Source organism: Salmo trutta, unplaced genomic scaffold (genome assembly GCF_901001165.1).
Source record: "Salmo trutta unplaced genomic scaffold, fSalTru1.1, whole genome shotgun sequence".
In the NCBI taxonomy this organism is placed as follows: domain Eukaryota; kingdom Metazoa; phylum Chordata; class Actinopteri; order Salmoniformes; family Salmonidae; genus Salmo; species Salmo trutta.
In genome coordinates, this window is record NW_021822775.1 from 1 (window position 1) to 65000 (window position 65000).

Below are 65000 nucleotides of genomic sequence, written 5' to 3' on the forward strand. Positions count from 1 at the left end.
CCTTTTATTTCGCCTCCACGGCTGGTTGCCATCTCCCTCTAATTACCTCCACTTAGGGCTGTCCATGTCGGGGTGCCCAGCTCCTGTACAACCAGCAGAGGGAGCCAACATCGCCTCACGTACCTCCCCTCTATTACAATCTCCCGGGGTACCACAATATGTTTTGAATGCTGATGATCTGGTGCTTCTGTCCCCAACCAAGGAGGGCCTACAGCAGCACCTAGATCTTCTGCACAGATTCTGGACCCTTACAGTACATTAAAAATACATGTATTTAACTAGGTAGGTCAGTTGAAAACAAGTTCTCATTTACAACTGCGACCCGGCCAAGATAAATCTCAGTAAGACAAAAAATAATGGTGTTCCAAAACATGTCCAGATGCCAGGACCACAAATAAAAATTCCATCTAGACACGAGAAAGAATTAGAGAGAGCATACTTAAATTCACAAAGGACATCGGATAAGACAGGAGAAATACTCCAGATGTAACAGACTGACCCTAGCCCCCCGACACATAAACTACTGCAGCATAAATACTGGAGGCTGAGACAGGAGGGGTCAGGAGACACTGTGGCCCCATCCAATGATACCCCCGGACAGAGCCAAACAGGCAGGATATAACCCCACCCACTTTGCCAAAGCACAGCCCCCCACACCACTAGAGGGATATCTTCAAACACCAACTTACCATCCTGAGACAAGGCCGAGTATAGCCCACAAAGATCTCCCCCACGGCACAACCCAAGGGGGGGGGGGGGCGCCAACCCAGACAGGAAGACCACGTCAGTGACTCAACCTACTCAAGTGACGCACCCCTCCTAGGGACGGCATGGAAGAACACCAGTAAGTCAGTGACTCAGCCCCTGTAATAGGGTTAGAGGCAGAGAATCCCAGTGGAGAGAGGGGAACCGGCCAGGCAGAGACAGCAAGGGCGGTTCGTTGCTAGAACCCATTGCCCTTTATGGTTGTGAGGTCTGGGGTCCGCTCACCAACCAAGAATTCACAAAATAGGACAAACACCAAATTGACACTCTGCATGCAGAATTCTGCATAAATATCCTCTGTGTACAACGTAAAACAACAAATAATGCATGCAGAGCAGAATTAGGCCGATACCCGCTAATTATCAAAACCCAGAAAATAACTATTAAATTCTACAACCACCTAAAAGGAAGCGATTCCCAAACCTTCCATAACAAAGCCATCACCTACAGAGAGATGAACCTGGAGAAGAGTCCCCTAAGCAAGCTGGTCCTGGGGCTCTGTTCACAAACACAAACAGACCCCACAGAGCCCCAGGACAGCAACACAATTAGACCCAACCAAATCATGAGAAAACAAAAAGATAATTACTTGACACATTGGAAAGAATTAACAAAAAAACTGAGCAAACTAGAATGCTATTTGTCCCTAAACAGAGAGTACACAGTGGCAGAATACCTGACCACTGTGACTGACCCAAACTTAAGGAAAGCTTTGACTATGTACAGACTCAGAGAGCAGAGCCTTGCTATTGAGAAAGGCCGCCGCAGGCAGACCTGGCTCTCAAGAGAAGACAGGCTATGTGCAACACTGCCCACAAAATGAGGTGGAAACTGAGCTGCACTTCCTAACTTCCTGCCAAATGTATGACCATATTAGAGACACATATTTCCCTCAGATTACACAGATACACAAAGAATTTGAAAACAAACCCAATTCTGATAAACTCCCATATCTACTGGGTGAAATACCACAGTGATCCGTCACAGCAGCAAGATGTGTGACCTGTTGCCACAAGAAAAGGTCAACCAGTGAAGAACAAACACCATTGTAAATACAACCCATATTTATGTTTATTTATTTTCCCTTTTGTACATTTGTACTTTTGTATATTAACTATTTGCACATAATATGACATTTGAAATGTCTTTATTCTTTTGGAACTTTTGTGAGTGTAATATTTACTGTTCTTGTTTTCTTTGGCAATGTAAACATATGTTTCCCATACCAATAAAGCACCATACATTAAACTTGAATTGAAAGAGAGAAAGAGAGAGACAGAGAGACAGAGAGAGAAAGAGAGAGAGAGAGAGAGAGAGAGAGAGTGAGAGAGACCGAGAGAGAAAGAGAGAAAGAGAGAGAGAGAGAGTGAGAGAGACAGAGAGAGAAAGAGAGAAAGGAGAGAGAGAGAGAGAAAGAGAGAGAGAGAAAGAGAGAGAGAGAAAGAGAGAGAGAGAGAGAAAGTGAGAGAGACAGAGAGAGACAGAGAGAGAGAGAGAGAGAAAGAGAGAGAGAGAAAGAGAGAAAGTGAGAGAGAGAGAGAGAGAGAGAGAGAGAGAGAGAGAGAGAGAGAATGCCAGTCTTGATGAGCAGAGGTCGACTCCTGTTGACGTCACGCAGACACCGAGACCGAGAGACACCGAGAGACCGAGAGACCGACACCGAGAGAGAGAGAGAGCAGGGGGAAAGGAGGAGGCAGAGAGAATGGCTGCCCAGTGCCGCAGCTCCAAATGCACCGTAGAAAGGAAAGGATTCCGGCGGGAACTCGATACCTGGAGACACAAACTGATCAACTGCGTCGGTAAGAAGATCCTCGACATCTCTCTCTTTTCCTCTCTTTCTTTTTAAAATGGCTTTGGAAGTGATTTTATTGCATATCCCCAAAGTACAAAGGGAAGCTCCTCAACGAAGAGTTTAAACCCGGTTTAGCTGTAACGTTAGCGGCTAATGCTAACGTTACAGCTTTTATTAGCAAGCTGTCTTATTATTAAGTGCAGGTAACTAACGTTAGCATGTCGGTTAGCTCCATTTCTCTTTGTCCTTGTCTTGGTTTTCCCCCCACCAATGTAAACCCTCCCTCCCCCTGCAGAAATATAATCCATGATTTATAGCATGCTAACTAGCATGACATGTCTTTATGTTTTCTTGTTCATTTCTGGGGGGTTTTTGTTCATGTTTTTGTCTTCTCACTTTTGTTTGTTTGTTTATTTCACTTGTTTTGGCAATGTTAAACATGTTTCCCCCCATGACAATAAAGCCTCTTGACTCGAACGATAGCTAGTAATAATAACCATAACATCACGGTAGCTAGCTAACCTAATCCAACTAGCTAGCTAGCATGCTATTACTAGCTACGGTGTTTGTTATGGTTGCTATAACTAGCTACCGTGTTTGTTATGGTTACTATAACTAGCTACCGTGTTGTTATGGTTACTATAACTAGCTACCGTGTTTGTTATGGTTACTATAACTAGCTACGGTGTTTGTTATGGTTGCTATAACTAGCTACCGTGTTTGTTATGGTTACTATAACTAGCTACCGTGTTTGTTATGGTTACTATAACTAGCTACCGTGTTGTCATGGTTACTATAACTAGCTACCGTGTTGTTATGGTTACTATAACTAGCTACCGTGTTTGTTATGGTTACTATAACTAGCTGCCGTGTTGTTATGGTTACTATTACTAGCTACCGTGTTTGTTATGGTTGCTATTACTAGCTACCGTGTTGTTATGGTTACTATTACTAGCTACCGTGTTTGTTATGGTTGCTATTACTAGCTACCGTGTTGTTATGGTTGCTATTACTAGCTACCGTGTTGTTATGGTTACTATTACTAGCTACCGTGTTTGTTATGGTTGTTATTACTAGCTACCCTGTTGTTATGGTTACTATAACTAGCTACTGTGCTGTTATGGTTACTATAACTAGCTACCGTGTTGTTATGGTTACTATTACTAGCTACCGTGTTTGTTATGGTTATTATTACTAGCTACCGTGTTTGTTATGCTTACTATAACTAGCTACCGTGTTGTTATGGTTACTATTACTAGCTACCGTGTTTGTTATGGTTACTATAACTAGCTACCGTGTTGTTATGGTTACTATAACTAGCTACCGTGTTGTTATGGTTACTATAACTAGCTACCGTGTTTGTTATGGTTATTATTACTAGCTACCGTGTTGTTATGGTTACTATTACTAGCTACCGTGTTTGTTATGGTTACTATAACTAGCTACCGTGTTGTTATGGTTACTATAACTAGCTACCGTGTTGTTATGGTTACTATAACTAGCTACCGTGTTGTTATGGTTACTATAACTAGCTACCGTGTTGTTATGGTTACTATTACTAGCCACCGTGTTTGTTATGGTTACTATTACTAACTACCGTGTTGTTATGGTTACTATAACTAGCTACCGTGTTGTTATGGTTACTATAACTAGCTACCGTGTTGTTATGGTTACTATAACTAGCTACCGTGTTTGTTATGGTTATTATTACTAGCTACCGTGTTGTTATGGTTACTATTACTAGCTACCGTGTTTGTTATGGTTATTATTACTAGCTACCGTGTTGTTATGGTTACTATTACTAGCTACCGTGTTTGTTATGGTTACTATAACTAGCTACCGTGTTGTTATGGTTACTATAACTAGCTACCGTGTTGTTATGGTTACTATTACTAGCTACCGTGTTGTTATGGTTACTATTACTAGCTACCGTGTTGTTATGGTTACTATTACTAGCTACCGTGCTGTTATGGTTACTATAACTAGCTACCGTGTTGTTATGGTTACTATTACTAGCTACCGTGTTTGTTATGGTTATTATTACCAGCTACCGTGTTTGTTATGCTTACTATAACTAGCTACCGTGTTGTTATGCTTACTATAACTAGCTACCGTGTTGTTATGGTTACTATTACTAGCTACCGTGTTGTTATGCTTACTATAACTAGCTACCGTGTTGTTATGCTTACTATAACTAGCTACCGTGTTGTTATGGTTACTATTACTAGCTACCGTGTTGTTATGCTTACTATAACTAGCTACCGTGTTGTTATGCTTACTATTACTAGCTACCGTGTTGTTATGCTTACTATAACTAGCTACCGTGTTGTTATGCTTACTATAACTAGCTACCGTGTTGTTATGCTTACTATAACTAGCTACCGTGTTGTTATGGTTACTATAACTAGCTACCGTGTTGTTATGGTTATTATTACTAGCTACCGTGTTGTTATGGTTATTATTACTAGCTACCGTGTTGTTATGCTTACTATAACTAGCTACCGTGTTGTTATGGTTACTATAACTAGCTACCGTGTTGTTATGGTTACTATAACTAGCTACCGTGTTGTTATGGTTACTATTACTAGCTACCGTTCGAGTCAAGAGGCTTTATTGTCATGGGGGGAAACATGTTTACATTGGCAAAACAAGGGAAATAAACAAACAAACAAAAAAAAGTGAGAAGACAAAAACATGAACAAGCAAAAAAACATTAGAAATGAACAAGAAAACATTTCAAATAGATAAAGACATTTCATGCTAATCTGTATAGCTAACGTTAGCTAACGTTAATGGTTAGTAAATGTGTTAGAATAACAGTTTCTTGCTATACAGTTGTTTTGTAGGTTATGTTAGTTAGCCAGCTGTTAAATATGTAGCTAGACATTGACAACCGTGATTTATACCCGGCTAGTGTTTAGGTTATTTTGGGGAAGGGGGTATGAGCGTAACTTTAGCTAGCTAGCTAATGTTACCAATAGGGTTGCCAGGTCAAGTACAAATATTTAACCAAATGATCTGCCAAAAGAGAGGAGAGAGGAGTTGCCACATTTGTACAATAAACACTTTTTCCCCCATAATGTTATCGCGCAAAATTTAAGGAATATCGACTAAACTTGTAATAATGTTGGAAGCAAAATTTCTTTTTTTCATTAAAATAATTATTGTAAACTTATTAATAAACAAATGTTGACTATGTCGCCAAGAGAAAATATAAATCACTTTTTATTTAAACTCACCAGATTTTTAATCCCATCCATGTATGTCGATTTAATTTAAGAAATAAGGCATGAGGGTATATGGCCAATAAATCACGGTTAAGGGTTTGTTCTTTAAAGGCTCTGCATGGTCAAATAAATGTCTGCAGTGTCCAAACAGCATTTCCTGTGATATAGCCTCAGCAGAAGTCAAGGACATCGCAGAGCTGTTGTGAAGGAAGTGAGTTTGTGTTTATACAGGAAATCCCGCCCCCCCCACCTACCATTGACCTGTCATGTCGATACGGAGCCCTCCGCATCATAACAACATTTGGGAGTGATGTGGTATTGACTTCAATTTGCCCTCCGCAATTGCCTCACTACCTCCATATGGCGCCTCCGACCACATTTTCGAATCAAGGATAAATTGACTTTAAGCATGATGCTTAAAGTCAAGTGCAGCTGGCCCAGAACACAGCGGCACGTTTTGCTCTTCATTGTAATCAGAGGGGTTGATATAAATACTATGGATGCCCAGTCTCTCTCTCTTGGCTGAGAGTTGAGGAGAGACTGACTGCAACACTTCTTGTTTCTTTTATAAGAAACATTAATGTGTTGAAAATCACAAATTGTTTGCATAGTCAGACATGCCACCAGGGGTCTTTTCACAGTCCCCAAATCCAGAACAAATTCAAGAAAAGCGTACGGTATTATATAGAGCCCTTATTGCATGGGACTCCAATCCATCTCATATTGCTTTAAATAAAACAGCAAACCTGGTTTCATAAAACAGGTAAAGCAACACCTTCACTGCAGAAAGCCTCTCCCCTATTGGACCTAGATAGTTTGTGTGTATGTATTGATATGTAGGCTACGTGTGCCTTTTTATAAATGCATGTAGTTCTGTCCTTGAGCTGTTCTTGTCTATTGATGTTTTGTGTGGAACCCCAGGAAGAGTAGCTGCTACGTTTGCAACCGCTAATGGGGATCCTAGTAAACTACCAAAATACCAATACAAAGTGCCTGGATACAGCCGTTAGCCCTGGTGTATATGGGCCACATAAAACAAACCACCATGTTAAGACTACAAACAGTTATAAATGGCCCATTTGCGAGATTGACTTGTCATTTCGAATAGGCATAAACAACACATACACACACACACACACACACACACGAGGCCTACATCTTGTTTCAGAGACATAACCAACACATGATACACACACACACACGAGGCCTACATCTTGTTTCAGAGACATAACCAACACATGATACACACACACACACACACACACACACGAGGCCTACATCTTGTTTCAGAGACATAACCAACACATGATACACACACACACACGAGGCCTACATCTTGTTTCAGATAGTCTACAGTAGTCAAGATGCGAACTGAATGATTTAGCAGCTTGCATCGTTATTTTTGTTGTTTAGATGCTTGTTTTGTTCACAGTAGTTATACTGGAATAGACTATTGAGGATGGAGGTCATTTCAATCACTTCATTAAATATTAAATACTATGTATAGGACCTGAGGGTGCTTGTTAACAACAGCCAGTGTTTGTTTATTTGTTTATTTATTTGTTTATTTTATGTTTAACCTGTAGCCTAATCTGACAACTGTTAACGTCAATACAATGCGTTTTAATAACAACCGATCGGAAATCGCGATAGAGCTTTTGATAACTGCCAATTCAATTAACTAAAACATGTCCATTTTAATAACTGCATAATAATAATAACACAAGGCCTCAACAACAACAAACAGAAGTTCTCTTTAAAAAAAAGGGGGGGGGGGGTGGAGACACTCTAGACCCAAACTGTTACATTTCTCTACGGCTGGCCATGCTTTCCTCCTGGCTACCCCAACCCCGGCCAACAGCTCCGCACCCCCTGCAGCTACATGCCCAAGCCTCCCCAGCTTCTCCTTCACCCAAATCCAGATCGCAGATGTTCTGAAAGAGCTGCAAAACCTGGACCCGCTACAAATCAGCTGGGCTAGACAATCTAGACCCTCTCTTTCTAAAACTATCCGCCGCAAATTGTTGCAACCCCATATTACCAGCCTGTTCAACCTCTCTTTCGTATCGTCCGAGATCCCTAAAGATTGGAAAGCTGCAGCTGTCATCCCCCCTTTTTCAAAGGGGTAGACACTCTAGACCCAAACTGCTACAGACCCATATCTATCCTACCCTGTTTTTCTAAAGTCTTTGAAAGCCAAGTTAATAAACAGATCACCGACCATTTCGAATCCCACCGTACCTTCTCCGCTGTGCAATCCGGTTTCCGAGCTGGTCATGGGTGCATCTCAGCCACGCTCAAGGTCCTAAATGATATCATAACCCGCCATCGATAAAAGACAATACTGTGCAGCTGTCTTCATCGACCTGGCCAAGGCTTTCGACTCTGTCAATCACCGCATTCTTATCGGTAGACTCAATAGCCTTAGTTTCTCAAATTACTGCCTCGCCTGGTTCACCAACTACTTCTCTGATAGAGTTCAATGTGTCAAATCGGATGGCCTGTTGTCCGGACCTCTGGCAGTCTCTATGGGGGTGCCACAGGGTTAAATTCTCGGGCCGACTCTTTTCTCTGTATATATCAATGATGTCGCTCTTGCTGCTGGTGATTCCCTGATCCACCTCTACGCAGACGACACCATTCTGTATACTTCTGGCCCCTCTTTGGATACTGTGTTAACTAACCCTCCAGACGAGCTTCAATGCCATACAACTCTCCTTCCGTGGTCTCCAACTGCTCTTAAATGCAAGTAAAACTAAATGCATGCTCTTCAACCGACCGCTGCCTACACCTGCCCGCCCGTCCAGCATCACTACTCTGGACGGTTCTGACTTAGAATATGTGGACAACTACAAATACCTAGGTGTCTGGTTAGACTGTAAACTCTCCTTCCAGACTCACATCAATCATCTCCAATCCAAAGTTAAATCTAGAATCGTCTTCCTATTTCGCAAACAAAGCATCCTTCACTCATGCTGCCAAACATACCCTCGTAAAACTGACTATCCTACCGATCCTTGACTTCGGCGACGTCATTTACAAAATAGCCCCCAACACCCTACTCAGCAAACAGGATGTAGTCTATCACACCCAACACAAATCTAGGGTTGCCACCCAAGACGGCTGGTCGTTCGTTCTATTGGTTCAGTTGCCAGAGACGCGGCCCAATCATTCGCTCTAAATGTTCTGTTCTTATCCGTTGATTGCTTTTGATTTAGAATTATTATTATTATTATTTATTTTTTTACACACATCCACTCCATTTAGTATGATATGTTACTTTACGTTGGTACTATAGAGTCCCACAGTGGAGGTGTCATAATACCCATAAAACCTAGCGGTCAAACAGGGAAATGATTCCAATCTTTTTTTCCCCCACCATTTGTTTTTTTCCCCATAGGGGGATTTTAGAAACACTTCAAATAAGGTCTGTGTTTTGTTTCGGTTTAACCCTGACGTGACGTTTTGATAACCGTGTAAATCTCTCTACGACAAGGTGACTTTTATCAATATATTAGTCTCTATTTACTCTGATTCTACAATGCTAATTAATTAGTATCAAAGTAGACATCATGCAAAACTACAAATCCCAGCATGCACCTGCACGTTATCTCTAGCTGACACCTTAGGCTAACAGGTTTTGTGTCAATTTAAATCTTGCACAAGACAGTTAACAGAATTGTCAATTTAAAGAAATGTTCAAATCAAATCAAATGTATTTATAAAGCCCTTCTTACATCAGCTGATATCTCAAAGTGCTGTACAGAAACCCAGCCTAAAACCCCAAACACCAAGCAATGCAGGTGTAGAAGCACGGTGGCTAGGAAAAACTCCCTAGAAAGGCCAGAACCTAGGAAGAAACCTAGAGAGGAACCAGGCTCTGAGGGGTGGACCAGTCCTCTTCTGGCTGTGCCGGGTGGAGATTAGAAACCTAGAGAGGAACCAGGCTCTGAGGGGTGGACCAGTCCTCTTCTGGCTGTGCCGGGTGGAGATTAGAAACCTAGAGAGGAACCAGGCTCTGAGGGGTGGAGATTAGAAACCTAGAGAGGAACCAGGCTATGAGGGGTGGAGATTAGAAACCTAGAGAGGAACCAGGCTCTGAGGGGTGGAGATTAGAAACCTAGAGAGGAACCAGGCTCTGAGGGGTGGACCAGTCCTACATTCTTATTTATAATGACGGCCTACCGGGGAATAGTGGGGTTTAACTGCCTTGTTCAGGAGGCAGAACGACAGATTTTTACCTTGTCAGCTCTGGGGATTCGATCCAGCAACCTTTCGGTTACTGGCCCAACTCTCTAACCACTAGGCTACCTGCCTCCTCTAACCACTAGGCTACCTGCCTCCTCTAACCACTAGGCTACCTGCCTCCTCTAACCACTAGGCTACCTGCCTCCTCCTCTAACCACTAGGCTACCTGCCTCCTCCTCTAACCACTAGGCTACCTGCCTCCTCTTCTAACCACTAGGCTACCTGCCTCCTCTAACCACTGGGCTACCTGCCTCCTCTAACCACTAGGCTACCTGCCTCCTCTTCTAACCACTAGGCTACCTGCCTCCTCTAACCACTAGGCTACCTGCCTCCTCTAACCACTAGGCTACCTGCCTCCTCCTCTAACCACTAGGCTACCTGCCTCCTCTAACCACTAGGTTACCTGCCTCCTCTAACCACTAGGCTACCTGCCTCCTCCTCTAACCACTAGGCTACCTGCCTCCTCCTCTAACCACTAGGCTACCTGCCTCCTCTAACCACTAGGCTACCTGCCTCCTCTAACCACTAGGCTACCTGCCTCCTCCTCTAACCACTAGGCTACCTGCCTCCTCCTCTAACCACTAGGCTACCTGCCTCCTCCTCTAACCACTAGGCTACCTGCCTCCTCCTCTAACCACTAGGCTACCTGCCTCTAACCACTAGGCTACCTGCCTCCTCCTCTAACCACTAGGCTACCTGCCTCCTCTAACCACTAGGCTACCTGCCTCCTCCTCTAACCACTAGGCTACCTGCCTCCTCTAACCGCTAGGTTACCTGCCTCCCCTCTAACCACTAGGCTACCCGCCTCCTCTAACCACTAGGCTACCTGCCTCCTCTGACCACTAGGCTACCTGTCTCCTCCTCTAACCACTAGGCTACCTGCCTCCTCCTCTAACCACTAGGCTACCTGCCTCCTCCTCTAACCACTAGGCTACCTGCCTCCTCCTCTAACCACTAGGCTACCTGCCTCCTCCTCTAACCACTAGGCTACCTGCCTCCTCCTCTAACCACAAGGCTACCTGCCTCCTCTAACCACTAGGCTACCTGCCTCCTCTAACCACTAGGCTACCTGCCTCCTCCTCTAACCACTAGGCTACCTGCCTCCTCCTCTAACCACTAGGCTACCTGCCTCCTCCTCTAACCACTAGGCTACCTGCCTCCTCTAACCACTAGGCTACCTGCCTCCTCTAACCACTAGGCTACCTGCCTCCTCCTCTAACCACTAGGCTACCTGCCTCCTCCTCTAACCACTAGGCTACCTGCCTCCTCCTCTAACCACTAGGCTACCTGCCTCCTCCTCTAACCACTAGGCTACCTGCCTCCTCTAACCACTAGGCTACCTGCCTCCTCCTCTAACCACTAGGCTACCTGTCGTTGATAGTGTATTCCTTTGTATTCCAGGGTTCGAGAGCATCCTGGAGGGAATCTATGGCCCATTACTACTCAGAGACCTCAATATTTTTGATGGTGAGTGTCAGTGTGTGTGTGTGGTGTGTGTGTGTGTGTGTGTGTGTGTGTGTGTGTGTGTGTGTGTGTGTGTGTGTGTGTGTGTGTGGTGTGTGTGTGTATTTGCGTACAAGTATTTTGTGTTATACATGAGTCTTGTCTTTGACGTAATCGTGTGTGTGTTTACACGTGTTTGCTCCCAGTTGGTGCGACTGAGACTTTATTGTGTGTGTGTGTGTGTGTGTGTGTGTGTGTGTGTGTGTGTGTGTGTGTGTGTGTGTGTGTGTGTTTCCAGACTGTGAACCAGAGGAGCTTGAGGACTGGGCAGTGAAGGCCAGTTGTTCCTTCTGCAGTCTGCTGATCAATGTAAGTTTCATGATACAAACGGACTGCTATTTTCTGTCTTGATTTACTTTCAGCTGTCACGGAAACGCCTTCCGTTAGTTCCAGCTGTCACGGAAACGCCTTCCGTTAGTTCCAGCTGTCACGGAAACACCTTCAGTTTACTTCCAGCTGTCACGGAAACGCCTTCCGTTAGTTCCAGCTGTCACGGAAACACCTTCAGTTTAGTTCCAGCTGTCACGGAGACGCCTTCAGTTAGTTCCAGCTCTCACGGAAACGCTTCAGTTAGTTCCAGCTGTCACGGAAACGCTTCAGTTAGTTCCAGCTGTCACGGAAACGCTTCAGTTAGTTCCAGCTGTCACGGAAACGCCTTCAGTTAGTTCCAGCTCTCACGGAAACGCCTTCAGTTAGTTCCAGCTGTCACGGAAACGCCTTCAGTTAGTTCCAGCTGTCACGGAAACACCTTCAGTTAGTTCCAGCTGTCACGGAAACGCCTTCAGTTAGTTCCAGCTGTCACGGAAACGCCTTCAGTTAGTTCCAGCTGTCACGGAAACGCCTTCAGTTAGTTCCAGCTGTCACGGAAACGCCTTCAGTTAGTTCCAGCTGTCACGGAAACACCTTCAGTTAGTTCCAGCTGTCACGGAAACGCCTTCAGTTAAGTTCCAGCTCTCACGGAAGCGCCTTCAGTTAGTTCCAGCGGTCACGGAAACCCCTTCAGTTAGTTCCAGCTCTCACGGAAACGGCTTCAGTTAGTTCCAGCTGTCACGGAAACGGCTTCAGTTAGTTCCAGCTGTCACGGAAACGCCTTCAGTTAGTTCCAGCTGTCACGGAAACCCCTTCAGTTAGTTCCAGCTCTCACGGAAACGCCTTCAGTTAGTTCCAGCTCTCACGGAAACGGCTTCAGTTTAGTTCAACTATATCAACTTTACTGAGTTTCTCTGTCAGTCACTGAATGTTTGGAGCTGTTGTCATTCAGGCGACGTTGGTTGTGTTCCGCTGCTCAGACGTTGCATCACGGATTTATGACGCGGTTAGCTGATACATAAATATTATGGATCTGGCAGGCGTCTGCGCCGTCCGGGCACTGGAACGCGCCCTACAGCATTGGTGTGGTTTGTTATGACGCGTTAGCGACGTCATTGTCTCTTCCTCCTCTAACAGGACCATGTCCCGGTGGCCGCCTCCCCCCTGCCCTCCCCCTCAGACAACACGCCCTCCCAAGCCGCCTCCCTCTCAGACAGCAGCCTATCAGCTCACAGGTTCCTTCACGCCGTGTTCCATAAGAAGGGTGAGTCCCCAGTCCAACTAGAACAGAGACGACGCCTGGCATTTACACTCTTAAATGCTAACAACGCTAACGTAGCATCGAACGCCTGGCATTTACACTCTTAATGCTAACAACGCTACGTAGCATCGAACGCCTGGCATTTACACTCTTAATGCTTAACAACGCTATGTAGCATCGAACGCCTGGCATTTACACTCTTAATGCTTAACAACGCTAACGTAGCATCGAACGCCTGGCATTTACACTCTTAATGCTTAACAACGCTAACGTAGCATCGAACGCCTGGCATTTACACTCTTAATGCTTAACAACGCTAACGTAGCATTTACACTCTTAATGCTTAACAACGCTACGTAGCATCGAACGCCTGGCATTTACACTCTTAAATGCTAAACAACGCTACGTAGCATCGAACGCCTGGCATTTACACTCTTAATGCTTAACAACGCTAACGTAGCATCGAACGCCTGGCATTTACACTCTTAATACTAACAACGCTATGTAGCATCGAACGCCTGGCATTTACACTCTTAATGCTAAACAACGCTACGTAGCATCGAACGCCTGGCATTTACACTCTTAAATGCTAAACAACGCTACGTAGCATCGAACGCCTGGCATTTACACTCTTAATGCTTAACAACGCTAACGTAGCATCGAACGCCTGGCATTTACACTCTTAATGCTAACAACGCTACGTAGCATCGAACGCCTGGCATTTACACTCTTAATGCTAACAACGCTACGTAGCATCGAATGCCTGGCATTTACACTCTTAATGCTTAACAACGCTAACGTAGCATCGAACGCCTGGCATTTACACTCTTAATGCTTAACAACGCTAACGTAGCATCGAACGCCTGGCATTTACACTCTTAAATGCTAAACAACGCTAACGTAGCATCGTTAGCTACCTGGTTTTATACACGCTAGAGAAATGTACGTAGACGGTGATTGATTGATTGTCTGTCCGTGCCAGAGCTGGCGTCCGGCGGGGACCCCGACGTCCCTCTGGTGGCCCAGGAGCTGATGAGGAGGATGGTCCGGCAGTTTGCTACGGAGTACGCCTCCAAGACGCGCCTCACCACCTCTACCGACACGCCTCTAGACCTCACTGTGACACGGAACCAGGAGGAGGAACCCACAGCAGGTAGAGAACCCGACAGGACTTAGAACCAATACCGGCTAGAGAACCCGACAGGACTTAGAACCAATACCAGGTAGAGAACCCAACAGGACCTAGAACCAATACCAGGTAGAGAACCCGACAGGACTTAGAACCAATACCAGGTAGAGAACCCAACAGGACCTAGAACCAATACCAGGTAGAGAACCCAACAGGACCTAGAACCAATACCAGGTAGAGAACCCAACAGGACCTAGAACCAATACCAGGTAGGGAACCCAACAGGACCTAGAACCAATACCAGGTAGAGAACCCGACAGGACTTAGAACCAATACCAGGTAGGGAACCCAACAGGACTTAGAACCAATACCAGGTAGAGAACCCGACAGGACTTAGAACCAATATCAGGTAGGGAACCCAACAGGACCTAGAACCACACCAGGTAGAGAACCCAACAGGACCTAGAACCAATACCAGGTGGAGAACGCAACAGGACTTAGAACCAATACCAGGTAGAGAACCCGACAGGACTTAGAACCAATACCAGGTAGAGAACCCGACAGGACTTAGAACCAATACCAGGTAGGGAACCCAACAGGACTTAGAACAAATACCAGGTGGAGAACCCGACAGGACTTAGAACTAATACCAGGTATAGAAACCAACAGGACTTAGAACTAATACCAGGTATAGAAACCAACAGGACCTAGAACCAATACCAGGTAGAGAACCCAACAGGACCTAGAACCAACACATTTCTAACTAGTTGTCTGACCTCTGTCTGACTAGTTGTCTGACCTCTGACTAGTTGACTGACCTCTGACTAGTTGTCTGACTAGTTGTCTGACCTCTGACTAGTTGTCTGACTAGTTGTCTGACCTTTGACTAGTTGTCTGACTAGTTGTCTGACTAGTTGTCTGACTAGTTGTCTGACTAGTTGTCTGACCTCTGACTAGTTGTCTGACTAGTTGTCTGACCTCTGACTAGTTGTGTGATTCCCCCTCCAGTAGCTGACACTGTGCTCGACCTCTCCAAGCGGAACTCTGCAAGCTCGGCCTCCACATCACCCACCAATCACAAAGCCTCAGGGTGAGTGTCTCTCCTCTCATTGGTCCATACTCCACATCACCCACCAATCACAAAGCCTCAGGGTGAGTGTCTCTCCTCTCATTGGTCCATACTAGCACGCTACTAAATATGCATAGCCAATAGATGCCGTCGTTACTTGACAATACAATACTTCACTTTTAAGTACCGTACTATTTCGCTTGTACGGTAAAAACACGACATAATTCAGAGTAGTGGGGACAGTGTTAGGTGGTCTGTATCAGTCTGTCTAGGGGTGGGTGTAGTGGGGACAGTGTTAGGTGGTCTGTATCAGTAGTCTGTCTAGGGGTGGGTGTAGTGGGGACAGTGTTAGGTGGTCTGTATCAGTAGTCTGTCTAGGGGTGGGTGTAGTGGGGACAGTGTTAGGTGGTCTGTATCAGTAGTCTGTCTAGGGGTGGGTGTAGTGGGGACAGTGTTAGGTGGTCTGTATCAGTCTGTCTAGGGGTGGGTGTAGTGGGGACAGTGTTAGGTGGTCTGTATCAGTCTGTCTAGGGGTGGGTGTAGTGGGGACAGTGTTAGGTGGTCTGTATCAGTCTGTCTAGGGGTGGGTGTAGTGGGGACAGGGTTAGGTGGTCTGTATCAGTAGTCTGTCTAGGGGTGGGTGTAGTGGGGACAGTGTTAGGTGGTCTGTATCAGTCTGTCTAGGGGTGGTGTAGTGGGGACAGTGTTAGGTGGTCTGTATCAGTCTGTCTAGGGGTGGGTGTAGTGGGGACAGTGTTAGGTGGTCTGTATCAGTAGTCTGTCTAGGGGTGGGTGTAGTGGGGACAGTGTTAGGTGGTCTGTATCAGTAGTCTGTCTAGGGGTGGGTGTAGTGGGGACAGTGTTAGGTGGTCTGTATCAGTCTGTCTAGGGGTGGGTGTAGTGGGGACAGTGTTAGGTGGTCTGTATCAGTAGTCTGTCTAGGGGTGGGTGTAGTGGGGACAGTGTTAGGCGGTCTGTATCAGTCTGTCTAGGGGTGGGTGTAGTGGGGACAGTGTTAGGTGGTCTGTATCAGTCTGTCTAGGGGTGGGTGTAGTGGGGACAGTGTTAGGTGGTCTGTATCAGTAGTCTGTCTAGGGGTGGGTGTAGTGGGGACAGTGTTAGGTGGTCTGTATCAGTCTGTCTAGGGGTGGGTGTAGTGGGGACAGTGTTAGGTGGTCTGTATCAGTAGTCTGTCTAGGGGTGGGTGTAGTGGGGACAGTGTTAGGTGGTCTGTATCAGTCTGTCTAGGGGTGGGTGTAGTGGGGACAGTGTTAGGTGGTCTGTATCAGTCTGTCTAGGGGTGGGTGTAGTGGGGACAGTGTTAGGTGGTCTGTATCAGTAGTCTGTCTAGGAGTGGGTGTAGTGGGGACAGTGTTAGGTGGTCTGTATCAGTCTGTCTAGGGGTGGGTGTAGTGGGGACAGTGTTAGGTGGTCTGTATCAGTCTGTCTAGGGGTGGGTGTAGTGGGGACAGTGTTAGGTGGTCTGTATCAGTCTGTCTAGGGGTGGGTGTAGTGGGGACAGTGTTAGTGGTCTGTATCAGTCTGTCTAGGGGTGGGTGTAGTGGGGACAGTGTTAGGTGGTCTGTATCAGTCTGTCTAGGGGTGGGTGTAGTGGGGACAGTGTTAGGTGGTCTGTATCAGTAGTCTGTCTAGGGGTGGGTGTAGTGGGGACAGTGTTAGGTGGTCTGTATCAGTCTGTCTAGGGTTGGGTGTAGTGGGGACAGTGTTAGGCGGTCTGTATCAGTAGTCTGTCTAGGGGTGGGTGTAGTGGGGACAGTGTTAGGTGGTCTGTATCAGTAGTCTGTCTAGGGGTGGGTGTAGTGGGGACAGTGTTAGGTGGTCTGTATCAGTCTGTCTAGGGTGGGTGTAGTGGGGGACAGTGTTAGGTGGTCTGTATCAGTCTGTCTAGGGGTGGGGTGTAGTGGGGACAGTGTTAGGGTGGTCTGTATCAGTAGTCTGTCTAGGGGTGGGTGTAGTGGGGACAGTGTTAGGTGGTCTGTATCAGTAGTCTGTCTAGGGGTGGGTGTAGTGGGGACAGTGTTAGGTGGTCTGTATCAGTCTGTCTAGGGGTGGGTGTAGTGGGGACAGTGTTAGGTGGTCTGTACCAGTAGTCTGTCTTGGGGTGGGTGTAGTGGGGACAGTGTTAGGTGGTCTGTATCAGTCTGTCTAGGGGTGGGTGTAGTGGGGACAGTGTTAGGTGGTCTGTATCAGTCTGTCTAGGGGTGGGTGTAGTGGGGACAGTGTTAGGTGGTCTGTACCAGTAGTCTGTCTTGGGGTGGGTGTAGTGGGGACAGTGTTAGGTGGTCTGTATCAGTCTGTCTAGGGGTGGGTGTAGTGGGACAGTGTTAGGTGGTCTGTATCAGTCTGTCTAGGGGTGGGTGTAGTGGGACAGTGTTAGGTGGTCTGTATCAGTCTGTCTAGGGGTGGGTGTAGTGGGGACAGTGTTAGGTGGTCTGTATCAGTCTGTCTAGGGGTGGGTGTAGTGGGGACAGTGTTAGGTGGTCTGTATCAGTAGTCTGTCTAGGGGTGGGTGTAGTGGGGACAGTGTTAGGTGGTCTGTATCAGTAGTCTGTCTAGGGGTGGGTGTAGTGGGGACAGTGTTAGGTGGTCTGTATCAGTAGTCTGTCTAGGGGGTGGTTGTAGTGGGGACAGTGTTAGGTGGTCTGTATCAGTAGTCTGTCTAGGGGTGGGTGTAGTGGGGACAGTGTTAGGTGGTCTGTATCAGTCTGTCTAGGGGTGGGTGTAGTGGGGACAGTGTTAGGTGGTCTGTATCAGTCTGTCTAGGGGTGGGTGTAGTGGGGACAGTGTTAGGTGGTCTGTATCAGTAGTCTGTCTAGGGGTGGGTGTAGTGGGGACAGTGTTAGGTGGTCTGTATCAGTCTGTCTAGGGTTGGGTGTAGTGGGGACAGTGTTAGGCGGTCTGTATCAGTAGTCTGTCTAGGGGTGGGTGGTAGTGGGGACAGTGTTAGGTGGTCTGTATCAGGTAGTCTGTCTAGGGTGGGTGTAGTGGGGACAGTGTTAGTGGTCTGTATCAGTCTGTCTAGGGGTGGGTGTAGTGGGACAGTTTTAGGTGGTCTGTATCAGTCTGTCTAGGTTGGGGTGTAGTGGGGACAGTGTTGGTGGTCTGTATCATAGTCTGTCTAGGGGTGGGTGTAGTGGGGGACAGTGTTAGGTGGTCTGTATCAGTCTGTCTAGGGGTGGGTGTAGTGGGGACGTGTTTAGTGGTCTGTATCAGTCTGTCTAGGGTGGTGTAGTGGGGACAGTGTTTAGGTGGTCTGTATCATCTGTCTAGGGGTGGGTGTAGTGGGGACAGTGTTAGGTGGTCTGTACCAGTCTGTCTTGGGGTGGGTGTAGTGGGGACAGTGTTAGGTGGTCTGTATCATCTGTCTAGGGGTGGGTGTAGTGGGGACAGTGTTAGGTGGCTGTATCAGTCTGTCTAGGGTGGGTGTAGTGGGACAGTGTTAGGTGGTCTGTACCAGTATCTGTCTTGGGGTGGGTGTAGTGGGGACAGTGTTAGGTGGTCTGTATCAGTCTGTCTAGGGGTGGGTGTAGTGGCAGTGTTAGTGGTCTGTATCAGTCTGTCTAGGGGTGGGTGTAGTGGGGACAGTGTTAGGTGGTCTGTATCAGTCTGTCTAGGGTGGGTGTAGTGGGGACAGTGTTAGGTGGTCTGTATCAGTAGTCTGTCTAGGGGTGGGTGTAGTGGGACAGTGTTAGGTGGTCTGTATCAGTCTGTCTAGGGGTGGGTGTAGTGGGGACAGTGTTAGGTGGTCTGTATCAGGTCTGTCTAGGGGGGGGTGTGGTGGGGACAGTGTTTAGGTGGTCTGTATCAGTAGTCTGTCTAGGGGTGGGTGTAGTGGGGACAGTGTTAGGGTGGTCTGTATCAGTAGTCTGTCTAGGGGTGGGTGTAGTGGGGACAGTGTTAGGTGGTCTGTATCAGTAGTCTGTCTAGGGGTGGGTGTAGTGGGGACAGTGTTAGGTGGTCTGTAATCAGTATTCTGTCTAGGGGTGGGTGTAGTGGGGGACAGTGTTAGGTGGTCTGTATCAGTAGTCTGTCTAGGGGTGGGGGGTAGTGGGGACAGTGTTAGGTGGTCTGTATCAGTAGTCTGTCTAGGGGTGGGTGTAGTGGGGACAGTGTTAGGTGGTCTGTATCAGTAGTCTGTCTAGGGGTGGGTGTAGTGGGGACAGTGTTAGGTGGTCTGTATCAGTAGTCTGTCTAGGGGTGGGGTGTAGTGGGGACAGTGTTAGGTTGGTCTGTATCAGTATCTGTCTAGGGGTGGGGTGTAGTGGGGACAGTGTTAGGTGGTCTGTATCAGTAGTCTGTCTAGGGGTGGGTGTAGTGGGGGACAGTGTTAGGTGGTCTGTATCAGTAGTCTGTCTAGGGGTGGGTGTAGTGGGGACAGTGTTAGGTGGTCTGTATCAGTCTGTCTAGGGGTGGGGTGTAGTGGGGACAGTGTTAGGTGGTCTGTATCAGTCTGTTCTAGGGTGGGTGTAGTGGGGACAGTGTTAGGTGGTCTGTATCAGTCTGTCTAGGGTGGGTGTGTTTTGTAGGTGGGGGACAGTTGTTTGTAGGTGTGTCTTATCAGTCTGTCTAGGGGTGGGTGTAGTGGGGACAGTGTTAGGTGGTCTGTATCTGTAGTCTGTCTATGGGGTGGGTGTAGTGGGGACATTGTTAGGTGGTCTGTATCAGTAGTCTGTCTAGGGGTGGGTGTAGTGGGGGACAGTGTTAGGTGGTCTGTATCAGTCTGTCTAGGGGTGGGTGTAGTGGGGGACAGTGTTAGGTGGTCTGTATCAGTCTGTCTAGGGGTGGGTGTAGTGGGGACAGTGTTAGGTGGTCCTGTATCAGTCTGTCTAGGGTGGGGTGTAGTGGGGACAGTGTTAGGTGGTCTGTATCAGTAGTCTGTCTAGGGGGTGGGTGTAGTGGGGGACAGTGTTAGGTGGTCAGTATCAGTCTTTCTAGGGGTGGGTGTAGTGGGGACAGTGTTAGGTGGTCTTTATCAGTCTGTCTAGGGGTGGGGTGTAGTGGGGAACAGTGTTAGTTGGTCTGTATCCAGTAGTCTGTCTAGGGGTGGGTGTTGAGTGGGGACAGTGTTAGGTGGTCTGTATCAGTAGTCTGTCTAGGGGTGGGTGTAGTGGGGACAGTGTTAGGTGGTCTGTATCAGTAGTCTGTCTAGGGGTGGGTGTAGTGGGGACAGTGTTAGGTGGTCTGTATCAGTCTGTCTAGGGGTGGGTGTGTAGTGGGGACAGTGTTAGGTGGTCTGTATCAGTCTGTCTAGGGGTGGGTGTAGTGGGGACAGTGTTAGGTGGTCTGTATCAGTAGTCTGTCTAGCGGTGGGTGTAGTGGGGACAGTGTTAGGTGGTCTGTATCAGTCTGTCTAGGGGTGGGTGTAGTGGGTACAGTGTTAGGTGGTCTGTATCAGTCTGTCTAGGGGTGGGTGTAGTGGGGACAGTGTTAGGTGGTCTGTATCAGTAGTCTGTCTTGGGGTGGGGTGTAGTGGGGACAGTGTTAGGTGGTCTGTATCAGTAGTCTGTCTAGGGGTGGGTGTAGTGGGGACAGTGTTAGGTGGTCTGTATCAGTCTGTCTAGGGGTGGGTGTAGTGGGGACAGTGTTAGGTGGTCTGTATCAGTAGTCTGTCTAGGGATGGGTGTAGTGGGGACAGTGTTAGGTGGTCTGTATCAGTCTGTCTAGGGGTGGGTGTAGTGGGGACAGTGTTAGGTGGTCTGTATCAGTAGTCTGTCTAGGGGGTGGGTGTAGTGGGGACAGTGTTAGGTGGTCTGTATCAGTCTGTCTAGGGGTGGGTGTAGTGGGGACAGTGTTAGGTGGTCTGTATCAGTAGTCTGTCTAGGGTGGGTGTAGTGGGGACAGTGTTAGGTGGTCTGTATCAGTCCTGTCTAGGGGTGGGTGTAGTGGGGACAGTGTTAGGTGGTCTGTATCAGTAGTCTGTCTAGGGTGGGTGTAGTGGGGACAGTGTTAGGTGGTCTGTATCAGTCTGTCTAGGGGTGGGTGTAGTGGGGACAGTGTTAGGTGGTCTGTATCAGTAGTCTGTCTAGGGGTGGGTGTAGTGGGGACAGTGTTAGGTGGTCTGTATCAGTCTATCTAGGGCTGGCTGGCTGGCTGGCTGTCTGTCTGGCTGGCTGGGTGGCTGGCTGGCTGTCTGGCTGTCTGTCTGTCTGTCTGTCTGGCTGGCTGGGTGGGTGGCTGGCTGGCTGGGTGTCTGGCTGGCTGGCTGGGTGGGTGGCTGGCTGGCTGGGTGGGTGGCTGGCTGGCTGGGTGGCTGGCTGGCTGGGTGGCTGGCTGTCTGTCTGGCTGGCTGGGTGGCTGTCTGGCTGGGTGGCTGGCTGGCTGGCTGGCTGGCTGGGTGGCTGTGTGTCCCTGTGTGTTGTTGCTATGTGAAGGGGTTCACTCTTTTATCACTTGAGTGGAACTAGTTACTGTGGGGGGTGAGAGAGACAGGGACAGGGACAGAGACAGGGACAGAGACAGGGACAGAGACAGGGACAGGGACAGAGACAGGGACAGAGACAGGGACAGGGACAGGGAATGAGACAGAGACAGAGACAGGGACAGAGACAGGGACAGAGACAGGGACAGGGACAGGGACAGGGACAGGGACAGGGACAGAGTAACTTCTCAGACTGGATTGTTCCTGTTTCTAATAACGTTGTCGATCCTTTAACCAAAACACTGGACAGTGATCAACTGCACTGCAAACCTCTCTTCATATGACAAGACGCACAGAGATGATGTCACGCCCTTTCTTCATATGACAGTCGCGCAGAGATGATGTCACGCCCTTTCTTCATATGACAGTCGCGCAGAGATGATGTCACGCCCTTTCTTCATATGACAGACGCACAGAGATGATGTCACTCCCTCTCTTCATATGACAGACGCACAGAGATGATGTCACAGACAATGCCGTCACAGATGATGTCAGCTCATGACAGACCGTGGCAGTGATGTTACCGACACGACATAAAGGAATCGCCCCTCCTCCCCTCGCCTCCCTCACCCCTTCCCTGATCCTGACGGTGGTGTTTGGTCCTCCCCCCACTAGGAGGCAGCAGCAGCAGCGTTGGGGAGCAGCCAGGACCGGGTCGTACCAGACCGAGGAACACCACGCCCAGAGGTCCAGTGAGCTGTCTGAGGGGCTGCTGTCCAAGGCTCTGAGAGACGTGAGGTCTGGTCGTCTTCAGGAGAACAGAGCTGCTCTTCTCTACGGGATCCCCCCTGGAATCCTGCGCTCACAGCTAGAGGCCCTGGGCCCCATACAGCGGGAGGATGTGACCTCACGGGATGTGATGTCGTCGGCGCGCGGCGAGGAGGTGCGGCTGGTGCTGCAGAGGGTGGCGGCCTGGGCGGAGCTGGGAGCGAGGAAGGAGAACGGAGAGACGTTCTTCCTTCCCTCCTCTTCGTCCTGTCTGACCCAGCGTGTCCTGCAGAGGGCTTTGTCCCGGTCTCTACCCCCCCAGCTCAGAGAGGATCTCTACCTCCATATCCCCCAGGTCAAATCGCGCTCCAGACCAGCTCTCCTTCTCCCTGAGCCTTGCAGCCTGGCTGAGGCCCTGCACTACCACCCCCCACCACACCATAACACCACCACCACCACTAATATTGCTGCTACCTCTTCATCTCCGCTGAGACTTCACCGCGCCCTCCTGCCTTCCCTCGACCTACCTGACCTCTCACCCCGCTGCCCCGCCCACCACCGCTGCTCCTCATTGGACGATCCCGAGGAAGGGGCGGAGCGTAGCGGGGAGAACAAGCAATCCAGGAAGAAGCGCGGGCGCTACCGGCAGTACGACCACGACCTGCTAGAGGAGGCTATCGCCATGGTGACGGGGGGCGGGATGAGCGTTTCCAAGGCCCAGGTGGTTTATGGGATACCTCACAGCACGCTGGAGTACAAGGTCAAAGAGCGCAACGGAACCCTCAAGATACCGCCCAAGAAGAGGAGGCCCGTCATCGTCACGACGACGACCACGCGGCAACCGCTGGACTCTGCCGGTTCCACCGGACTCGGGGAGGTTCTAGACTACAGAACGTTAGAGTCTGGAACCGACAACACTTGACCTCCTCTCAACCTCGACCTCCTGCAGAACAGGAGAATGTTTTGTAGATCTTGGTCCGATACAGCTTTCATAAATACTTGGTGCGCTTGGTTTTGGTTTCGCTTGACATGCGGAGTTTGTAGATTTCTGGACTTCTGGTCCATTTGTTTCCTAATCGAGGTAAATCAAGCACACCTCCAGGTATTTGACCTATGTGTCATATTGTCCCCAGGTTTGATGTTAATCACAAGCCAGTCCATGCAGACCAGGTTATATTACCCAGAAATATTGTGGACTATAAAACAAGAACGGCATTCTTCGCTACACGTCAGGTGTTATTTTAAATCTAATCTTCGGGTCAGCTGGTTGTCATGTCTACCTGGTAGTTAATTTGTCACTGATTGGGCCAGAGAGTCCACTGTACTGGACCTAGTCATAGGGCAGGTATCTCCTAGTCTGGGTTGTCTGGGAAACGGCCCATAGTGGATGATCACAGTCCGCGGTACTGCTGACCTCTCGGTCTAGGGTTCAATAGCCTTGATATAAATGATATGACTACCAGGGTTAGATGTGACCACCAGGGTTAGATGTGACCACCAGGGTTAGATGTGACCACCAGGGTTAGATGTGAATACCAGGGTTAGATGTGAATACCAGGGTTAGATATGACTACCAGGGTTAGATGTGAATACCAGGGTTAGATGTGACCACCAGGGTTAGATGTGACCACCAGGGTTAGATGTGAATACCAGGGTTAGATGTGAATGCCAGGGTTAGATGTGACCGCCAGGGTTAGATGTGACTACCAGGGTTAGATGTGACCACCAGGGTTAGATGTGAATACCAGGGTTAGATGTGACCACCAGGGTTAGATGTGACCACCAGGGTTAGATGTGAATACCAGGGTTAGATGTGACCACCAGGGTTAGATGTGACCACCAGGGTTAGATGTGAATACCAGGGTTAGATGTGACCACCAGGGTTAGATGTGACTACCAGGGTTAGATGTGACCACCAGGGTTAGATGTGAATACCAGGGTTAGATGTGAATACCAGGGTTAGATGTGACCACCAGGGTTAGATGTGACCACCAGGGTTAGATGTGAATACCAGGGTTAGATGTGACCACCAGGGTTAGATGTGACCACCAGGGTTAGATGTGACCACCAGGGTTAGATGTGAATACCAGGGTTAGATGTGACTACCAGGGTTAGATGTGACCACCAGGGTTAGATGTGACTACCAGGGTTAGATGTGACCACCAGGGTTAGATGTGACCACCAGGGTTAGATGTGAATACCAGGGTTAGATGTGACTACCAGGGTTAGATGTGACTACCAGGGTTAGATGTGACTACCAGGGTTAGGGTTAAATGTGACTACCAGGGTTAGATGTGACTACCAGGGTTAGATGTGAATACCAGGGTTAGATGTGACTACCAGGGTTAGATGTGAATACCAGGGTTAGATGTGACTACCAGGGTTAGATGTGACTACCAGGGTTAGGGTTAAATGTGACTACCAGGGTTAGATGTGACGACCAGGGTTAGATGTGACTGCCAGGGTTAGATGTGACCACCAGGGTTGGATGTGACCACCAGGGTTGGATGTGACCACCAGGGTTAGATGTGACCACCAGGGTTAGATGTGACTACCAGGGTTAGATGTGACCACCAGGGTTGGATGTGACCACCAGGGTTAGATGTGACCACCACGGTTAGATGTGACCACCAGGGTTAGATGTGACTGCCAGGGTTAGATGTGACCACCAGGGTTAGATGTGAATACCAGGGTTAGATATGACTACCAGGGTTAGATGTGACTACCAGGGTTAGATGTGACTACCAGGGTTAGATGTGACCACCAGGGTTAGATGTGACTACCAGGGTTAGATGTGACCACCAGGGTTAGATGTTACCTCCAGGGTTAGATGTGACCACCAGGGTTAGATGTGACCACCAGGGTTAGATGTGACCACCAGGGTTAGATGTGACCACCAGGGTTAGATGTGACCACCAGGGTTAGATGTGAATACCAGGGTTAGATGTGACCACCAGGGTTAGGGTTAGATGTGACTACCAGGGTTAGATGTGACTACCAGGGTTAGATGTGACTGCCAGGGTTAGATGTGACTACCAGGGTTAGATGTGACTGCCAGGGTTAGATGTGACCACCAGGGTTGGATGTGACCACCAGGGTTAGATGTGACCACCACGGTTAGATGTGACCACCACGGTTAGATGTGACTACCAGGGTTAGATGTGAATACCAGGGTTAGATGTGACCACCAGGGTTGGATGTGACCACCAGGGTTAGATGTGACCACCAGGGTTAGATGTGACCACCAGGGTTAGATGTGACCACCACGGTTAGATGTGACCACCAGGGTTAGATGTGACCACCAGGGTTAGATGTGACCACCACGGTTAGATGTGACCACCACGGTTAGATGTGACTACCAGGGTTAGATGTGACCACCAGGGTTGGATGTGACCACCAGGGTTAGATGTGACTACCAGGGTTAGATGTGACCACCAGGGTTAGATGTGACCACCAGGGTTAGATGTGAATACCACGGTTAGATGTGACCACCAGGGTTAGATGTGACTGCCAGGGTTAGATGTGACCACCAGGGTTAGATGTGACCACCAGGGTTGGATGTGACCACCAGGGTTAGATGTGACCACCACGGTTAGATGTGACCACCAGGGTTAGATGTGACTGCCAGGGTTAGATGTGACCACCACGGTTAGATGTGACTACCAGGGTTAGATGTGACTGCCAGGGTTAGATGTGACTGCCAGGGTTAGATGTGACTACCAGGGTTAGATGTGACTACCAGGGTTAGATCATAGACGTCCAGTCATTACACCTACTAGAATGCTAGCTGTTCCCATATACTTCCAGTCATTGCGCTAACGCAAGTTAGCATTGGCTCAGAAAAGTACCTCTTAATTTTCTTCATATTGGACTCGGGGACATAAAAATGGTATCCACACGGTCATCTGACTCTGGGGTAGTAGATAACTAACGCTGACATCCCCAAAGTATCCTGTTGAAATACTGTCTAGCCCAGGGCTGGGCTGGTATACCGTGTTTTACTACATACCGGTATTGATGCACGAGTGGGGTTTAGAGTTTTCACTTTACCTTCTGTAACGTTATTTCAGTGTTTCGGTTTGTTAAATGTAACACGCAACTCCGACGTGTATAATGTCCGTTTTATTTTGTAGTAAAACTCGTCTGCTTCTTGAGTCAAATCGTTCCTCCCTCTCCTGCATGCCACTAACCACACCAAGCCTGTTACTCAAGTGTTACTCAAGCAGTTGCTCTCTATTCGTTTGTATATCTTACTGTTCTGAAAACTACTGTTTGCCTTTTCTTAGCAAGGTGTTGCTGAAAAAAATAATGATTGTTAATCGCTAGTTAGCTAGTTTGCTAAATGTTCTCGGAGTCAGAGCAAACGTAGCTAGTTAGCTAATACTGCCTGGTACCAGCGCTGCTAGATGAGCGGCTAATCGCTAGTTAGCTAGCTTGCTAAATGTTCTCGGAGTCAGAGCAAACGTAGCTAGTTAGCTAATACTGCCTGGTACCAGTGCTGCTGTAAATCAAATCAAATTTATTTATATAGCCCTTCGTACATCAGCTGAAATCTCAAAGTGCTGTACAGAAACCCAGCCTAAAACCCCAAACAGCAAGCAATGCATGTGAAAGAAGCACGGTGGCTGGGAAAAACTCCCTAGGAAAAACTCCTGAGAAAGGCCAAAAACCTAGGAAGAAACCTAGAGAGGAACCAGGCTATGAGGGGTGGCCAGTCCTCTTCTGGCTGTGCCGGGTGGATATTATAACAGAACATGGTAAAGATGTTAAAATGTTCGTAAATGACCAGCATGGTCAAATAATAATAATCATAGTAATTGTCGAGGGTGCAACAAGCACGTCCGGTGAACAGGTCAGGGTTCCGTAGCCGCAGGCAGAACAGTTGAAACTGGAGCAGCAGCATGGCCAGGTGGACTGGGGACAGCAAGGAGTCATCATGCCAGGTAGTCCTGAGGCATGGTCCTAGGGCTCAGGTCCTCCGAGAGAAAGAAAGAAAGAGAGAAAGAGAGAATTAGAGAGAGCATATTTACATTCACACAGGACACCGGATAAGACAAGAGAATACTCCAGATGTAACAGACTGACCCTAGCCCCCCGACACATAAACTACTGCAGCATAAATACTGGAGGCTGAGACAGGAGGGATCAGAAGACACTGTGGCCCCATCCGATGATGCCCCCGGACAGGGCCAAACAGGCAGGATATAACCCCACCCACTTTGCCAAAGCACAGCCCCCACACCACTAGAGGGATATCTACAACCACCAACTTACCGTCCGAAGACAAGGCCGAGTAAAGCCCACAAAGATGTCCGCCACGGCACAACCCAAGGGGGGGGCGCCAACCCAGACAGGAAGACCACGTCAGTGGCTCAACCTACTCAAGTGACGCACCCCTCCCATGGACGGCATGGAAGAACACCAGTAAGTCAGTGACTCAGCCCCTGTAAAAGGGTTAGAGGCAGAGAATCCCAGTGGGAAGAGGGGAACCGACAAGGCAGAGACAGCAAGGGCGGTTCGTTGCTCCAGCCTTTCCGTTCACCTTCACACTCCTGGGCCAGACTATACTTAATCATAGGATCTACTGAAGAGATAAGTCTTCAGTAAAGACTTAAAGGTTGAGACTGAGTCTGCGTCTCTCACATGGGTAGGCAGACCATTCCATAAAAATGGAGCTCTATAGGAGAAAGCCCTACCTCCAGCCGTTTGCTTAGAAATTCTAGGGACAATTAGGAGGCCTGCGTCTTGTGACCGTAGCGTACGTGTAGGTATGTACGGCAGGACCAAATCGGAAAGATAGGTAGGAGCAAGCCCATGTAATGCTTTGTAGGTTAGCAGTAAAACCTTGAAATCAGCCCTTGCCTTAACAGGAAGCCAGTGTAGGGAGGCTAGCACTGGAGTAATATGATCAAATTTTTTGGTTCTAGTCAGGATTCTAGCAGCCGTATTTAGCACTAACTGAAGTTTGTTTAGTGCTTTATCCGGGTAGCCGGAAAGTAGAGCATTGCAGTAGTCGAGCCTAGAAGTAACAAAAGCATGGATTAATTTTTCTGCGTCATTTTGGACAGAAAGTTTCTGATTTTTGCAATGTTACGTAGATGGAAAAAAGCTGTCCTTGAAGCAGTCTTGATATGTTCTTCAAAGGAGAGATCAGGGTCCAGAGTAACGCCGAGGTCCTTCACAGTTTTATTTGAGACGACTGTACAACCATCCAGATTAATTGTCAGATTCAACAGAAGATCTCTTTGTTTCTTGGGACCTAGGACAAGCATCTCTGTTTTGTCCGAGTTTAAAAGTAGAAAATTTGCAGCCATCCACTTCCTTATGTCTGAAACACAGGCTTCTAGCGAGGGCAATTTTGGGGCTTCACCATGTTTCATTGAAATGTACAGCTGTGTGTCGTCCGCATAGCAGTGAAATTTAACATTATGTTTTCGAATGTATGCGTTGTTGACCGTCTGTTCTGGTGGGTTAGCGTTGTTGACCGTCTGTTCTGGTGGGTTAGCGTTGTTGACCGTCTGTTCTGGTGGGTTAGCGTTGTTGACCGTCTGTTCTGGTGGGTTAGTGTTGTTGACCGTCTGTTCTGGTGGGTTAGTGTTGTTGACCGTCTGTTCTGGTGGGTTAGTGTTGTTGACCGTCTGTTCTGGTGGGTTAGTGTTGTTGACCGTCTGTTCTGGTGGGTTAGTGTTGTTGACCGTCTGTTCTGGTGGGTTAGCGTTGTTGACCGTCTGTTCTGGTGGGTTAGTGTTGTTGACCGTCTGTTCTGGTGGGTTAGTGTTGTTGACCCCATGTTCTGGTGGGTTAGTGTTGTTGACCCCATGTTCTGGTGGGTTAGTGTTGTTGACCGTTTGTTCTGCGTTGGTATAATCCTTCTCTGCCTTCATTAATAAACCGGTTCTGTTGAACAGACAGACTTCTGGTCGTTGTTTCTGTGGTGTTTATGAATCTTTATATGAATGAGTCCTACGGTTTAGTTTGTGAATTTAATGAAGTGTTTCCTTTTTTAATTAAATAAAGATTTTTTCCTATCCCCTGTCTATCTCTAGCTCCCTGTTGCCCACGGTTACGGATGAGCCCCAGAGGGAAGCAGAGGATGCTGGGATGCCCGATGCCCCAAGTGGGAGGAGCTCTGCTCTGGAGGCGGTCCGCTCCTCTTTATGCCCCGCCCATCGCTCTCTGCTCCAGCGAATCCTGAGGCTCGCCCACCAGCAGCACCGTCTATCATTGGCCTACAGGGACGCACATCGCCGTCTCGTCCCGCCCCCAGACCCTCTCTGCTGCCACCTGGTGGCCAAACAACAGGACGACACTTCCTCTCCTCCTCCTTTTACTGACTGTTGGAGCCGTAGTGCCACCGGAGCCACTCGTCAGCAGACTGACTGGAAACCACCAGGCGGTCCAGGCTGTTGCTGTGTGCAGCGCTGCAGGCTGCCTCCTGTCTGTTTCTGTCTTCAGAGCCTCCACTGCCTGTCCTGCCAGAGCCTATCCCTGGGACACATTACCGCAGGGGTTCGCTCGTCTTCTTCTCTCTGCACTTTCACCTCCTCCCCTTCTCTTTCATCCTCCGCTCTGTACCCTAACCCGTCGGTCTGTCCCGTGGCCTCTGTCTGTTGCTCTCACCCCCAGCCCTGCTCCAACCCCCACCCTCACCCCCAGCCCTGCTCCAACCCCCACCCTCACCCCCAGCCCTGCGCCTCCTGCTGCTCAGAACAAACCTACCTGGCCCCGGTCAGACACACAGCCCAGGGAGGAGGAGGAGGAGGAAGAGACGGAGGAGGAGGAAGAAGAGAGGGAGGAGGAAGCGAGTGCCCTGTCCTCAAGAGAGAGCCATCCCGCACCCCCTCTCCTCCCCCTCTCTCCCCCATCCCCTCAGACATGGACGGAAAGGAGGAAGACAAGCCTCCCTCTCTTCTGCAGCAGCAGCAGGAGGGGGAAAAAGAGGAGGAGGCTGGGTGTGGTGGGGAGGTGGGCGAGGACAGGGAGCAGCAGGACCTGGTGGAGCGATTCAGTGACAAACTAAAGACAATCAGACCCCAGGAGAAGGATCCCCACCTCAGCTCTGCCTTAGCCAATCACAACCTAGAGAAGGATCCCCACCTGACGACCTCGGCCAATCAGCACATAGCAGAGTCCCAGGCCGACGCCCACCTGAGTGAGATCATCACCACCGTTCTGAACACGGGTGGCGGCAGCGACTACAGCCTAAACGACATGTTGCATCACCATGACAACAACGAGAGCCAGCCACCTCGGACGCGTTCCCGACGGCGACAGGAGGCCCTGGCTGCCATGACGACTTTGCCCGACCAGTCGTCCACCCGGCGCCAGACCGTGCTAATCAAACGGGAGCTGGCCAGGCTGAACCAATCGCTGGGCAGGAGGCTGTCGCTAGGGAAGAACAAGAGCCGCAGTGCCAAGCCCTTTTCTACCTGCTCCTCACCTGAACCAACCCCTGTTACAGCAGAGATGGACAGAATCACGGAGAAGGAGGGAGAGACCGGTAGGGTGAAGGAGGGAGAGACGGTGAAGGAGGGAGAGACGGGTAGGGTGAAGGAGGGAGAGACGGTGAAGGAGGGAGAGACCGGTAGGGTGAAGGAGGGAGAGACGGAGAGGATGAAGGAGGGAGAGACGGAGAGGGTGAAGGAGGGAGAGACGGGTAGGGTGAAGGAGGGAGAGACGGAGAAGGAGGGAGAGACCGGTAGGGTGAAGGAGGGAGAGACGGAGAGGATGAAGGAGGGAGAGACGGAGAGGGTGAAGGAGGGAGAGACGGAGAGGGTGACAGCAGAGACAGAGAGAGTGTCAGAGAAGGAGGGAGCGACGGAGGTGACAGCAGAGGAGGCAGGTCCAGTGAGAGTTACGAAGGATAGAGTCGGCCTGAAGGAGGAGATGGAGAAACCCCCAGTCCTCTCCTCTACACAACAGAGTCACCCGCAGGAGGACCAACACAAACCAGAGAGCTGGAACATCACCTGTCAGGACAGCAGTAGGAATGACCTCCCTGAGAAGAGGAGGAGAGAGGAGGAGTCACCAGGTAGTACCAGCAGCACCTGTGACCATGGCAGTGGTCTTCCTGAGAGGAGTAGAGAGGAAGAGGAGGAGACAGCAGAAACAGCAGGCTGCAGCAAGGACAGTAGCAGAGTGTCAGCCAGGAATAGCCCTTCCCACCCCTGCATAACCAGGAGAGGCAAGAGGTCCCAGCCAGGCAGCAGCAGCAAGGTGGTGGTGGTGAGGAGGAGCAGCGAGGCTGGGAGGTCCAGGAGGAATATCGTCCCTCCCCAGCGGTTCTCCTCCTACGTCACAGAGCCCAGGATGATGTATTCTGCTGCCTGTTTCTCAGAGAAAATCTTCTCCGCCCAGAGGACGCCAAAGGATCGGCCACCACTAAATGCCCCCAACACCAATCACACAGACTTCCCATCCTCGGCCACAGACACGGCTGAGGGGTTGGGCGAAGCAAGAGAAGAAGAATTACCGCTGGCATCCAGTCCTGAGGTTGTCAGTCAGGAGAGGAGAGGAGACAGAGGCTGTAGATCAACAGCAGGAGGTCAGAGTTCAGACCGTGAGTCACAGAGACGAGGTCAGTTGATTCCCGTCACTGCATCTTCCTCTGAGCAGCAGAGTCCCCGTAAACACCGCTCCCAGAACAGGGCAGACGTTAGGCTCAGAGCAGCCAAACCTTTTGGGCGCTTACGCTCCTCCCAACCCCAGGGTCAGCACCCAGACTCCCAGTCCCAATCAGCGAGCCCTCAGACAGCCTTCAGGTCAGAGGGTGAGGTCCACACAGAGCAACCTCAGTACACCAGCCCTATCAAGCTGATGTTTCTATCTGCAGTAGTGGGTGAAGAGGGGGTGAGGTATACCCTGAAGGCGGCTGCACCAGGATCCAGCTGGCATGGACAGGAGACCTTTGACCCCTGTGAGGAGTCATCGTGGGCTGGAAGTCCAGAGAAGACCCCAGAGAAGACTCACAATCCACCTAAAACCCGGAGTCCCCCCCAGACCAGGAGTCCCCCCCAGACCAGGAGTCCGCTTAAAACCAGGAGTCCACCGAAGAACACCGTATCGTCATCACCAAAGCTGTGTGGAACGACGAGAGGAGAGGGGGGTAGCCCGCCAAAACGTTCCCCCGGGTCCCAGAACGGAGATGGCCCGCCTCCTTTTCGTGAAACCACCCCCACGAAGAGACGTCCGGGACGTCCCAAGAAGCTGGGCCCCCAGCTGGAGAAGAGGGCCAAGAGGCCGATCGGCCGCCCGCCCAAGCAAAGGGGTGTAGAGCCGAGCTGTGGCTCCAGGCAGGGGGGTCAGGACCGGTCCGGTGGAGTTCCCTTAGGCTGCAGCACCGGGGAGGAGGGCAACGAGGAGAGAGACCCAGCCAACAGGAACCTGAAGGTCACCGTGGTGTACGGACGCTCCCACAGGACCAAGAGGACCGTGTCGGAGGAGGCTGCTTGTCTCCAGGCTACAGAGCAGCTGATGGATCTGAACTTTGTCAGACCGGTGAAGGAGAAGAGGTTCGCTCCCCACGCCAGCAACAGCAGCAACATTATCAAGTGCCAGAAGCTGCAGTGTACCGCGGCCATGCGTCGTCCAGGGAGACCCGCCAAGGTCAAGATCTCCGGAATCTCCGTTACCATCACCACCAGGTCGCCGGGGAAACGCAAGATCCACATGAACCGGGACGCAGCCAGGAAATCTCCGGAGAAGCTCTGTCAGCGGAAAGCCCTCCTTCCTGAACCCCAGCCTTCCAAAGAGCCCAAGAAAATCAGCAGCACGCCATCTAGTGACGACGACACTCGGATGCAGACCGAGAGAACGACAGAGTCCGAGGATGGAGAGAGGGAGCGACAGACCCAGACTCCTCCTCTGTTGGCGGTGCGTCACTCTGTGAGGGTGAGGAAGCCTTCAGTGTACCTGCTTCACTCTGTAGCCACCTCCACCTCTAGGTCCCTGAGCCACAGTACCGCCCTGCTGCGCCGATCCAGACAGCTACTGATCAACAGGGCCAGCAGCAAGGGCAGCCATCGCAGGAGGAAGGAGGAGGGAGGAGAGGACACCCCAGGGCAGAAGGAGCTGCTGTCTGGGAAGGAGGAGAGGAAGAGCGAGGGAAGAGGAGGGGTGTTGTGTGAGGACCTGAGCCAGGTGGCGGGGGTTTCGGTAGACTCCATTTCCCGGCCAGCTCCAGCGAGGCGTTGAGGTGGTGGCCCGTCTCCTCCGACCAGGACAGCCTGAACCAAGAGCTGGCTCGCAGGATCCGCCTCATATCCCACAGCTGGGTCACTTCCGCAGCCACTACCACCCATACCACCAGGACGGGGACGATCATGTCCGCCAAGCAGAGACTCGACGATGACTCTTTGTCCTCCTGGAAGCCAGAGGTTGGGTCGGCGGTGCGGCTGCTGTTTGACCAGCGCTGCAGCGTGGAGAGGCTGGCATCCTGGTTCATGCAGACCACTGAGACTCAGTCTCTGGGCATTGTGAAGAAGACCAGCTCCCGAAACCCCTATGAGCTCCTTCACTACCCCCGGACCGCCAGCAGGGGGAGCGCCTTTCCCAGCCCGCAGACCATGCGACTACGCAAACACATCAAGAAGTTTGCCAAAGCTGTGCCGAAGAGCCCCGCCCAGCTCCGTCTAGCCCAGGAACGGCTCCGACGTGGAAAAGAGCTGAATGCCAGGCGGCGTCTGTTCACTGCGAGGCCGGCGTCAGGCGGGCTGCGTCTCAGAGCTCCATGGAGGAAGGTCAGGGCCCTCGGGACGTACAGAACCACTCTGCTCAGAGTCAGAGAAAAGTTCCTTACCTGGACCCTCAGAGCCAAGCAGCCCAACAGGCTGAGGTACAACCAGGCGATCTGGAGGAGAAGCCTGGTGGAGGTAGGAAATTCACCTGACCAGGTCTGCCCTTCTGCTCAGCCCAGGGAGGAGCTCACCTCTTCTCCACATCACCACTGTCTACCTGCCTCCTCAGAGACCAGTCAGCCCTGCAGCCCCGACCAGCTGACAGGCCTCACCAAACAGCAGCGTCTCAGCTCTAAAGCCTGGAGTCCAGAGACTCTGAAGGAGTGTTGCGTGTTCCTCAAGAAGATCAACTCCCCCGACACAGAGTCCACCGTTGAGGAGGAGTGGGACGTCTGCACCGTCAATCTAGACGACACATACTGCCCCGACGAGACCAGACAGGAGGAGAGGAGGGAAGAGTACGACAAAGCTGTGAAAACTGAGAGAAGGAAGAGGAGAGTTCCCTGGAAGGAGTCTAGCAGCTCGCCGCAGGAGGTGATGGTTCAGGAGCACAACCGGGTCCGAGCCGGGAACAGGTGCGGCAAACAGAAAAATTCAGGGAAAGCCACGAGCCAATCACCGACCCCGCCGCCAACGAAAGCAACGAGCCAATCACCGACCCCGCCTCCAACGAAAGCCATGAGCCAATCACCGACCCCGCCGCCAACGAAAGCCACGAGCCAATCACCGACCCCGCCGCCAACGAAAGCCACGAGCCAATCACCGACCCCGCCAACGAAAGCCACGAGCCAATCACCGACCCCGCCTCCAACGAAAGCCACGAGCCAATCACCGACCCCGCCGCCAACGAAAGTCATGAGAAAATCGCGTGGGAGGGGCCTGACCGGGCCGCGGTGGCGTGACTTTATACTGGGTAATGACTTAACTTGTTGTTTCCTGTACATTCTGACAGTCAAGTAGCCGATTTAGTATAGAATTATTCTTAATCTGGCTCCGTATGTTGTTCAGGTACAAATCATTGTTTTTAATCGCAAACATTCTACTCTCCCTCATCTCTGCAGGAACCTGACTGTCCCCCTCCGTCCCGTCTCCACGGTGACCGTGTTGTAACTGTATTGGGGACGCTCCTCCCTCCGTCTCCAACGGTGACTGGGTGTAAACAACTACCGGTGCCTTCAGACTGTCCCTCGGTATTATGTAGCAGAAGGAAAAAGTTTAACCAAGAAGAAGCTTGACGTTGCACTATTTTTAAACTATTCAGTCCCGTGTCCCCCGTCCCACTGCTTTAAAAAAACCAAACTGTGGATATGTTTGTACAGAATGTTTGTTTTTAACTTCGACACACCTTTTTCTTCTTCTGTATTGTCTGATACAACTACCAACCCGTCAAGTTCTGTTGTAATGAGCCTGGAGGCCCGTTGGGAGAGTACCCATTCAGTAATGACCCTGGAGGCCCGTTGGGAGAGTACGCATTCAGACTTCAACTCTTGAGTCTTCGTCTCCAATGGCACCCTATTCCCTATATATATAGGGCACTATTTTAGACCAGGGCCATATAATGTTCAGGTCAAAAGTAGTGCACTGTATAGGGAATAGGGTGCCATAGGGCTCTGGTCTATAGTAGTGTACTATATAGGGAATAGGGTGCCATAGGGCTCTGGTATAAAGTAGTGCACTATGTAGGGAATAGGGTGCCATAGGGCTCTGGTCTAAAGTAGTGCACTATATAGGGAAGAGGGTGGATTTATAAACATCAGCTTGGAAGGGAGGGAGTAGCCACCATGTTACTAACACAAGTCCACGTTAGATCCATGACGCAGGGACACTTCGGTGTGGTGGTTAGGGTGGAAGAACTGAATTAGGTTTTTAGTATGCTCTGCCACGGCAGCCATTTTGTATGAAGGTTAAAGGTTAATGTGTGTCTGTTGCATTATAGAAGCAGCGCCATGATTCCCCTCCCTCCCCATCCCCTCCCCCATCCCCTCCCCCCCATCCCATCCCCTCCCCCATCCCATCCCCCCCATCCCCCCTACAAAACAACATACCTCATGATCTAACAAATCAACCAGCAGACTGGAGCTGGACCGGGCCGTAGTCGCGGCCCCTAAATGACAATATATCCCCTATAGTTTTAATTAGACTCATTACACGGATGGTCGAGTGTCTGCGGTCTTTTTTTCCTTCCTGATTTTAATTAAAAAACGGTCACTAATTAGTAATGAACTCCCCCCCCCCCCCTTCACCTGGTTGCCACGGTCTTTTAATTGAAAGGGCGAAGAGAAAATACCATCGGACACTAGAGCCCTGTATGGAATCAGTTTGATCCCCCTCCCTGCCCTATTTAGTGCACTACCAGAGCGGCTCCGGTCAAAAAGTAGTACACTATATAGAGAACAAGGTGCTATTTGTGACTTTTAAAACCCTACTACTTCATATTGACTGTGTCCAGAAGCTACGGGTTCATCTCTAACGGACACCGCATCCTCGACGTAGTACACTACTTTGGACCGTTGTGTAGTCGAGAATGTTTTTAACTTTGGCCGGGATTTATCCGGGGAACCACCTTCTAGTGTGCTTGATATTTTAAAGATGATGTGATCTCTGCTAACAGGGTAACATTGCCTTTTTGTCTTTTTAAACAATGTTGTTGTTGTTGGGTTATTTGGGCTTTTCTGTCTGTTTTTTTGTTTAAGTTTTCACTCAGAGCATTAATGAATAAATGTGAATGAGATCAGACCTGCTTGTTGTGTGTGAACGTTAAATCAGACCTGTTGCATTATGGATCCCATGCAGAGGTTATTAACCCTGTACCCCCCCAGAGGTTATTAACCCTGTACCCCCCCCCAGAGGTTATTAACCCTGTACCCCCCCAGAGGTTATTAACCCTGTACCCCCCCCCCCCCAGAGGTTATTAACCCTGTACCCCCCCAGAGGTTATTAACCCTGTACACCCCACTACCCTCCTCCCTCTATCACCCCCCCTGACAGACCATCCTGATGATATAAATCTCTTGTTATTGACATGTTGATGACAGACCATCCTGATGATATAAATCTGTTGTTATTGACATGTTGACAGACCAGCCTGATATAAATCTGTTATTATTGACATGTTGATGACAGACCATCCTGATGATATAAATCTGTTGTTATTGACATGTTGATGACAGACCAGCCTGATATAAATCTGTTGTTATTGACATGTTGATGACAGACCATCCTGATGATATAAATCTGTTATTGACATGTTGCTGACAGACCAGCCTGATGATATAAATCTGTTGTTATTGACATGATGACAGACCATCCTGATGTAAATCTGTTGTTATTGACATGACAGACCAGCCTGATGATATAAATCTGTTATTGACATGTTGCTGACAGACCAGCCTGATGATATAAATCTGTTGTTATTGACATGTTGATGACAGACCATCCTGATGATATAAATCTGTTGTTATTGCTATGTTGATGACAGACCAGCCTGATGATATAAATCTGTTATTATTGACATGTTGATGACAGACCAGCCTGATATAAATCTGTTGTTATTGACATGTTGATGACAGACCATCCTGATATAAATATGTTATTATTGACATGTTGACAGACCAGCCTGATATAAATCTGTTGTTATTGACATGTTGATGACAGACCAGCCTGATGATATAAATCTGTTGTTATTGACAGACCAGCCTGATGATATAAATCTGTTGTTATTGACAGACCAGCCTGATGATATAAATCTGTTGTTATTGACATGATGACAGACCATCCTGATGATATAAATCTGTTGTTATTGACATGTTGATGACAGACCAGCCTGATGATATAAATCTGTTATTATTGACATGTTGATGACAGACCAGCCTGATATAAATCTGTTGTTATTGACATGTTGATGACAGACCATCCTGATGATATAAATCTGTTGTTATTGACAGACCAGCCTGATGATATAAATCTGTTGTTATTGACATGTTGATGACAGACCAGCCTGATGATATAAATCTGTTGTTATTGACATGTTGATGACAGACCAGCCTGATATAAATCTGTTGTTATTGACATGTTGATGACAGACCAGGGAAGCCACTGTCTACACACACAGTACTACCCCTGAAGGCCATTCTGACAAGTTTGTGTGTGGGGAAACTGTAAATACACCTCACCCCCAGTCTCTCCTCACCCCCTCTCATCCAGCCTCTCCTCACCCCCTCTCATCCAGTCTCTCCTCACCCAGCCTCTCCTCACCCCCTCTCATCCGGTCTCTCCTCACCCAGCCTCTCCTCACCCCCTCTCATCCAGTCTCTCCTCACCCCCTCTCACCCAGCCTCTCCTCACCCCCTCTCACCCCCAGCCTCTCCTCACCCCCTCTCACCCCCAGTCTCTCCTCACCCAGCCTCTCCTCACCCAGCCTCTCCTCACCCAGCCTCTCCTCACCCCCTCTCACCCAGCCTCTCCTCACCCCCTCTCACCCAGTCTCTCCTCACCCAGCCTCTCCTCACCCCCTCACCCCCATTCTCTCCTCACCCCCTCTCACCCGGCCTCTCCTCACCCCCTCTCACCCAGCCTCTCCTCACCCCCTCTCACCCAGTCTCTCCTCATCCAGTCTCTCCTCACCCCCTCACCCAGCCTCTCCTCACCCCCTCACCCAGCCTCTTCCCCCACTCCTCACCCCTCTCACCCAGCGTCTCCTCACCCCCTCACCCAGTCTCTCCTCACCCTCTCACCCAGCCTCTCCTCACCCCCCTCTCACCCAGCCTCTCCTCACCCCTCTCACCCAGCCTCTCCTCACCCCCTCTCACCCAGCCTCTCCTCACCCCTCTCACCCAGCCTCTCCTCACCCCCTCACCCAGCCTCTCCTCACCCCCTCACCCAGCCTCTTCCCCCACTCCTCACCCCTCTTCCCCCCCACCTCACCCCTCTTCCCCCCCACCTCACCCCTCTTCCCCCACTCCTCACCCCTCTCACCCAGCCTCTTCCCCCACTCCTCTTCCCCCACTCCTCACCCCTCTTCCCCCACACCCGATTTAGACAACAACCAGGAGGAACCATCATGTTGCTTGTCTTTCAGGTAGAACTATGGAGCGTAGAACAGACATGACTGTCTTTCAGGTAGAACTATGGAGCGTAGAACAGACATGACTGTCTTTCAGGTAGAACTATGGAGCGTAGAACAGACATGACTGTCTTTCAGGTAGAACTATGGAGCGTAGAACAGACATGACTGTCTTTCAGGTAGAACTATGGAGCGTAGAACATGACTGTCTTTCAGGTAGAGAATCCTGTGTTGGTGGTAATTCAAACGGCATGGTTCAGTATATTCTAGCCGTTCTACGTTCTGTCTAGGCTGTCGGTCCGTCCGCCGCGCCGCGCCCCCCGTTTCTGTTCTTCATGGTGCTATAAACAACACTTTCGGTTTGGCTGTACATTCTGTTGTTTTATACCGGTGGAACGAACACGAGGCCGTCGCTAGAACAATAAACCTTCTGAAATGAGAAACGTCCTTGTTCTCCTGTTTGGGATTTTTTAGTTTTTTACAGAAGTACAAAAACCGAAATTCTGCAGAGCTGCCCACGTCAGCGCCATCTTGCCATGATACTACCAGTTTCGTACTAGTTCGCCTTTATCATCCCTCAATGGAAAGTTTGTGTGTCTCTTTAAAAACGGACAAACTATGTTATCCTGTTGTCATAATAGCGGATACGACAGGACAGTAAATGGGGAACTTCCTGCCAAACTGCTTAGGCGTTTACGTACCACGTCATCGACTGTGCAGTCAGGCATCAGATGGCTATATCGTATATGATTAACTGACATGGTCAATAGATCAGATTACTGTGCAGTCAGGCATCAGCAATCTACACACAATACCCCATAATGACAAAGTGAAAACAGGTTTTTAGATTTTTTTTTCTCCAAAATGTATATTAAAAACAAATTTTCTGTATGCAGATAAAGCTTATTTATCTCAAGTTTTGTGCAAAAAATGTGTTTACATCCCTGTTAGTGAGCATTTCTCCTTTGATCATCCATCCACCTGACAGGCGTGGAATATCAAGAAGCTGATTAAACAGCATGATCATTACACAGGTGCACCTTGTGCTGGGAACAATAAAAGGCCACTCTAAAATGTACAGTTTTGTCTCACAGCACAATGCCACAGATATCTCAAGTTTTGAGTGAGCAATTGGCATGCTGACTACAGGAATGTTCACCAGAACTGTTGCCAGATAATTTCATGTTAATTGCTCTACCATCGAGTCGCCTCCGTCGTTTTAGAGAAATCGGCCTCAAAACCGCAGACCACGTGTAACCACGCCAGCCCAGGACCTCCACAATCCTGCGGGCTCGTCTGAAACCAGCCACCCAATGAAACTGGTTTTGCACAACCGAAGAATTTCTGCACCAACTGTCAGAAACCGTCTCAGGGAAGCTCGTCTGCGTGCTCGTCGTCCTCACCAGGGTCTTGACCTGACTACAGTTTGGCGTCGTAACTGACTTCAGTGGGGAAAATGTTCACCTTCGATGGCCACTGGCACGCTGGAGAAGTGTTCTCTTCACAGATGAATCCCGGTTTCCACTGTACCGGGCAGATGGCAGACAGCATGTATGGCGTCGTGTGGGCGAGCAGTTTGCTGATGTCAACATTGTGAACAGAGCAAGTCAGATGAATGCAGTGTCACAACGTGGGCCTCTTTGGGTATAGCGAGCACCATTCCCCCCTCTCTCTCTCCCCCCTACACCCAGGCTCTGTTATCGCAGGTCGTAAATTCCTCTCTCTCTTCCCCCTACACCCAGGCTCTGTTATCGCAGGTCGTAAATTCCTCTCTCTCTCCCCCCTACACCCAGGCTCTGTTATCGCAGGTCGTAAATTCCTAGAGGAGTCTCTCTCCTCATGGCCAGGCAGTATAGAGAGAGAGAGAGAGAGAGGTTTCACAGTAGAACAAAGGAACTTGGTATACATCACAGAACTTGAGAACTGAACAACGTCCATGTTCTGGAGAATGAAGAATCCAGCTACGACCGACCCGGTCCATTTTGTTTAATGTTTGTGAAACTCATTGAGAGACAATACAGCCACATTACCATAACTCTGTTTATACAAGAGTCTCAGTTGTGAGGCTTGCATCTAATTATTGTATAAAATGAATGAGTAAGGCCTTCCCTGTGGCTCAGTTGGTAGAGCATGGTGTTTGCAACGCCAGGGTTGTGGGTTCGATTCCCACGGGGGGCCCGCACAAACAAAAAAATAATCATGAAATGTATGCATTCACTACTGTAAGTCGCTCTGGATAAGAGCGTCTGCTGAATGACTAAAATGTAAAAATGAGTAAAGATGAAACTATTTGTGAAATTCTGTAATGTGATTTTTAAACTGTTTAATGAAGGAGAGTCCAATTCCCTTTTGGAGTTTAACTGAGTCGTAGGCCCGCCCAATGAGCACAGACATTGATCTGGAGTCATGGGACAGCCCCTTTCCTGCTGTTCTGGATATAAACCCCCGACAGACCACGCGTACCTCGAGCATCGAGGGAGCTAAGGTTTGAGGAGAGACCATAAAACCTAAGGTTGTAATGGTTGTTGAAACTCTGAGACTATCGATTCAGACAGAATAAGAGCAACTCTTCGATACTAAATGACTAGTCTGCAGCTAGGGATTATGTACCATTGGATGCGAGGACCGACAAAACATCTATTCTATAACGACATGGCTGAATGTTACTCTGAACTATCCATTCTAACCACGAAAGACGGGCGGATGAACATTCCAACAGAGATCACGACGACACACTGAGCGTAAATATATCCGAATGAGTGAGCGTTCATGTGCAAAGGATTAGCGTTTCAATGGTTATAATTATCAACTCTGTAGTGTCTCTTACCTTTTGTGCCCTTCTCAGTCCTTCTAACAAGCCGCCGGTTTAGCCCACTAGGGCACATTCCCCCATCATTTCCCTGTAACCATATCTACTGTCTGTTTATGCATTTCTGTGATTTATTTAGTTAGATAATAAATAAATGATTTTAAGACACAATTGATGTATGGATGACTCATAGTGAAGGCTGGGTTCGTGCAGATAACCAACAATTTACGACGTTTGGAATGGAGACTAACGTGAGGTAAAGAATAATTCATTAATCAGAAGACTAATCGATCAGATATTAAAATATCTGAAAGTTATATTAGGAAAATTATAACTTTGTAATCTGAATATTTTCCTTGGTGCCCCGACTTCCTAGTTAATTACATTTAAATGATTAGTTTAAATCACGTAATAATAATTACAGAGAATTGATTTGATAAAATAACAGTCTTCACTTTAATGATGCCAAAGACACGACAACAGAGATACCGTGACGAGATCCTGAGGCCCATTATGGTGCCATTCATCCACCACCATCACCTCATGTTTCAGCAGGATAATACACGGACCCTTGTCACAAGGATCTGGACACAATTCCTGGAAGCTGAAAACGTCCCAGTTCTTCCATGACCTGCATACTCACCAGACATGTCACCCATTGAGCATGTTTGGGATGCTCTGGATCGACGTGTGAACGACAGAGTGTTCCAGTTCCCGCCAATATCCAGTAACTTCACACAGCCATTGAAGAAGGAGTGGGACAACATTCCAACAGGCCACAATCAACAGCCTGATCAACTCGATGTGAAGGAGATGTGTCGTGCTGCGTTAGGCATGTGGTCACACCAGATATTGACTGGTTTTCTGATCCACACCCCTACCTTCTTTTTAAAGGCATCTGTGACCAACAGAGGGATGTCTGTATTCCCAGTCATGTGAAATCCATAGATTAGGACCTAATTCATTTGACTGATTTCCTTGTATGAACTGTAACTCAGTGAAATCTTTCGTTTATTTTTGTTCAGTGTAGATCATCCGATAGCTATTCCATACGATGTGATTGGCTGATACGTAAGATCGGTCACGCGTCTGCAGTTCGGCAGGAACTGGAACAATGTGTTGCTGTCGGTGATAATGACCATCTCAGTACTGTACCACACACCGTCCAGCCCCCCCCCCCCCCCCCCACACACACACACACACACACACACACAGAGTCTAGCCCCCCCACACACACACACACACACACACACAGAGTCCAGTCGTCCCCGCCCCCCCACACACACACACACACACACACACAGAGTCCAGCCGTCCCCGCCCCCCCCCCCCCACACACACACACACACAGAGTCTACCCCCCCCCCCCCACACACACAGAGTCCAGTCGTCCCCCCAGTTCTCCTGACCTCAATGGGACTTCCTGGAGGAATACAGAGTTCTCATGACCTCAATGTGACTTCCTGGAGGAATACAGAGCTCTCCTGACCTCAATGTGACTTCCTGGAGGAATACAGAGCTCTCCTGACCTCAATGTGACTTCCTGGAGGAATACAGAGCTCTCCTGACCTCAATGTGACTTCCTGGAGGAATACAGAGTTCTCCTGACCTCAATGGGACTTCCTGGAGGAATACAGAGCTCTCCTGACCTCAATGGGACTTCCTGGAGGAATACAGAGCTCTCCTGACCTCAATGTGACTTCCTGGAGGAATACAGAGTTCTCCTGACCTCAATGTGACTTCCTGGAGGAATACAGAGCTCTCCTCAATGTGACTTCCTGGAGGAATACAGGTTCAATAACAAAGGGGGAATTACAGCAGAGAGACACAACCGGGAAGAGAGAATTTTAATTTATTTTATTTAATCCAATAAAAATACATTTTTTCATTCAGGTTGATGATAGGAATTCCTTTTGTAGATCAACAGGGTGAGAGACCTGTCATGTCCACTACTCTGATACATTAGTGATTCCACTGGGCAGCTAAACTCCTCCTGAACTCTGACCTCTCTACCCTATCTGACCTGGGACTCTACGAGGTGTTGGCCTCCTGGTTGATGAGGGCACTGAGGTCCAGTCTGGTTTTGTCCAAAGCTGCCGTCTTGGCCCGGCGGGATGGACGAGGTACCGGCACCGAGTCTGGAACATTCTCCCCATCACTATGGAGGGAGAGGAGGGAGACAGAGAGGAGGAGGGGGAGGGAGGGAGACGGACGGAGAGGAGGGGGGAGACAAGAGGAGGAGGGGGAGGGAGACGGACGGAGAGGAGGGAGACAGAGAGGAGGAGGGGGAGGGAGACGGACGGAGAGGAGGGGGAGGGAGACGGACGGAGAGGAGGGGGGAGACAAGAGGAGGAGGGGGAGGGAGACAGAGAGGAGGAGGGGGAGGGAGACGGACGGAGAGGAGGGGGAGGGAGAGGAGGAGGACAAGAGAGGAGGAGGTTGAGGGAGACAGAGAGGAGGAGGGGGAGGGACAGAGACAGAGAGGAGGAGGGGGAGGGAGAGGAGGGGGACAGAGACAGAGAGGAGGAGGGGGAGGGAGAGGAGGGGGACAGAGAGGAGGAGGGGGAGGGAGAGGAGGGGGACAGAGACAGAGAGGAGGAGGGGGAGGGAGAGGAGGGGGACAGAGACAGAGAGGAGGAGGGGGAGGGAGAGGAGGGGGGAGACAAGAGGAGGAGGGGGAGGGAGAGGAGGGGGAGGGAGACAGAGAGGAGGAGGGGGAGGGAGAGGAGGGGGAGGGAGACAGAGAGGAGGAGGGGGAGGGAGACAGAGAGGAGGAGAAGTTAAAGGTGATATACAGAACGGATCCATTTCAACATTCAGGGACAATTAAGAAACTAATACAATACTACTGATACAATACTACTGATACAATACTACTGATACAATACTACTGATACAATACTACTGATACTACTGATACAATACTACTAATACAATACTACTGATACAATACTACTGATACAATACTACTGATACAATACTACTGATACTACTGATACAATACTACTGATACAATACTACTGGTACAATACTACTGATACAATACTACTGGTACAATACTACTGGTACAATACTACTGATTCAATACTACTAATACAATACTACTGATACAATACTACTAATACAATACTACTGATACAATACTACTGATACAATACTACTGGTACAATACTACTGATACAATACTACTGATACAATACTACTGGTACAATACTACTGGTACAATACTACTAATACAATACTACTGATACAATACTACTGATACAATACTACTGGTACAATACTACTGATACAATACTACTGGTACAATACTACTGGTACAATACTACTAATACAATACTACTGATACAATACTACTGATACAATACTACTGATACAATACTACTGATACAATACTACTGATACAATACTACTAATACAATACTACTAATACAATACTACTGATACAATACTACTAATACAATACTACTGATTCAATACTACTAATACAATACTACTGATACAATACTACTGATACAATACTACTGATACAATACTACTAATACAATACAACTAATACAATACTACTGATACAATACTACTGATACAATACTACTGATACAATACTACTGATTCAATACTACTGATTCAATACTACTAATACAATACTACTAATACAATACTACTGATACAATACTACTGATACAATACTACTGATACAATACTACTAATACAATACTACTAATACAATACTACTAATACAATACTACTGATTCAATACTACTGATTCAATACTACCAATACAATACTACTAATACAATACTACTGATACAATACTACTAATACAATACTACTAATACAATACTACTGATTCAATACTACTAATACAATACTACTGGTACAATACTACTGATACAATACTACTAATACAATACTACTGATACAATACTACTAACACAATACTACTAATACAATACTACTGGTACAATACTACTTCATGGTACAATGTTCACACACACACACACCCACAAAACACACACCCCTCCTCTCACCTCTCCTCGGAGGACTCTGCCGATCTGCTGGACTTCTTGGCTCCTTTGGCTGTGGAGGGTTTCCTCTGACCTACAGACACACACCACACACACACCACACACACACACACACACACACACACACACACACACACCACACACACACACACACACACACACACACACAGGATCAACTATGTGTGTTGCTCTTCCCTGTCAGAGGTTAGCAGGAGGTGTGTAACTTGGGGTAATACCTCTCTTGGGCCTCTTGGCAGACTGGTCCACGTCCTGGTTGGCAGCCTCTGTAGAGATGAAGACATTAGGAGTTCAATCTCTCTCTCTCTACCCTCAGTAGTAGTCTCCTCTCTCTCTCTCTCTCTCTACCCTCAGTAGTAGTCTCCTCTCTCTCTCTCTCTCTCTACCCTCAGTAGTAGTCTCCTCTCTCTCTCTACACTCAGTAGTAGTCTCCTCTCTCTCTCTACCCTCAGTAGTAGTCTCCTCTCTCTCTCTACCCTCAGTAGTAGTCTCCTCTCTCTCTCTACCCTCAGTAGTAGTCTCCTCTCTCTCTCTACCCTCAGTAGTAGTCTCCCCTCTCTCTCTACCCTCAGTAGTAGTCTCTCTCTCTCTCTACCCTCAGTAGTAGTCTCCTCTCTCTCTACCCTCAGTAGTAGTCCCCTCTCTCTCTCTCTACCCTCAGTAGTAGTCTCCTCTCTCTCTCTACCCTCAGTAGTAGTCTCCTCTCTCTCTCTCTACCCTCAGTAGTAGTCTCCTCTCTCTCTCTACCCTCAGTAGTAGTCTCCTCTCTCTCTCTACCCTCAGTAGTAGTCTCCTCTCTCTCTCTCTACCCTCAGTAGTAGTCTCCTCTCTCTCTCTACCCTCAGTAGTAGTCTCCTCTCTCTCTCTCTACCCTCAGTAGTAGTCTCCTCTCTCTCTCTCTACCCTCAGTAGTAGTCTCCTCTCTCTCTCTACCCTCAGTAGTAGTCTCCTCTCTCTCTCTCTACCCTCAGTAGTAGTCTCCTCTCTCTCTCTACCCTCAGTAGTAGTCTCCTCTCTCTCTCTACCCTCAGTAGTAGTCTCCTCTCTCTCTCTACCCTCAGTAGTAGTCTCCTCTCTCTCTCTACCCTCAGTAGTAGTCTCCTCTCTCTCTCTACCCTCAGTAGTAGTCTCCTCTCTCTCTCTACCCTCAGTAGTAGTCTCCTCTCTCTCTCTACCTCAGTAGTAGTCTCCTCTCTCTCTCTACCCTCAGTAGTAGTCTCCTCTCTCTCTCTACCCTCAGTAGTAGTCTCCTCTCTCTCTCTACCCTCAGTAGTAGTCTCCCTCTCTCTCTACCCTCAGTAGTAGTCTCCCTCTCTCTCTCTACCCTCAGTAGTAGTCTCCTCTCTCTCTCTACCCTCAGTAGTAGTCTCCTCTCTCTCTCTACCCTCAGTAGTAGTCTCCTCTCTCTCTCTACCCTCAGTAGTAGTCTCCTCTCTCTCTCTACCCTCAGTAGTAGTCTCCTCTCTCTCTCTCTACCCTCAGTAGTAGTCTCCTCTCTCTCTCTCTCTACCCTCAGTAGTAGTCTCCTCTCTCTCTACCCTCAGTAGTAGTCTCCTCTCTCTCTCTCTCTACCCTCTAGTAGTCTCCTCTCTCTCTCTCTCTACCCTCAGTATAGTCTCCTCTCTCTCTCTACCCCAGTAGTAGTCTCCTCTCTCTCTCTCTCTCTCTCTACCCTCAGTAGTAGTCTCCTCTCTCTCTCTCTACCCTCAGTAGTAGTCTCCTCTCTCTCTCTCTACCCTCAGTAGTAGTCTCCTCTCTCTCTACCCTCAGTAGTAGTCTCCTCTCTCTCTACCCTCAGTAGTAGTCTCCTCTCTCTCTCTACCCTCAGTAGTAGTCTCCTCTCTCTCTCTCTCTACCCTCAGTAGTAGTCTCCTCTCTCTCTACCCTCAGTAGTAGTCTCCTCTCTCTCTCTCTCTACCCTCAGTAGTAGTCTCCTCTCTCTCTCTCTCTACCCTCAGTAGTAGTCTCCTCTCTCTCTCTCTCTACCCTCAGTAGTAGTCTCCTCTCTCTCTACCCTCAGTAGTAGTCTCCTCTCTCTCTCTCTACCCTCAGTAGTAGTCTCCTCTCTCTCTCTACCCTCAGTAGTAGTCTCCTCTCTCTCTCTACCCTCAGTAGTAGTCTCCTCTCTCTACCCTCAGTAGTAGTCTCCCCTCTCTCTCTACCCTCAGTAGTAGTCTCCTCTCTCTCTACCCTCAGTAGTAGTCTCCTCTCTCTACCCTCAGTAGTAGTCTCCTCTCTCTCTCTCTCTACCCTCAGTAGTAGTCTCCTCTCTCTCTCTACCCTCAGTAGTAGTCTCCTCTCTCTCTCTACCCTCAGTAGTAGTCTCCTCTCTCTCTCTACCCTCAGTAGTAGTCTCCTCCTCTCTCTCTCTACCCTCAGTAGTAGTCTCCTCTCTCTCTCTACCCTCAGTAGTAGTCTCCTCTCTCTCTCTACCCTCAGTAGTAGTCTCCCCTCTCTCTCTACCCTCAGTAGTAGTCTCCCCTCTCTCTCTACCCTCAGTAGTAGTCTCCTCTCTCTCTCTACCCTCAGTAGTAGTCTCCTCTCTCTCTCTACCCTCAGTAGTAGTCTCCTCTCTCTCTCTCTCTACCCTCAGTAGTAGTCTCCTCTCTCTCTCGACCCTCAGTAGTAGTCTCCTCTCTCTCTCTCTACCCTCAGTAGTAGTCTCCTCTCTCTCTCTACCCTCAGTAGTAGTCTCCTCTCTCTCTCTCTACCCTCAGTAGTAGTCTCCTCTCTCTCTACCCTCAGTAGTAGTCTCCTCTCTCTCTCTACCCTCAGTAGTAGTCTCCTCTCTCTCTCTACCCTCAGTAGTAGTCTCCTCTCTCTCTACCCTCAGTAGTAGTCTCCTCTCTCTCTCTACCCTCAGTAGTAGTCTCCTCTCTCTCTCTACCCTCAGTAGTAGTCTCCTCTCTCTCTCTCTACCCTCAGTAGTAGTCTCCTCTCTCTCTCTCTACCCTCAGTAGTAGTCTCTCTCTCTACTCTACCCTCAGTAGTAGTCCCTCTCTCTCTCTACCCTCAGTAGTAGTCTCCCTCTCTCTCTCTACCCTCAGTAGTAGTCCCCTCTCTCTCTCTACCCTCAGTAGTAGTCTCCTCTCTCTCTCTCTCTACCCTCAGTAGTAGCTCTCTCCTCCTCTCTACCCTCAGTAGTAGTCTCCCTCTCTCTACCCTCAGTAGTAGTCTCCTCTCTCTCTCTACCTCAGTAGTAGTCTCCTACTCTCTCTCTACCCTCAGTAGTAGTCTCCTCTCTCTCTCTACCCTCAGTAGTAGTCTCCTCTCCTCTCTCTACCCTCAGTAGTGTCTCCTCTTCTCTCTACCCTCAGTAGTAGTCTCCTCCTCCTCTCTCACCTCCATCAGTAGTTCTCCTCTCTCTCTCTCCCTCAGTAGTAGTCTCCTCTCTCTCTCTCTCTACCCTCAGTAGTAGTCTCCTCTCTCTCTCTCTCTACCCTCAGTAGTAGTCTCCTCTCTCTCTCTACCCTCAGTAGTAGTCTCCTCTCTCTCTCTACCCTCAGTAGTAGTCTCCTCTCTCTCTCTCTACCCTCAGTAGTAGTCTCCTCTCTCTCTTTACCCTCAGTGTTGACATCTACAGGCTGTAGTGTCGTAGTGCTGAGATCTGGTTGGTTGTTGGAGTCCTGCAGCTGTCCAATCAGCTTCTCCACAGCACGCAGAGCGATGCGATCCTTCACCTCCTACACAGACATGGGTTAGCTTGGTGTCATCAGGAAATGTACGTGTTGTAACAGGGTCGCCAGGTCTCTTGTTGTCAGTACTGTACCTGTGTAACTTGCTGTAACAGGGTCGCCAGGTCTCTCGTTGTCAGTACTGTACCTGTGTAACTTGCTGTAACAGGGTCGCCAGGTCTCTCGTTGTCAGTACTGTACCTGTGTAACTTGCTGTAACAGGGTCACCAGGTCTCTCGTTGTCAGTACTGTACCTGTGTAACTTGCTGTAACAGGGTCACCAGGTCTCTCGTTGTCAGTACTGTACCTGTGTAACTTGCTGTAACAGGGTCGCCAGGTCTCTCGTTGTCAGTACTGTACCTGTGTAACTTGCTGTAACAGGGTCGCCAGGTCTCTCGTTGTCAGTACTGTACCTGTGTAACTTGCTGTAACAGGGTCACCAGGTCTCTCGTTGTCAGTACTGTACCTGTGTAACTTGCTGTAACAGGGTCACCAGGTCTCTCGTTGTCAGTACTGTACCTGTGTAACTTGCTGTAACAGGGTCGCCAGGTCTCTCGTTGTCAGTACTGTACCTGTGTAACTTGCTGTAACAGGGTCGCCAGGTCTCTCGTTGTCAGTACTGTACCTGTGTAACTTGCTGTAACAGGGTGACCAGGTCTCTCGTTGTCAGTACTGTACCTGTGTAACTTGCTGTAACAGGGTCGCCAGGTCTCTCGTTGTCAGTACTGTACCTGTGTAACTTGCTGTAACAGGGGTCGCCAGGTCTCTCGTTGTCAGTACTGTACCTGTGTAACTTGCTGTAACAGGGTGACCAGGTCTCTCGTTGTCAGTACTGTACCTGTGTAACTTGCTGTAACAGGGTCGCCAGGTCTCTCGTTGTCAGTACTGTACCTGTGTGACTTGCTGTAACAGGGTCGCCAGGTCTCTCGTTGTCAGTACTGTACCTGTGTAACTTGCTGTAACAGGGTCGCCAGGTCTCTCGTCGTGTTGCCGTCAGCACTGAGCTCCAGACTGCTCAGTACTTTGGCGTAGAGACGGACTTCTGGAGCCGACGGGTCTTTCAGCATCTCACCGCACACACGCACTGCCAGGTAGTCATGGACACACACCTCCTGCCCACACACACACGTTTAGCCTCCAGAGAACACACTTCAGACAGAGAGATGTATAGTGATTCTACATGTATAGTGATTCTACATGAATAGTGATTCTACATGTATAGTGATTCTACATGAATAGTGATTCTACATGTATAGTGATTCTACATGTATAGTGATTCTACATGTATAGTGATTCTACATGTATAGTGATTCTACATGTATAGTGATTCTACATGATTCTACATGAATAGTGATTCTACATGTATAGTGATTCTACATGTATAGTGATTCTACATGTATAGTGATTCTACATGATTCTACATGAATAGTGATTCTACATGTATAGTGATTCTACATGTATAGTGATTCTACATGAATAGTGATTCTACATGACATGAGTCTACATGAATAGTGATTCTACCTGTATATGATCTACATGTAAGTGATTCTACATGTATAGTGATTCTACATGTATAGTGATTCTACATGTATAGTGATTCTACATGAATAGTGATTCTACATGTATAGTGATTCTACATGAATAGTGATTCTACATGAATAGTGATTCTACATGATTCTACATGAATAGTGATTCTACATGTATAGTGATTCTACATGAATAGTGATTCTACATGTATAGTGATTCTACATGAATAGTGATTCTACATGATTCTACATGAATAGTGATTCTACATGAATAGTGATTCTACATGTATAGTGATTCTACATGAATAGTGATTCTACATGATTCTACATGAATAGTGATCTACATGAATAGTGATCTACATGATTTCCTACATGAATAGTGATTACTACATGATTCTACATGAATCGTGATTCTACATGAATAGGTGATTCTACATGATTCTACATGAATAGTGATTCTACATGTATAGTGAGTCTACATGAATAGGGATTCTACTACATGTATAGTGATTCTACATGATATACATGAATAGTGATTCTACATGTATAGAGGATTCGACATGAAATAGTGATTCTACATGTATAGTGATTGCTACATGTATAGTGATTCTACATGATTCTACATGATAGTGATTCTACATGAATAGTGATTCTACATGTATAGTGATTCTACATGAATAGTGATTCTACATGATTCTACATGAATAGTGATTCTACATGTATAGTGATTCTACATGTATAGTGATTCTACATGAATAGTGATTCTACATGATTCTACATGAATAGTGATTCTACATGAATAGTGATTCTACATGATTCTACATGAATAGTGATTCTACATGATTCTACATGAATAGTGATTCTACATGAATAGTGATTCTACATGATTCTACATGAATAGTGATTCTACATGTATAGTGATTCTACATGAATAGTGATTCTACATGTATAGTGATTCTACATGATTCTACATGAATAGTGATTCTACATGTATAGTGATTCTACATGAATAGTGATTCTACATGTATAGTGATTCTACATGTATAGTGATTCTACATGTATAGTGATTCTACATGTATAGTGATTCTACATGTATAGTGATTCTACATGATTCTACATGAATAGTGATTCTACATGAATAGTGATTCTACATGAATAGTGATTCTACATGTATAGTGATTCTACATGTATAGTGATTCTACATGAATAGTGATTCTACATGAATAGTGATTCTACATGAATAGTGATTCTACATGTATAGTGATTCTACATGTATAGTGATTCTACATGAATAGTGATTCTACATGATTCTACATGTATAGTGATTCTACATGAATAGTGATTCTACATGTATAGTGATTCTACATGAATAGTGATTCTACATGTATAGTGATTCTACATGTATAGTGATTCTACATGAATAGTGATTCTACATGTATAGTGATTCTACATGTATAGTGATTCTACATGTATAGTGATTCTACATGAATAGTGATTCTACATGTATAGTGATTCTACATGTATAGTGATTCTACATGTATAGTGATTCTACATGTATAGTGATTCTACATGATTCTACATGAATAGTGATTCTACATGTATAGTGATTCTACATGTATAGTGATTCTACATGTATAGTGATTCTACATGATTCTACATGAATAGTGATTCTACATGTATAGTGATTCTACATGTATAGTGATTCTACATGAATAGTGATTCTACATGAATAGTGATTCTACATGAATAGTGATTCTACATGTATAGTGATTCTACATGTATAGTGATTCTACATGTATAGTGATTCTACATGTATAGTGATTCTACATGTATAGTGATTCTACATGAATAGTGATTCTACATGTATAGTGATTCTACATGAATAGTGATTCTACATGAATAGTGATTCTACATGATTCTACATGAATAGTGATTCTACATGTATAGTGATTCTACATGATTCTACATGAATAGTGATTTCTACATGTATAGGTGATCTTACATGAATAGTTGATTTGATTTCTACATGTATAGTGATTTCTACATGATTCTACATGAATAGTGATCTACATGTTATAGTTGATTCCTACATGAATAGTGATTCTACATGTATAGTGAATTCTACATGTATAGTGATTCTACATGTATAGTGATTCTACATGTATAGTGATTCTACATGTATAGTGATTCTACATGATTCTACATGAATAGTGATTCTACATGAATAGTGATTCTACATGTATAGTGATTCTACATGATTCTACATGAATAGTGATTCTACATGAATAGTGATTCTACATGTATAGTGATTCTACATGTATAGTGATTCTACATGATTCTACATGAATAGTGATTCTACATGAATAGTGATTCTACATGAATAGTGATTCTACATGTATAGTGATTCTACATGTATAGTGATTCTACATGAATAGTGATTCTACATGAATAGTGATTCTACATGTATAGTGATTCTACATGTATAGTGATTCTACATGTATAGTGATTCTACATGAATAGTGATTCTACATGATTCTACATGTATAGTGATTCTACATGAATAGTGATTCTACATGAATAGTGATTCTACATGTATAGTGATTCTACATGTATAGTGATTCTACATGAATAGTGATTCTACATGTATAGTGATTCTACATGTATAGTGATTCTACATGTATAGTGATTCTACATGAATAGTGATTCTACATGAATAGTGATTCTACATGTATAGTGATTCTACATGTATAGTGATTCTACATGTATAGTGATTCTACATGAATAGTGATTCTACATGTATAGTGATTCTACATGTATAGTGATTCTACATGTATAGTGATTCTACATGTATAGTGATTCTACATGTATTGGATAATGTGATTTATTGAGATTGGATGTTCCAAACATATTGTTCACCGTGTGTCTGCTGTAGAGAGTCATGAGAAAACACGTTCTGATCAGTCATGGGAATAGATGTTGTCTGGCTCACTATTTAAAAAAACAAGATGGAGGACAAGCTTGTCGGATGAAAAATACAGGAATTTGGGCGCAGGTACAGCCGACGCTAACTATCAACATAAATAAATATAGATATTTATTACAAATCGAAAGTATTGATATATGGTCCAAAATAATGTTGTGATATGCAACTATGGACCCCCCCATCACTATTGTATAGATGTTATATTAAATATTACCTGTGTGTTAGAGGCCTGTATAACTATGGACCCCCCCCATCACTATTGTATAGATGTTATATTAAATATTACCTGTGTGTTAGAGGCCTGTATAACTATGGACCCCCCCCATCACTATTGTATAGATGTTATATTAAATATTACCTGTGTGTTAGAGGCCTGTATAACTATGGACCCCCCCCATCACTATTGTATAGATGTTATATTAAATATTACCTGTGTGTTAGAGGCCTGTATAACTATGGACCCCCCCATCACTATTGTATAGATGGTATGAGGTTGTATAGATGGTATAATGAGGTTGTATTACCTGTTGTATAGATGGTATAATGAGGTTGTATTACCTGTTGTATAGATGGTATAATGAGGTTGTATAGACGGTATAATGAGGTTGTATTACCTGTTGTATAGATGGTATAATGAGGTTGTATAGATGGTATAATGAGGTTGTATTACCTGTTGTATAGATGGTATAATGAGGTTGTATAGATGGTATAATGAGGTTGTATAGATGGTATAATGAGGTTGTATTACCTGTTGTATAGATGGTATACTGAGGTTGTATTACCTGTTGTATAGATGGTATACTGAGGTTGTATTACCTGTTGTATAGATGGTATAATGAGGTTGTATAGATGGTATACTGAGGTTGTATTACCTGGTGTATAGATGGTATAATGAGGTTGTATAGACGGTATAATGAGGTTGTATTACCTGTTGTATAGATGGTATAATGAGGTTGTATTAAATATTACCTGTTGTATAGATGGTATAATGAGGTTGTATAGATGGTATAATGAGGTTGTATTACCTGTTGTATAGATGGTATAACGAGGTTGTATTACCTGTTGTATAATGAGGTTGTATTACCTGTTGTATAGATGGTATAATGAGGTTGTATAGATGGTATATTGAGGTTGTATAGATGGTATAATGAGGTTGTATTACCTGTTGTATAGATGGGATAATGAGGTTGTATAGATGGGATAATGAGGTTGTATAGATGGTATAATGAGGTTGTATAGATGGTATAATGAGGTTGTATAGATGGTATAATGAGGTTGTATTACCTGTTGTATAGATGGTATAATGAGGTTGTATAGACGGTATAATGAGGTTGTATTACCTGTTGTATAGATGGTATAAGGAGGTTGTATTACCTGTTGTATAGATGGTATAATGAGGTTGTATTACCTGTTGTATAGATGGTATAATGAGGTTGTATAGATGGTATAATGAGGTTGTATAGACGGTATAATGAGGTTGTATTACCTGTTGTATAGATGGTATAATGAGGTTGTATTACCTGTTGTATAGATGGTATAATGAGGTTGTATTACCTGTTGTATAGACGGTATAATGAGGTTGCATAGATGGTATAATGAGGTTGTATTACCTGTTGTATAGATGGTATAATGAGGTTGTATAGATGGGATAATGAGGTTATATTACCTGTTGTATAGATGGTATAATGAGGTTGTATAGATGGTATAATGAGGTTGTATAGATGGTATAATGAGGTTGTATTACCTGTTGTATAGACGGTATAATGAGGTTGTATTAAATATGACCTGTTGTATAGATGGTATAATGAGGTTGTATTAAATATGACCTGTTGTATAGATGGTATAATGAGGTTGTATTACCTGTTGTATAGACGGTATAATGAGGTTGTATTACCTGTTGTATAGATGGTATAATGAGGTTGTATTACCTGTTGTATAGACGGTATAATGAGGTTGTATTACCTGTTGTATAGATGGTATAATGAGGTTGTATAGATGGTATAATGAGGTTGTATTACCTGTTGTATAGATGGTATAATGAGGTTGTATTACCTGTTGTATAGACGGTATAATGAGGTTGTATTACCTGTTGTATAGATGGTATAATGAGGTTGTATAGATGGTATAATGAGGTTGTATTACCTGTTGTATAGATGGTATAATGAGGTTGTATTACCTGTGGGTCTCCAGGCTTTATGAGAGAGCTGGACCGCGTCAGCTCGACCAGCAGCTCTGCTACGTTCGTGACGTCCACCTCGGCCAGTGGAGACGTAGCCGGAGCGTTCAGCAGGGTCTGTAGGGTGGGCAGGAAACACTCCTCCACACACTCCTGGTGGGCCCTGAACACACACACACACAGAGTCAGTAAACACACTCCTGGTGGGCCCTGAACACACACACACAGAGTCAGTAAACACACTGCTGGTGGGCCCTGAACACACACACACACACACACACACACACACTCCTGGTGGGCCCTGAACACACACAGTCAGTAAACACGTAAATATGATTCATGTAGTAACCAAAACGGTGTTAAATAAATCAAAAATATATTTTATATGAGATTTTATGAAGTAGCCACTCTTTGCCTTGATGTTATTTCATAGTGTTGATGTCTTCACTATTATTCTACAATGTAGAAAATATTAAAAATAAAATAAAAACCCTGGAATGAGTAGATCTGTCCAAACGTTTGACTGGTCCTGTACATGTAGTGTATCTAGGGGTCAGAGTGTATCTAGGGGTCAGAGTGTATCTAGGGGTCAGAGTGTATCTAGGGGTCAGAGTGTATCTAGGGGTCAGAGTGTATCTAGGGGTCAGAGTGTATCTAGGGGTCAGAGTTTATCCCCAGTGTATCTAGGGGTCAGAGTGTATCTAGGGGTCAGAGTGTATCTAGGGGTCAGAGTGTATCTAGGGGTCAGAGTGTATCTAGGGGTCAGAGTGTATCTAGGGGTCAGAGTTTATCCCCAGTGTATCTAGGGGTCAGAGTTTATCCCCAGTGTATCTAGGGGTCAGAGTGTATCTAGGGGTCAGAGTGTATCTAGGGGTCAGAGTGTATCTAGGGGTCAGAGTGTATCTAGGGGTCAGAGTGTATCTAGGGGTCAGAGTTTATCCCCAGTGTACCTAGGGGTCAGAGTGTATCTAGGGGTCAGAGTGTATCTAGGGGTCAGAGTGTATCTAGGGGTCAGAGTTTATCCCCAGTGTATCTAGGGGTCAGAGTGTATCTAGGGGTCAGAGTGTATCTAGGGGTCAGAGTGTATCTAGGGGTCAGAGTTTATCCCCAGTGTATCTAGGGGTCAGAGTTTATCCCCAGTGTATCTAGGGGTCAGAGTGTATCTAGGGGTCAGAGTGTATCCCCAGTGTATCTAGGGGTCAGAGTTTATCCCCAGTGTATCTAGGGGTCAGAGTTTATCCCCAGTGTATCTAGGGGTCAGAGTTTATCCCCAGTGTATCTAGGGGTCAGAGTTTATCCCCAGTGTATCTAGGGGTCAGAGTTTATCCCCAGTGTATCTAGGGGTCAGAGTTTATCCCCAGTGTATCTAGGGGTCAGAGTGTATCTAGGGGTCAGTGTATCTATGGGTCAGAGTGTATCCCCAGTGTATCTAGGGGTCAGAGTGTATCTAGGGGTCAGAGTTTATCCCCAGTGTATCTAGGGGTCAGAGTGTATCTAGGGGTCAGAGTGTATCTAGGGGTCAGAGTGTATCTAGGGGTCAGAGTGTATCTAGGGGTCAGAGTGTATCCCCAGTGTATCTAGGGGTCAGAGTGTATCTAGGGGTCAGAGTGTATCTAGGGGTCAGAGTGTATCTAGGGGTCAGAGTGTATCTAGGGGTCAGAGGGTATCTAGGGGTCAGAGGGTATCTAGGGGTCAGAGGGTATCTAGGGGTCAGAGGGTATCTAGGGGTCAGAGTGTATCCCCAGTGTATCTAGGGGTCAGAGTGTATCTAGGGGTCAGAGTGTATCTAGGGGTCAGAGTGTATCTAGGGGTCAGAGTTTATCCCCAGTGTATCTAGGGGTCAGAGTTTATCCCCAGTGTATCTAGGGGTCAGAGTTTATCCCCAGTGTATCTAGGGGTCAGAGTGTATCTAGGGGTCAGAGTGTATCTAGGGGTCAGAGTGTATCTAGGGGTCAGAGTGTATCTAGGGGTCAGAGTGTATCTAGGGGTCAGAGTGTATCTAGGGGTCAGAGTGTATCTAGGGGTCAGAGTGTATCTAGGGGTCAGAGTGTATCTAGGGGTCAGAGTGTATCTAGGGGTCAGAGTTTATCCCCAGTGTATCTAGGGGTCAGAGTGTATCTAGGGGTCAGAGTGTATCTAGGGGTCAGAGTTTATCCCCAGTGTACCTAGGGGTCAGAGTGTATCTAGGGGTCAGAGTGTATCTAGGGGTCAGAGTTTATCCCCAGTGTATCTAGGGGTCAGAGTTTATCCCCAGTGTATCTAGGGGTCAGAGTGTATCTAGGGGTCAGAGGGTATCTAGGGGTCAGAGTGTATCTAGGGGTCAGAGTGTATCTAGGGGTCAGAGTGTATCTAGGGGTCAGAGTGTATCTAGGGGTCAGTGTATCTAGGGGTCAGAGTGTATCTAGGGGTCAGAGGGTATCTAGGGGTCAGAGTGTATCTAGGGGTCAGAGTTTATCCCAGTGTATCTAGGGGTCAGAGTGTATCTAGGGGTCAGAGGGTATCTAGGGGTCAGAGTGTATCTAGGGGTCAGAGTGTATCTAGGGGTCAGAGTGTATCTAGGGGTCAGTGTATCTAGGGGTCAGAGTGTATCTAGGGGTCAGAGTGTATCTAGGGGTCAGAGGGTATCTAGGGGTCAGAGTGTATCTAGGGGTCAGAGTGTATCTAGGGGTCAGAGGGTATCTAGGGGTCAGAGTGTATCTAGGGGTCAGAGTGTATCTAGGGGTCAGAGGGTATCTAGGGGTCAGAGTGTATCTAGGGGTCAGAGTGTATCTAGGGGTCAGAGGGTATCTAGGGGTCAGAGGGTATCTAGGGGTCAGAGTGTATCTAGGGGTCAGAGTGTATCTAGGGGTCAGAGTGTATCTAGGGGTCAGAGTTTATCCCCAGTGTATCTAGGGGTCAGAGTGTATCTAGGGGTCAGAGGGTATCTAGGGGTCAGAGTGTATCTAGGGGTGTGTAGTACCTGCTCTCCCGGGCGTACAGCTGGAAGAACACTCCGAGGCAGTGGCGTAGTCTGGTGTCGCCCTCGGTGACGGGGTTGTACCATAGCAACACCAATCGGGAGAGGAGCTTGGCACTGGTGATCCGCCCGGAATACATCAGCTTGGCCAGACCCTCCGCTGTCTCTGTACGCAGCTCAGACACCTGCGTGCACACACACACACACACACAAACCGAATCATAAATACACACACACACACACAGAGAGAATCATAAATACACACACACACACACACACACACACACACACACACACCGAATCATAAATACACACACACACAGAGAGAATCATAAATACACACACACACACACACACACACACACACACACACAGAGAGAATCATAAATACACACACACCGAATCATAAATACACACAGTGTGTCTTCCCAATACATTTTAAAATTGTCCAAAAACCTCACACACCTGCATCCACACACACACACACTTTCTAACACACACCTCGCTGTCCAGGAAGTCGGACAGCATCATCAGGATGGACTGAGCGGTGCTGCTTCCTTCCTCCGGCTCCTCCCCTTTCTCCTGGTCTTCCTGGTCGGCTGGCGAATGGGAGGTCTGGTGGGCGGGGCTGGGGCCGGGGCGTTCAGCCAGCAGTGTGAAGCCGTAGAGGAGAAGCAGGTCGACGACCGACCTCAGAGCGCTGATACGGATCTTAGCCTCGTCTAGCTGGGCTATCTACAGAGACAGAGGGTCAATACCTCGTCTAGCTGGGCTATCTACAGAGACAGAGGGTCAATACCTCGTCTAGCTGGGCTATCTACAGAGACCGAGGGCGACCTCGTCTAGCTGGGCTATCTACAGAGACCGATACTGACCTCATCTAGCTGGGCTATCTACAGAGACCGATACTGACCTCATCGAGCTGGGCTATCTACAGAGACCGATACTGACCTCATCTAGCTGGGCTATCTACAGAGACCAATACTGACCTCGTCTATCTGGGCTATCTACAGAGACCGAGGGCGACCTCGTCTAGCTGGGCTATCTACAGAGACCGATACTGACCTCATCTAGCTGGGCTATCTACAGAGACCGATACTGACCTAATCTAGCTGGGCTATCTACAGAGACCGATACTGACCTCATCTAGCTGGGCTATCTACAGAAACCGATGCTGACCTCATCTAGCTGGGCTATCTACAGAGACCGATACTGACCTCATCTAGCTGGGCTATCTACAGAGACCGATACTGACCTCATCGAGCTGGGCTATCTACAGAGACCGATACTGACCTCATCGAGCTGGGCTATCTACAGAGACCGATACTGACCTCATCGAGCTGGGCTATCTACAGAGACCGAGGGTGACCTCATCTAGCTGGGCTATCTACAGAGACCAATACTGACCTCATCTAGCTGGGCTATCTACAGAGACCGATACTGACCTCATCTAGCTGGGCTATCTACAGAGACCGAGGGCGACCTCGTCTAGCTGGGCTATCTACAGAGACCGAGGGCGACCTCGTCTAGCTGGGCTATCTACAGAGACCAATACTGACCTCATCTAGCTGGGCTATCTACAGAGACCGATACTGACCTCATCTAGCTGGGCTATCTACAGAGACCGATACTGACCTCATCGAGCTGGGCTATCTACAGAGACCAATACTGACCTCATCTAGCTGGGCTATCTACAGAGACCGAGGGTGACCTCATCTAGCTGGGCTATCTACAGAGACCGATACTGACCTCATCTAGCTGGGCTATCTACAGAGACCGAGGGTGACCTCATCTAGCTGGGCTATCTACAGAGACCGATACTGACCTCATCTAGCTGGGCTATCTACAGAGACCGATACTGACCTCATCTAGCTGGGCTATCTACAGAGACCGAGGGCGACCTCGTCTAGCTGGGCTATCTACAGAGACCGAGGGCGACCTCGTCTAGCTGGGCTATCTACAGAGACCGATACTGACCTCATCGAGCTGGGCTATCTACAGAGACCGATACTGACCTCATCGAGCTGGGCTATCTACAGAGACCGATACTGACCTCATCTAGCTGGGCTATCTACAGAGACCAATACTGACCTCATCTAGCTGGGCTATCTACAGAGACCGATACTGACCTCATCGAGCTGGGCTATCTACAGAGACCGATACTGACCTCATCGAGCTGGGCTATCTACAGAGACCAATACTGACCTCATCTAGCTGGGCTATCTACAGAGACCGATACTGACCTCATCTAGCTGGGCTATCTACAGAGACCGAGGGTGATGCTGGGCTATCTACAGAGACCGAGGGCGATGCTGACCTCGTCTAGCTGGGCTATCTACAGAGACCGAGGGCGATGCTGACCTCATCTAGCTGGGCTATCTACAGAGACCGATACTGACCTCATCTAGCTGGGCTATCTACAGAGACCGATACTGACCTCATCGAGCTGGGCTATCTACAGAGACCGATGCTGACCTCATCTAGCTGGGCTATCTACAGAGACCGATGCTGACCTCATCTAGCTGGGCTATCTACAGAGACCTGGTGTTATTATTGTGTTACCTGCAGCAGCAGCACCAGATGTGTGTTGACCAGGTCTTTGCTGTGCAGAGCACAGGTCCCCAAACACAGGACTGCCATGTTCCTCACCGCTGGCTGGGCGTTGGATATACTGGGCAGGATCTGAGGGAGGAGAGGGAGGGAGGAGAGGAGAGGGAGGATAGAGGGAGGGAGGAGAGGGGAGGAGAGAGGGAGGGAGGGGGGGAGGAGAAGGGGAGGGAGGAGAGGGGAGGGAGGGAGGAGAGGGAGGGGGGGGAGGAGAAGGGGAGGGAGGGAGGGATCTGTTAACTTATTTGGGCTTTTACAGGAATTTGTCTGGCATTCAAGAGTTAAAGACTAACATTAAACCATCAACATGACATAGATAAATAACAACAACAAAAAAAACACACAGCTAAACAAACAAGCTTCTGTAAAAGTCGCTGCAAATACAGTATAAAGGGTCCAGTACGTTAGGTTAGACAGTACCAGAGAGGACATGGTGGGGTCCAGTACGTTAGGTTAGACAGTACCAGAGAGGACATGGTGGGGGTCCAGTACGTTAGGTTAGACAGTACCAGAGAGGACATGGTGGGGTCCAGTACGTTAGGTTAGACAGTACCAGAGAGGACATGGTGGGGTCCAGTACGTTAGGTTAGACAGTACCAGAGAGGACATGGTGGGGGTCCAGTACGTTAGGTTAGACAGGACCAGAGGGGACATGGTGGGGTCCAGTACGTTAGGTTAGATTAGACAGTACCAGAGAGGACATGGTGGGGTCCAGTACGTTAGGTTAGACAGTACCAGAGAGGACATGGTGGGGTCCAGTACGTTAGGTTAGACAGTACCAGAGAGGACATGGTGGGGGTCCAGTACGTTAGGTTAGACAGGACCAGAGAGGACATGGTGGGGTCCAGTACGTTAGGTTAGACAGTACCAGAGAGGACATGGTGGGGTCCAGTACGTTAGACAGGACCAGAGAGGACATGGTGGGGTCCAGTACGTTAGGTTAGACAGTACCAGAGAGGACATGGTGGGGGTCCAGTACGTTAGGTTAGACAGTACCAGAGAGGACATGGTGGGGGTCCAGTACGTTAGGTTAGACAGTACCAGAGAGGACATGGTGGGGGTCCAGTACGTTAGGTTAGACAGGACCAGAGAGGACATGGTGGGAGTCCAGTACGTTAGGTTAGACAGTACCAGAGAGGACATGGTGGGGGTCCAGTACGTTAGGTTAGACAGTACCAGAGAGGACATGGTGGGGTCCAGTACGTTAGGTTAGACAGTACCAGAGAGGACATGGTGGGGTCCAGTACGTTAGGTTAGACAGTACCAGAGAGGACATGGTGGGGTCCAGTACGTTAGGTTAGACAGTACCAGAGAGGACATGGTGGGGTCCAGTACGTTAGGTTAGACAGTACCAGAGAGGACATGGTGGGGTCCAGTACGTTAGACAGTACCAGAGAGGACATGGTGGGGGTCCAGTATGTTAGGTTAGACAGTACCAGAGAGGACATGGTGGGGTCCAGTACGTTAGGTTAGACAGTACCAGAGAGGACATGGTGGGGTCCAGTACGTTAGGTTAGACAGTACCAGAGGACATGGTGGGGGTCCAGTACGTTAGGTTAGACAGGACCAGAGAGGACATGGTGGGGTCCAGTACGTTAGGTTAGACAGTACCAGAGAGGACATGGTGGGGTCCAGTACGTTAGGTTAGACAGTACCAGAGAGGACATGGTGGGGTCCAGTACGTTAGGTTAGACAGGACCAGAGAGGACATGGTGGGGTCCAGTACGTTAGGTTAGACAAAACCAGAGAGGACATGGTGGGGGTCCAGTACGTTAGGTTAGACAGTACCAGAGAGGACATGGTGGGGTCCAGTACGTTAGGTTAGACAGTACCAGAGAGGACATGGTGGGGTCCAGTACGTTAGGTTAGACAGGACCAGAGAGGACATGGTGGGGTCCAGTACGTTAGACAGGACCAGAGAGGACATGGTGGGGTCCAGTACGTTAGGTTAGACAGTACCAGAGAGGACATGGTGGGGTCCAGTACGTTAGGTTAGACAGGACCAGAGAGGACATGGTGGGGTCCAGTACGTTAGGTTAGACAGGACCAGAGAGGACATGGTGGGGGTCCAGTACGTTAGGTTAGACAGTACCAGAGAGGACATGGTGGGGGTCCAGTACGTTAGGTTAGACAGTACCAGAGAGGACATGGTGGGGTCCAGTACGTTAGGTTAGACAGGACCAGAGAGGACATGGTGGGGTCCAGTACGTTAGGTTAGACAGGACCAGAGAGGACATGGTGGGGTCCAGTACGTTAGACAGGACCAGAGAGGACATGGTGGGGGTCCAGTACGTTAGGTTAGACAGTACCAGAGAGGACATGGTGGGGTCCAGTACGTTAGGTTAGACAGGACCAGAGAGGACATGGTGGGGTCCAGTACGTTAGGTTAGATTAGACAGTACCAGAGAGGACATGGTGGGGTCCAGTACGTTAGGTTAGACAGTACCAGAGAGGACATGGTGGGGGTCCAGTACGTTAGGTTAGACAGTACCAGAGAGGACATGGTGGGGTCCAGTACGTTAGGTTAGACAGGACCAGAGAGGACATGGTGGGGTCCAGTACGTTAGACAGGACCAGAGAGGACATGGTGGGGGTCCAGTACGTTAGGTTAGACAGTACCAGAGAGGACATGGTGGGGGTCCAGTACGTTAGGTTAGACAGTACAGTACCAGAGAGGACATGGTGGGGGTCCAGTACGTTAGGTTAGACAGTACCAGAGAGGACATGGTGGGGGTCCAGTACGTTAGGTTAGACAGGACCAGAGAGGACATGGTGGGGTCCAGTACGTTAGATTAGACAGGACCAGAGAGGACATGGTGGGGGTCCAGTACGTTAGGTTAGACAGTACCAGAGAGGACATGGTGGGGTCCAGTACGTTAGATTAGATTAGACAGTACCAGAGAGGACATGGTGGGGTCCAGTACGTTAGGTTAGACAGTACCAGAGAGGACATGGTGGGGGTCCAGTACGTTAGGT

The 65000-nt window shown here is 48.0% G+C and overlaps 3 protein-coding genes and 3 long non-coding RNA genes across 6 annotated transcripts in view; 4 read left to right on the forward strand and 2 right to left on the reverse strand.

The window, feature by feature from the left end:
* The first annotated feature begins 2302 nt into the window (after positions 1–2302).
* On the forward strand, positions 2303–24061 carry LOC115184296 (ligand-dependent nuclear receptor corepressor-like protein). The gene is made up of 7 exons (XM_029745326.1): positions 2303–2564; positions 11434–11499; positions 11774–11844; positions 12982–13108; positions 14088–14258; positions 15243–15324; positions 22358–24061. Exons 1-7 carry the CDS (start codon positions 2468–2470, stop codon positions 23370–23372), a joined length of 1629 nt encoding a protein of 542 aa, XP_029601186.1. The 5' UTR covers positions 2303–2467; the 3' UTR covers positions 23373–24061.
* A 9582-nt stretch (positions 24062–33643) lies between these two features.
* LOC115184300 (serine/arginine repetitive matrix protein 1) lies at positions 33644–35479 on the forward strand. Its single transcript, XM_029745329.1, has 2 exons — positions 33644–35098; positions 35247–35479. Exons 1-2 carry the CDS (start codon positions 33772–33774, stop codon positions 35252–35254), a joined length of 1335 nt encoding a protein of 444 aa, XP_029601189.1. The 5' UTR covers positions 33644–33771; the 3' UTR covers positions 35255–35479.
* A 3671-nt stretch (positions 35480–39150) lies between these two features.
* On the forward strand, positions 39151–39694 carry LOC115184298 (uncharacterized). The gene is made up of 2 exons (XR_003874267.1): positions 39151–39262; positions 39304–39694. It is a non-coding gene; the product is annotated as an uncharacterized LOC115184298 (long non-coding RNA).
* A 4197-nt stretch (positions 39695–43891) lies between these two features.
* The window catches only part of LOC115184293 (condensin complex subunit 3-like), a 48384-nt gene continuing 27275 nt past the window's right edge, over positions 43892–65000 (reverse strand). Inside the window, exons 14-22 of the mRNA XM_029745325.1 lie at positions 61980–62099; positions 59919–60152; positions 59421–59602; positions 56462–56624; positions 50721–50888; positions 49665–49785; positions 46321–46368; positions 46088–46157; positions 43892–44214 (exon numbers count right to left, since the gene is read on the reverse strand). Of these exons, the coding sequence (XP_029601185.1) occupies positions 44088–44214; positions 46088–46157; positions 46321–46368; positions 49665–49785; positions 50721–50888; positions 56462–56624; positions 59421–59602; positions 59919–60152; positions 61980–62099 (1233 nt within the window). The 3' untranslated portion in view covers positions 43892–44087. The remainder of the gene's footprint in view (positions 44215–46087; positions 46158–46320; positions 46369–49664; positions 49786–50720; positions 50889–56461; positions 56625–59420; positions 59603–59918; positions 60153–61979; positions 62100–65000) is intronic.
* On the forward strand, positions 54790–55842 carry LOC115184295 (uncharacterized). The gene is made up of 7 exons (XR_003874265.1): positions 54790–54833; positions 54890–54945; positions 55092–55237; positions 55279–55312; positions 55416–55537; positions 55650–55717; positions 55762–55842. It is a non-coding gene; the product is annotated as an uncharacterized LOC115184295 (long non-coding RNA).
* Positions 55247–55721, reverse strand: LOC115184294 (uncharacterized). Its single transcript, XR_003874264.1, has 3 exons — positions 55660–55721; positions 55448–55569; positions 55247–55310 (listed from the first exon to the last, which is right to left on the reverse strand). It is a non-coding gene; the product is annotated as an uncharacterized LOC115184294 (long non-coding RNA).

Bases quoted from the DNA above. Each gene is read 5' to 3' on its own strand.
- LOC115184296 (XM_029745326.1), top strand. From the start codon at position 2,468: ATGGCTGCCCAGTGCCGCAGCTCCAAATGCACCGTAGAAAGGAAAGGA. The intron at 2,565-11,433 runs GTAAGAAGATCC...TTTGTATTCCAG, and splicing joins CAAACTGATCAACTGCGTCG to GGTTCGAGAGCATCCTGGAG. The intron at 11,845-12,981 runs GTAAGTTTCATG...CTCCTCTAACAG, and splicing joins TCTGCAGTCTGCTGATCAAT to GACCATGTCCCGGTGGCCGC.
- LOC115184300 (XM_029745329.1), top strand. From the start codon at position 33,772: ATGTCCGCCAAGCAGAGACTCGACGATGACTCTTTGTCCTCCTGGAAG.